Below are 72,089 nucleotides of genomic sequence, written 5' to 3'. Positions count from 1 at the left end.
CATCCATACATACGTCAACAAACTTTCTGAAATCTGCATTATTTTACTAAATGTGTGCAGCATCGAGAAGATAGTGGAAAGCTCAGTGAAGCCGTTTTTATGCTTAAGATACCTTCGAGGTATCAGACATAACCCTACACCTTAAACCCATAAATCTGCCCAGTTCGTTTTAACACTGCTTTTATGTAACGTTAACGAACAAAGAGTGTTCACGTGGATTGAAAGAGGAGGACACTTCATAAATATAGAATCACTGTCCTTGTCGGGAATTAGATGTATTTTTCGCAGCAAGCCCGACTTTTTCAATTTTTATTAGTAGCTGAAAATTTACAATAGTCCTGGAAACGCCGCTCTCAAGTTTTTCTCGGCTTCGCAATTAGTCATTATTCCTATTATCAGGTTTATAATCTTAAGGTCACCTGCAATAATGTACTCGAAATGGTTCAATTTGACAAACTGTTCCATATATATACGGTTCGAACTTTCCAGGTAATAAGTGTGGATACAAAGACAGTACTTGTAGCCTACTATCGCCAGGTTTTGAATTTTTTTTTTGAACTGGAATTATTGAAATCGGTACCATTTTCAATAAACACATTTTCGTCAAGGATATGTCTACTGTTTTTAATACATTGAATCAAAGCTGGTACATCATTGTAGTATGCAACTGGTATATCAGCAAACTACACCCGATTCTGTTTTTACTAGGCCGTGTAAAAAAAAATCCCGTACAAAATTTTTGCAAAGTTGCTTCATTTTGCATGATTTGTCGAGAAATCATAAAACTTTTTTTACATGGATTTTCAAATTTTTAACTGAAAACTTTTTTTACGCGGAACGCATCCTCCGTGTAAAAAAAGAATCGGGTGTACTTTTATTGTTGACGACTCAATGGAAGTTGAGAAATATGCATAAGACGAGATATTATATTGATTTTCTTCGATATCATACAGTTACGTCTTAAAAAGGGCGTAACTCCAAAACGGGCCCTACGATTTTTTTCAAATTTCGTCCAGAGATGCAGTATAGCCCCAGAATTCAGCTCCGGGTATTAGTTTTGATGGAGAATTTTTTTGTTAATAACGCTCAGGGGAGCACCGTGACCAACTCTTTGTGAATGATTTTAAATTGGCTAAGCTTTCTATTTTTTTTGAGTTATGGAAGCTACAGTTGATGACTTTGACTGAAGACACTACAAAGAAAGATTGAAGTTTTGGATGCGAAACAGTCAATTCTATGGACTTTGTAATCATTTAATTGCATATTATTCGGCAACTCGGCCGTACGAAAACCATTTTTTTGTTAAATATCTTGGCTGTGCATATGCACAGCATATGTTTCGAAATGGACAAATTGATATGAAATTTGCGAAAAAGAATCCACGTGTCTTGGAGGGACTCGAACCCTCAACCTCCTACTCTCTAGATAGGCGTGATAACCCCTACACAACAAGACCACTTAAAGGTCACGTTTGCGGAAAAGCCATCAGAATCCGAGTACCAACCTCCACCGCGGTTAGCTCTCTTTTTGCAAATTGAATATCTTTCGGATGCTTGATTTGTCCAATCTCCACATGTGCTTTACTATTGTATACCCACAGCCAAGCGAGTGCACATTGTTTATTAAACGAGAGGATCGCACTCCATGCCCCCAGTAACTGTCTGGGCGGGACGGTATAGAATGCGAATTCAATCGCACTCTGCTGTGCCAAAGGCTTGCTTGGCTAAAGCATTTGATGAGTTTGATTGCCTTAACGTAAGCGGTCGCGTGTACTCAGACGACTAATGACGGTGAAAGACCGACACTTGATTACAATTAATTGCATATTATTCGGCAACTCGGCCGTACGAAAACCATTTTTTGTTAAATATCTTGGCTGTGCATATGCACAGCATATGTTTCGAAATGGACAAATTGATATGAAATTTGCGAAAAAGAATCCACGTGTCTTGGAGGGACTCGAACCCTCAACCTCCTACTCTCTAGATAGGCGTGATAACCCCTACGCAAACGTGACCTTTAAGTGGTCTTGTTGTGTAGGGGTTATCACGCCTATCTAGAGAGTAGGAGGTTGAGGGTTCGAGTCCCTCCAAGACACGTGGATTCTTTTTCGCAAATTTCATATCAATTTGTCCATTTCGAAACATATGCTGTGCATATGCACAGCCAAGATATTTAACTTTGTAATCATGTTCATCTCCAAGTCTACCCTAGCCAGCAGGAGATGTTCCGACCAGTGACGACTATGACAATATTTTCTTTCGCTTTGGCATTCAAAGAATTTACTTTTCTTCTTGGCATTACATCCCCCACTGGGACATTGCCTCCTCGGAGTTCTTTCAGCACAACCACATTAAATAATTGCGTGGTTTCTAAACCATGGCATTCGTATATCGTGATGTTGACGCGATGATACTGTTATGCCCAGGGAAGTCGAGAATATTTCCAACCCGAAAATTTCCTGGACCGGATCGGAAATCAAACCCAGCCACCTTCAGTATGGTATTACTTTGTAGCCGTGCATCTTACCACGAGACTAGGAGAGGCCCTCACATTCAGAACACATCTAAAGAATAATCAGTGCAAATAAAAGAATCTTGTAATTATACAATTAAACGTACCAAAGCCTTGAGCTCTGCTATGTGATAAAACAAAAAAAAAATGTTAATGAAACATAGAACAAAGTCATGCAATTAAATCTTCAGCTTCCTTGGTCACCCTACTCCTGAACGAGGATATATTTGCTATTCCAAACAAGTTTCATATGATCGCTGACCACGCCGCCGTTGCGCTACCTAATCGCCTATGGGCAACATCATCTCCCAGCGTGGCAGCAGCGGTAAAGTGGGACTCGAAACCCTTCCCACACTCATGCATTGTCGGCCGGCTGGCCGGGAGGAGGGTTTAGGCCGGGAATATATTGGTTATTGAAGAGCGCCAAAAAAAATCACTAATCTCATACTTCAAAACGTTTGAACCCGCTCTTTCGGCAGCATTCGCGTTCGGAATCCGGAACGGTTTGGAAGTGTCTTGGACGTTGCTCTCGTCGTCTCGCGCGCTGACTCGTTCGTTGTGATTAGATAATCTTTGCTTAAGGCATTAGCGCTCCATAAACATGAAGATCGCTTTCGGTTATGCTCTGTTGGCGTTGCTATGCGTCGTTGCCGTTGAATCTAGCCCGTTCGGAAAATACGTACAAGTTACCGTTAAAAAGGACTACGATGGACCGAATCTGGTGGATATGATTTCGAACCTGGTGCGTCAGAAGATAGAATTCAAGAATAATCTCTGGAATGCATTCATGGATGCAAAGACCAAGAGCTTCAACTATGACTACAGCTACGATCAGAAGCCTTTCACCAAGACCGTGTCGATTAACTACACCCCGTACAAGTCTGGCAGCGTTGATGTCAATATCGACAAAAAAGTTGTGGAGGTGACCACGGAGCAAAAGGCAGCTCCTCTGGTGGAACATGAGAAAACTTTTGAGTTCAAGGCTCAAGGCTCGTTTTCATCTTCAGCCGGAAGTGCCTCAAATAGTGAATAGATTGACACCGCCTTGCACCAGGGGGGAAGCAACTAAGTTGATGATCTTTGGTGTTGGGCCGGAATGTGTGAACTGCCGGAATAAGAGAGAGCCTAGGACTGAACAGTACCTTTGATTGGGGCGAAAGAGTGTGACGAAAATTCAGTATTTGCAAAGTGTCTGAGGATGGGCGTGAGGTTGTATGAACTATTGGATGAGATTTCCGTTTGCACGTTTTTAGTGTAAATATTCTTGTGGTGAATAAATTATTTGGAATTGAACAGTGTGTAGTTTTATTTAAATACGTTATAAAGGGTGTGACACATTGAAGGTTACTAGTGTTTTTTTTACGAAATCAGATACGGCCGTCATTAACATTTTTAAAAAAATATATCGAACGCCTTTGGTTAAAAATGAAAATTCAAGGGGTGGTCAAATAGTGCATAGTACTCAGATTTTTTTTCATTATCGATTCAATGTTGTGGTTGCTGCTTAATGCATGATGAGTGTTAGCAAGCAATAAGTTGCATTTTAAGTTCTCTTATATCGATTGTATAGTGTGGCCTTGAAATTGCGAATTGAATAGCTTTCGGCCATTGCGCGGCAAACTTGGTACTCTTCCAACCCTGTCCTTATTTTTTTTCTCTAATTTAGATGTAATGAATGGTAACTGATATTCACAAATATTCTTAAGCTACAAAAAAACTGGATATACTACTCTTACACTGGAATGCTTATTGCGCACGCTTGTTAAAGTAATTGGTGATGAAAATATATGTGTGCAATAATTTTTTAGGTTTTAGTTGTATGAGTTTTTTTAGATTTAGTTATTATTAGCATTAGATTAGTCCGTTAAGATTTATAAAGTGAATAATAACTTTAAATTTACTTATCTCCTAAAGAAGCTCATTTTGAATTTTGATTTGAAATTGATCAGCTAGTATTGGAATTGAGAATTATCGTCAAAATGAATTCGATATATTCCAAATAAACTAGGTACATTGAAACTTTATTGTATACACGCGTTGTAACGTATCTAACTTTAGAATAAGATTCAATAGTTCATGCTCTATATATTTTTTTAAAGAGATTTAACGTGTATTATTTTATCGATGCCACCCTGAAGTTTTGCATAATTCTGTAATTTAACCTGTACGGACTATGAATCTTTGAAACGAAATCCGTACACAATGAATGAACCAGAGTGATCGCAACTTCCACAGGAATGACAGCGTGCTCAAGTGTACGGATTGCCAACGGGACAGAACTGACGCTTCTTATTTGAAGAACAATTTGAAATTGATTCATTTATCTTCTTTTCCCCTATTTTTGAAAGTCAAACAACTCGCATTTCGCGTTTTCACAATTTGTTCCGCGTTGAAAAGTGTCTCCTGAAACGTGCTTCACTTCATTTATTTCTAAATTATGTTCCGCGGAATACTGAAAACATTAAAAAACTATCGCTTAATAAACATTTTCGAAGAACTTATTAGATTTTTAAAAACCATAATATTGATTGGTACACAGATAGAAAAATTCACTGAAACTTACGCCAAAAATCATGCACATAAATGGAACATCATTATTGGCGTAATTCCACACGGGATACAGCCTAAATGTATATAATTTTTGACGTGAATCGTCAATATTGCACACAAGTTGTATGCAATCTTGTTAGGAAGAGGACCATTTCAGCGAAAAATAGCGTAAATTTCCGCATGTCAAGTTTTACGCGCTGTTTATTTTTCATTATTTTTTTCTGTGTAGCATATGATCTGTAAGCCGATATGAATTAGATACATACACGTTAAAATTAGGAGATGTATCCGCGTTATAGACAATATTGTCGCTTCAGCTTGTAATCCAAGTCTGTAAGTAACTAAAAAAACCCAGATTAATCCACCTAGCGGTGATGGTGCCTTTCTCGACCTTCGTAAAATGTGTGTGCTTGAAAAAGATGAGCTAGTGGCTAGGAGTAAAAAGACAAATGAGCGATTCTAAGCAACAGCATCAAAATTTAAGAAAATTTTTAATTCATGATTTTCTATTGAGTTGAAACTTTGCACAGTTTTTCAATTTCATCTAAATCGTCATTTTTCGATATCAAATCTTCATATTGAGTCACGACTAACTTTTCAAAAGGGTGTATGTGAAAATGGTTCAAAAATATTTAAAAAGCTGCACAGCAAAAACGGAATGTTCGATTGTTATGATTTTTTCAGCAAAGTTAGACAACTAAATGGTGATTCTTAAGAAAATATGCACAGTAAAAAAAAATTTGTTTTGCCTTTAAAAATATCATTTTTGTCACAAAAACTCAACTCTCCCACCACCCTATCTTTTTTCGCACCTAGTTTGCTTCAGGAAAACGGTCCACTATAATAGCTACCTACCATAAAAACCTGGCGATGGAAAACTAATAAACAACAAAGTTATGACATTTCAAACATTTCACAATTTTCACATATAGTAAACAAAAAAAATTTCCGTGTATTTTTTTTTTTTCAAGAATCGCAGTTTGATGCTGATTTTATTGTTAAGGGCCTTGCGTGAGTTAAACAAGTTGTTTGTATGATATTCCATATTTATGTATTCATCGATATTATGTATATTATATGTATAAATATTATATGTATAAATAAATAAAAATGAATTAATATTATCCTAAGTATTAAATTAAATGTGGCAGTTACACAATGTTGTTATAGAAACTCTAAGAGTTTTGGGTTTGAATTTTGGTATGGGTTATGATATCATGAAAACAGTTTATTAATACTTATTTTTATTTATTTTTATTCAAATTTTTAAAATATCGAACACTTTTGAATTATTATCAGCACAGTTTGAGTATAGTTTTGCTTTAATTTTATTTTCCGACAATGGAATGAAACAGTGAAATTTTTGGGTTCCTTGGATCGTTTTCGCGTTATTAAATTGCTCGCTGAGCTCTGAAGCCTTTATTTCGTACTCTTCAGTAGTAGTAAAACAAAATGATAATTTGGTTAAATCTTTTTCTTTTCTACGATTTGCCCAATCAGTTCTTTCGCAGTTTTAATTGGATGCTCACGTTCTTTGGCTAAACTTGCTCTTGTGGCCATGCGCTTTATTGTTCCTCCAATAGCATCACAAGGACCTTTGCCATGTGATGTAGCAAAAATGCCATTCTGCATCAATTCCGTACATTGATTTAAATTGACATAGGCTCGAAAAATTCTTACGATTTTGTACTGCGACGCTGCTCCATCAGACATGAAATATATCTTTTTGACTTCTTTATGCTTATCAACGCGTAAAAAGTTAATCATTTTTCAATGAACAAGTTTACGGATACTGAATCGTGTCTTAAATCTTCGGAAATTATAATAAAACTTAAGTGTTCAATTTGCGTACTTCCATTAAAATAAATAACGAATGGATGAATTGTAGCTTGTTGTACGTTCCAGTGATGGGACTGCACTTCATCTTGCAATACAAAGCTGTAATTTTCAGAAAAATCACAAATGACTAAAAATTCACCATTTTGTAATGTATTTTCGTATTTTTAAAAAGCTGGATTGTTCTGTTTTAATGAAATCGTGAGGATTAAACTTTCTAATTTCAAGCAAAAATATGACACAAACTCATCTACAGGTTTTACAATAGTTTCTATGTCACACCTATCCGTGGTCACCCATTGCTCAAATGATAACTGATCAATATATTTTCTTCAAACTCAGCGAATAAAGTATTTTCCAATGATGAAGAATCTGGACAATCCGAACAAGATCGTAGATAGCAATTTGATGTTGTATTTTCACAAAAGACTACCAGTTAACATTTTAATATCCTTTGTTAAATTGATTCTTTTCAAACTATGTAAAATAAGATTAATATTCTCATGGGTTGTGCACACACACATTATGTGTTCCTGAATTGGAAAGAAGCTTACATTGCCTTGGCCGAAGGCTTGCAAATGAGGAAAAACCTATTTTAATATTATCGTGAATTTCCTTGAAGCGTGTGTACGCTTCTTTCAAAGTCGTCATCATTAATCGTTTTTGGATTGCTTGACGCTTTCCATCTTTTTTACTGATACATAATCTTTTGACCAGGCATAGCTCGACTTACTTCATCATCTTCAAAATATTGAACTACTATTTCTTTTGTCTCATCTGTTAATGCAGTACTAGACCTAGTATTTTTGGTTGAAAGACAGTTATTCTTCAATTGTTTTGCTCTTTTACTGTATTTCTATTGGTTTTGAACTCATCAATGGCATCCTGAATAGACCACGAACTTGGCAGCATCGACAAAATCAATAATTTTTCTTTCCTTGTCGTGGCTGCATTCGAGAACCTTTCCTTCATATTTATAATTACCTCATCGTAGTCTGTATTTTCCACATCATCAGGTCCTAATTTGAAGAGGTTTCTTCGTACAGCTTCGTTTATTTCACGGTATTTTTTCTCCGGGTAATAAACGTAGTCCATCTTACTCCATTTAATCGGAGTCACTTTTATCCCAGCTATGCCCTCGTTAAAGCGTTCGATGTTGACCTTTTGGATACACTCATCTTCCGATTGATTTGTTGAAACAGATTTCGCTGATGGTACGGTGGCAAGGCTCTCAGCACTTAATACTTCTGGTAATTCCTCAGTTGTTGTCGATACATCTGGCAATTCCTCAGTTGCTGTCGTTTTCGAACTTCCTGCGCTCTGCTCAACCGATGATATACAGATTGCTCTTTTGTCAACGTTTAGACGGCAGGACGTGCAAATGCGCAAATTTGTATTCAATGTGGACATTGGAGCATAACCAGTCGCTTTCAGTTTATCTATGGTGCTTTCGGTGAGATTTCGTAACTCTTTTGAACACTTTTTTCCATCAAACGGCCTACAACAGTTGAGAAAGCGGCTACTCATGTTGTTCGTAATATTTCAATAAACAAAATCACTTTTAAGTTTTTACTGACTAGTTTGGTGTCATTTGCTTGACTGAAGAAAAAAATTACTATAATATCTTTAACAACCTTAGTAGTAGTAATTTTTTTGCTTTTCGTGAGCATTGTCATGGTATGTACCTATCATGCATTTGTTGTTGTTGAAGATACCCGTTTCCTCCCGATCATAAAGTCTATTCTCTAAGAGGTATATTTTTTGCAGGTAAACTATAGACGTACACGTGTATATAAATCTTTGATTTTGCAGCTTTTGTCTTAAAAATAACATTTCTGATATGTTTCTATCAACGTTATTATCAACAGGTTTCAACACTATTAAAAGAATTTTTCGCCAGTCACGTGCAATGAAAATTATGACACTATCAATACTTTTGATCACAACACTGGATCGTGTCTAAGTTTCTTATAGATGCTATGAATAATTAAATCAAAATATCATGAAAACAACTTGTTTAAATCACGTCCCTTAACAATAAAATCTGCATCAAACTGCAATTCTCGAAATAACTCACACAGAAAAAATTTTTTTTTACTAAATGTGAAAATTGTGAAATGTTTGAAATTTCATAACTTTTTTGTTTATTAGTTTACCATCACCAAATTTTTATGGTAGATAGCTAATATAATGGACCGTTTTCCTAAAAAATTACGTTCGAAAAAGATAGGGTTTTGAGATATTTGAGTTTTGTGACAAAAATGATATTTTTAAAGGCAAAAAAATTTTTTTACTGTGCACATTTTCTTAAGAATCACCATTTAGTTGTCTAACTTTGCTGAAAAAATCATAACAATCGAACATTCCGTTTTTGCTGTGCAGCTTTTTAAATATTTTTGAACCATTTTCACATACACCCTTTTGAAAAGTTAGTCGTGACTCAATATGAAGATTTGATATCGAAAAATGACGATTTAGATGAAATTGAAAAACTGTGCAGAGTTTCAAATATTTTCGAAATGGTCGCTCAGGATCGACTGACATGCCCCCGTGGAATGCCTCAATTATTTCTTTGTCCGTTCTATGAAAATCAGATTATTTATGGCAAAGATATTGTAGATCCAGTTGAAAACCGAAAATCATATTTTGTCCCATTTCCGGATGTCGCAACTGCATCGCGAGTGGTGCCCGACTATGACACAGTTGCGCACTACTCGCGATGCAGTTGCAACATCCGGAAATGCGAGAAAATGCGATTTCGCGGGACCTCGGTTCGGTTTTCAGCTTGATCTACAATATGCTAATAAGAATTTCGACATTTTTGTTTCCTTTTCCAATCTTTTTGACGTACCCTGTTTTATTTCACCCAGTCATATATTTTAAGGATATCACTTTTGGATGTTAGTTGAACTGAAGCTCCGACTACACAAAAGAAAACGAAAATGTCATTCCCATCACGCGAGCGGAGGGCAATATTTGTTATGATATAAATCTCATGACCGTCTTTCTGCCAAACTCCCGTATGAAGTGGGAGAGACAGAGACATCATCTCAGTTCGTCGAGCTGAATCGATTGGTATATAACACTATGGGTCTCCAGGCCTTCTGTAAAAGTTTGGTTTTGGAGCGAACATACAGCCTTTTCGTATAAAAAGGCTAAAATGGTGTTTCGGCCATATCTTCCGATCCCATAGTCCGATCTAGCCAAGAAACAATGGGACAGGATTCTGAATTTGTATTTTGGCCATAACTTTTGATCCCATAGTCCGATATGGCCAATTTTCAATAGGAAACAACGGGACAGGATTCTACGTCGAATGCAACATGTAGCCAAGAAACAATGGGACAGGATTCTGCGTCGAATGCAATTTGTTGCGAGCAAATCGGTTGAGAATAAGTGCCTGAAAAATGAGTGACATTTCTTACGCAATATTTTTCGTATGAATTTGTATTTTGGCCATAACTCTCGATCCCATAGTCCGATCTGGCCAATTTCAAATAGGAAACAATGGGACAGGATTCTGCGTCGAATGCAAATTGTTGCGAGCAAATCGGTTGAGGATAAGTGTCCGAAAAATGAGTGACATTTCTTACGCAATATTTTTCGTAGGAATTTGTATTTTGGCCATAACTCTCGATCCCATAGTCCGATCTGGCCAATTTCAAATAGGAAACAATGGGACAGGATTCTGCGTCGAATGCAACTTGTTGCGAGCAAATCGGTTGAGGATAAGTATCCGAAAAATGAGTGACATTTTTTACGCGATTTTTTCGTATGAATTTGTATTTTGGCCATAACTTTTGATCCCATAATCCGATCTGGCCAATTTCGAATAGGAAACAATGGGACAGGATTCTGCGTCGAATGCAACTTGTTGCGAGCAAATCGGTTGAGGATAAGTGTCCGAAAAATTAATTTACGCGATTTTTTCGTATGAATTTGTATTTTGCCCATAACTTTTGATCCCATAGTCCGATCCGGCCAATTTCAAATAGGAAACAATGGGACAGGATTCTGCGTCGAATGCAACTTGTTGCAAGCAAATCGGTTGAGGATAAGTGTCCGAAAAATGAGTGACATTTTTTACGCGATTTTTTGTATGAATTTGTATTTTGGCCATAACTATTGATCCCATAGTCCGATATGGCCAATTTTCAATAGGAAACAACGGGACAGGATTCTACGTCGAATGCAACATGTTTTGAGCAAATCGGTTAAGGATAAGTGCCCGAAAAATGAGTGACATTTTTTACACGATTTTTTCGTATGATTTTGTGTTTTGGCCATAACTTTTGATCCCATAGTCCGATCTGGCCAATTTCAAATAGGAAATAATGGGACAGGATTCTGCATCGAATGCAACTTGTTGCGAGCAAATCGGTTGAGGATAAGTGCCCGAAAAATGAGTGACATTTTTTAGGCGATTTTTTCGTAGGATTTTGTATTTTGGCCATAACTTTCGATCCCATAGTTCGATCTGGCCAATTTCAAATAGGAAACAATGGGACAGGATTCTGCGACGAATGCAACTTGTTGCGAGCAAATCGGTTGAGAATAAGTGCCCGAAAAATGAGTGACATTTTTTACGCGATTTTTTTGTATGATTTTGTATTTTGGCCATAACTTTTGATCCCATAGTCCGATCTGGCCAATTTCAAATAGGAAACAATGGGACAAGATTCTGCGTCGAATGCAACTTGTTGCGAGCAAATCTGCTGAGGATAAGTGCCCGAAAAATGAGTGACATTTTGTTGAGTAGTTTTGCGCACACACACACACACACACACACACATACACACACACACACACACACACAGACATCACCTCAATTCGTCGAACTGAGTCGATTGGTATATAACACTATGGGTCTCCGGGCCTTCTATAAAAAGTTTGTTTTTGGAGCGATCATATAGCCTTTACCGTATACTTAGTATACGAGAAAGGCAAAACGAAAATGTCATTCCCATCACGCGAGCGGAGGGCAATATTTGTTATGATATAAATCTCATGACCGTCTTTCTGCCAAACTCCCGTATGAAGTGGGAGAGACAGAGACATCATCTCAGTTCGTCGAGCTGAATCGATTGGTATATAACACTATGGGTCTCCAGGCCTTCTGTAAAAGTTTGGTTTTTGGAGCGAACATACAGCCTTTTCGTATAAAAAGGCTAAAATGGTGTTTCGGCCATAACTTCCAATCCCATAGTTCGATCTAGACAATTTTCAATAGGAAACAATGGGACAGGATTCTGCGTCGAATGCAACTTGTTTCGTGTGAATCGATTAAGGTTAGGTGTCCGAAAATAGGTGACATTTTTTGTGATTTTTATGAAAAAAGGTATTTTGGTCATAACTTCCAATCCCATAATCCGACCTGTCCAATTTTTAATAGGAAACAATGGGAAAGGATTTTGCGTCGAATGCAATTTGTTGCGAGCAAATCGGTTGAGAATAAGTGCCTGAAAAATGAGTGACATTTCTTACGCAATATTTTCGTATGAATTTGTATTTTGGCCATAACTCTCGATCCCATAGTCTGATCTGGCCAATTTCAAATAGAAAATAATGGGACAGGATTCTGCGTCGAATGCAACTTGTTGCGAGCAAATCAGTTGAGGATAAGTGTCCGAAAATGAGTGACATTTTTTACGCGATTTTTTTGTATGAATTTGTATTTTGGCCATAACTTTCGATCCCATAGTCCGATCTGGCCAATTTCAAATAGGAAACAATGGGACAGGATTCTGCGTCGAATGCAACTTGTTGCAAGCCAATAGGTTGCGGATAAGTGACCGAAACATGAGTGACATTTTTACGCGATTTTTCGTATGATTTTGTGTTTTGGCCATAACTTTCGAGCCCATAGTCCGATCTGGCCAATTTGAAATAGGAAACAATGGGACAGGATTCTGCGTCGAAGGCAACTTGTTGCGAGCAAATCGGTTGAGGATAAGTGCCCGAAAAATGAGTGACATTTTTTACGCGATTTTTTCGTACGATTTTGTATTTTGGCCATAACTTTTGATCCCATAGTCCGATCTGGCCAATTTCAAATAGGAAACAATGGAACAAGATTTTGCGTCGAATGCAACTTGTTGCGAGCAAATCGGTTGAGGATAAGTGCCCGAAAAATGAGTGACATTTTTTACGCGATTTTTTCAAATGAATTTGTATTTTGGCCATAACTCTCGATCCCATAGTCCGATCGAGCCAATTTCAAATAGGAAACAATGGGACAGGATTCTGCGTCGAATGCAACTTGTTGCGAGCAAATCGGTTGAGGATAAGCCCGAAAAATGAGTGACATTTTGTTGAGTATTTTTGCGCACACACACACACACACATACACACACACATACACACACACACACACAGACATCACCTCAATTCGTCGAGCTGAGTCGATTGATTTATAGAACTATGGATCTCCGGGCCTTCTATAAAAAGTTTGTTTTGGAGCGATCATATAGCCTTTACCGTATACTTAGTATACGAGAAAGGCAAAAAACGATAAAATATTCAATGCGGTACCCATTACAAGCTCAATCATATATTAACGGGAGATTTGAACTTGTTATTGAGAATGATTCATCAACGTAATCGGTTCGGAAGTTACGTTGAAACTCGTTTTACCAGAAAAGACTCAGAAATTTTTTTAACAAATTATTTTTTGACACAGTACTAGACGATTCTGTGGAAAACAACTATTGTAACTCGATGGCATTGTTATTCTATTAATTGAGCGGTAATAGTTTCTGAGTTTTTCCGTTTTGTTAAGGACAAGCTTCACAGAATTCAAAACTAAATTCATTCGCGTTTTCAAGGCCACTCAATATGAAAGCATCGCACAACTGTCATTTCTATCATTTTACGCATCCTGCGAAGCAGCAAAGCTGAAATAATGAAAACAAAAGTTGTCCGCTGCCTCCTTATTGACTGGTGTGCCCTTAAAAACGCAAGTGAATTTAGTTTTGGATTCTGTGATGCTTGTAAAGTAAATTTGTAAGTAAATTTTGCGTGGACCATAGTACCGCACCCAGTGGTACCTTTTTACAAATTTTCCTTCACACATGCCGAATCGTCATGCTCTGCAATGTTTTCGTCCGAAGAAGATTTCGAACAGTGTTCTTTAACGTTTTTATTGTGGTTAAAAATAAACGGACTTATCAGCAACTCCCGTTTCACGGTGTTTGATAATATGTTCGCCAGCTCGATTAAACGATTTAAAGCGCCATGTATTTCCGGGTATCACCGTATTTTTTGTGCAGGTTTACACGAAAATTAACCGACCTACGCGGCCGCGCACAGGAGACAAACAGATGTTTCAGCGGAACAACAGTGTGTACAATTGTATACCCTTTGCAAAAAAAAAAAACTATAATGGGACAGCCCGATACCAGCTATACGAACTGTGGACGTCTACATATACGTTGATCCATATCACTTCTCAAAAATATACATTTACCAGACCGGCTACATATCTTACTGATGTTCTACTCAAAACAACTACCGCCGTGCGGGGCTTTGACAACTCGGGGGCTACTTTGGACATTTTGAAACAAGAATTATGACATGAACTACTATCAAATAGCCATTATCACCAGGGTGTCTTGCTGATAGTTGTATGGTAACTTTCTGTTCACAATTTGGTATTCTTTCGTTTATAAAATAAAAACTATAATGGGACAGTTCAAAGAAGCCCCGCACGGCGGTTTCAGCCATTTGTTATTTTTTTGCGTTGAAATATCAGCAAAATAATGATGAAAATCGAATTTTTGACAATTTTTTTATGTTTAGGCATTTTCCCCTGCAAATGCGTTAAAGATCATTCTCTTCTACCAAATCGCTTAATTTTTCCAAAGGACCTAAGTAACATTTTTTTCATGAATTAATTTGAATAGCGCAATCAACAGAACAACATGAAAGATTTTGAATGCAGCACTCAAATTAATTCATGAAAAAAATGTTACTTAGGTCCTTTTGAAAAGTTAAGCGAGGAATCAATTCCGCAAGGGGCTGTCTACAAACCACGTAGACCGAAAATTCACATTTTCAAACCCCCCTCTCCTCTAGTAGACTTTCGTAAAATTTTCCGAAACCCCCTTTTCCCTCCTTTGAAGTCTACGTTGACTTTTCCAAAATTTAAAAAATATCATATGTGAGTGGAAAAGTATGGACGTTTGTACCTGTCGGTAGATTTCCAAGCTCTCGGCAACATCAAGCTTCCACCGGGAAGAGACATTTCTTAAAATTTTAATGTTTGATGTCGTAATTGAATGATTTTTCTGATATACATTTTCAGCTACCTTAGATCTAAATTCATAATTTAATCCCTTATCAGTTTCCCTCTTAGCCTTACTTACTTCTGCAATATGTTCTTTGAACCTTATATCTAAAGATCTTTTTGTTTGACCTACATATACTTTATCACACTGTGAACAATTAATTTCATAAACCCTTGCCTTATTTAACATTTCTACTTTATCTTTTGTGGAGCCTAACAAAGTCTTAAGTTGATTGATTCTGCTGGAGAATACTAAATCGATGCCGAATTTCCCCAGTCGATGGCGTAGCTGATTGGTGATGTGTTAATCATAGGGGACTGATACTCTCTTTAACGGTTCGTCGATCGGTGTTGGTGTTGTCAGTTCGTTTCCGCTTTTCCTTTTCATCTTGTTGATGATTACTTGTATTGTCCTCTCCTTATATCCGTTGATCTTTGCTGTTTCCAAAATGTGTTGTAGCTCCTTCGTTTTTCCGTCTTCGCTTACGGGCATCGTTTTCATTCTGTGGATCATACGATAAAATACTGCCATTTTTTGCTGATACGAATGGTTCGATGTATATGGGATAACTCTCATGGTGCCGGTGGGCTTCCTGTAGATCTCGAAGTCTAATGTTGCATTTGTCCCTTTGATGACCAGTACATCCAAGAAAGGTAATTGACCTTTCTTTTCTTCCTCGTGGGTGAATTTGAGTCCTTATGCACGTTGAATATTGCTTCCAAAATCCCAAGTAGGTCTTTCCGATTGATGATGCTGAAAATGTCGTCGACGTGTCTCCACCATTTCTCGCTTAACTTTTCAAAAGGTCCTAAGTAACATTTTTTTAAAGATTTATGTTTAATGATTTAAATAAATAGACCCATAGATCTAATCCCGACGTTCAATTGAAGGGCATTTTCAGCAGCAATGTCAGTATTATCATGGCTAATTATGTTTTTTTCGCGCGCAGTTACCATACTCAGTGATAATCAATTGAATGAATCCATGAAGAAGTAAACTGAGTAAGTCATTCTATGTTTTGAATAATCAAAACACGATTGTCAAATCTCGGAGCGAATGTGCTTCAGGAAAGTGAATAATTCATGCTCTGCTTGCAGATATCCTTGCATCATCTTATACAGTACAAAAGAAAGCTATTGAAAAGTCCTTTACCTGCATAGAATATCAGATTCTCATGTCGTAAACTTTTTACAAAATTTGAAATTGAACAAAAATGTCAAAAAAATCATGTTTCACCTTATTTTAGAAGGTTTAAATAAATAATATTAAAATCAATCGAATGCATTTTGGTTATGTCAAGATGTTCAATATTAGTCATATTTCAAATAGCAATCATGATTTGTTAGATATATAATGTATCTATGGTGCGAAACCAAATTTCTGTATCCGGTAGCTGTCCCCCGGGTTCGGACAGTGAGTTTTTTCATGTGGTCAAAAAGCCATTCTTTGCACCTGTTTTGTTAGACTTACTTTAATTCATTTGTTTTTTCTATCTGAGGTATCTTTTCATTAAAAACAACCATTACGAACGACATAGAAGATAATACGACTCGATATAATAAGCAACGACCTAGGCGACGAATAAAGAATCACGATTGGAAGCTTGGAACATGGAACTGCAAGTCGCTAGGTTTCGCAGGTTGCGACAGGATGATCTACGATGAATCAAATCCCAGCAACTTCGACGTCGTGGCGCTGCAGGAGATTTGCTCGACAGGACAGAAAGTGTGGAAAAGCGGGCATCGAGCGGCTACCTTCTACCAAAGCTGTGGCACCACCAACGAGCTGGGAACCGGCTTCATAGTGCTGGGAAAGATGCGCCAACGCGTGATTGGGTGGCAGCCAATCAACGCACGGATGTGCAAGCTGAGGATAAAAGGCCGTTTCTTCAACCATAGCATCATCAACGGTCATCGGACCGGATAGTCTGCATACCGTATCGAACAACAACGGCCAAAGATGCATAAACTTTGCAGCCTCCCGCGGAATGGTAGTCCGAAGCAGTTTCTTCCCCCGCAAGAATATCCACAAGACCACATGGAAATCACCTAATCAAGTAACGGAAAACCAAATCGACCACGTTCTAATCGACAGTAAATTCTTCTCCGACATCACGAACCCGAGAAACACACATGTTGTAAATCAGTCTATTATACTCATATACGACTAAATTCGGTCATATATGAGTTATTTCAACCAAAACAACGTGAATTGTGCTGCTAGGGAACGTACGCACTTACCGCAGTGCGAATATTGAATCCGACCACTACCTCGTTGCAGTATGTCTGCGCTCAAAACTCTCGACGGTGCACAACACGCGGCGGAGTCGTCCGCCGCGGCTAAACATTGGACGGCTCAAGACGGTAGACTAGCCCAAGACTACGCGCAGCAGCTGGAAGTGGCACTCCCAACGGAAGAGCAGCTAGGCGCAGCATATCTTGAAGATGGCTGGAGAGATATTCGATCCGCCATTGGAAGCACCGCAACCGCTGCACTTGGCAGGTTGGCTCCGGATCAGAGAAACGACTGGTATGACGGCGAATGTGAGCAGTTAGTTGAGGAGAAGAATGCACCTTGGGCGAGATTGCTGCAACACCGCACGAGGGCGAACGAGGCACGATACAAATGGGCGCGTAACAGACAAAACTCGATTTTCCGGAAAAAAAGCGCCAGCAGATCGAGACCGTGAAGAGACGGAGGAACTGTACCACGCTAATAACGCACGAAAGTTCTATGAGAAGTTGAACCGTTCACGTAAGGGCCACGTGCCACAGCCCGCTATGTGTAAAGATATAAACGGGAACCTTCTTACAAACGAGTGTGAGGTGATCCAAAGGTGGCGGCAGCACAACGAAGAGCACCTGAATGGCGATATGGCAGATAACGGTGGCGGTATGGTAATGAACCTAGGAGCACGCGCGCAGGACATGCGACTTCCGGCTCCGAATCTCCAGGATATCTAGGAAATCTAGTTGACCAACTACCAGGAGAGCTGTTTAAACACGGTGGTGAGGCACTGGCTAGAGCGCTGCACTGGGTGATTAACACGGATTGGGAGGATGAGGTTCTGCCGCAGGAGTGGATGGAAGGTGTCGTGTGTCCCATCTTCAAAAAGGGCGATAAGCTGGATTGTAGCAACTACCGCGCAATCACATTGCTGAACGCCGCCTACAAGGTACTCTCCCAAATTTTATGCCGCCGACTAACACCAATTGCAAGAGAGTTCGTGGGGCAGTACCAGGCGGGATTTATGGGTAAACGCTCTACCACAGACCAGGTGTTCGCCATACGTCAGGTATTGCAGAAATGCCTCGAATACAACGTGCCCACACATCATCTATTTATCGACTTCAAAGCCTCATATGATACAATCAATCGAGACCATCTATGGCAGCTAATGCACGAAAACGGATTTCCGGATAAACTGATACGGTTGATCAAGGCGATGATGGATCGGGTGATGTGCGTAGTTCGAGTTTCAGGGGCATTCTCGAGTCCCTTTGAAACGCATAGAGGGTTACGGCAAGGAGATGGTCTTTCGTGTCTGCTATTCAACATTGCTTTGGAGGGAGTAATACGAAGGGCAGGGATTGACACGAATGGTACGATTCTCACGAAGTCCGTCCAGTTATTTGGTTTCGCCGACGACATTGATATCATGGCACGTAACTTTGAGAGGATGGAGGAAGCCTACTTCTTCTTATTGGCATTACATCCCCACACTGGGACAGAGTCGCCTCACAGCTTAGTGTTCATTAAGCACTTCCACAGTTTTTAACTGCGAGGTTTCTAAGCCAGGTTACCATTTTTGCATTCGTATATCATGAGGCTAACACGATGATACTTCTATGCCCAGGGAAGTCGAGATAATTTCCAATCCAAAAATTGCCTAGACCGGCACCGGGAATCGAACCCAGCCACCCTCAGCATGGTCTTGCTTTGTAGCCGCGCGTCTTACCGCACGGCTAAGGAGGGCCCCAGACTGAAAAGCGAACCTAAACGGATTGGTCTAGTCATCAACACGTCGAAGACGAATTACATGATAGGAAGAGGCTCAAGAGACGTCAATGTAAGCCACCCATCACGGGTTTCTATCGGTGGTGACGAAATCGAGGTGGTTGAAGAATTCGTGTACTTGGGCTCACTGGTGACTGCCGATAACGATACCAGCAGAGAAATTCGGAGACGCATAGTGGCTGGAAATCGAACGTACTTTGGACCCCGAAAGACGCTCCGATCGAATAGAGTTCGCCGCCGTACCAAACTGACTATCTACAAAACGCTTATTAGACCGGTAGTTCTCAACGGACACGAGAGCTGGACGATGCTCGTGGAGGATCAACGCGTACTGGAAGTTTTCGAAAGGAAAGTGCTATGTACCATCTATGGTACGTGGAGGAGGCGAATAAACCACGAGTTGCATCAGCTGCTGAGAGAACCATCCACACCGTTCACACCGCGAAAATCGGTATACTGCGGTGAACCAGGCACGTAGCCAGAATGTCGGACAGTAATCCGGTGAAAATGGTTCTCGACAACGATCCGACGGGAACAAGAAGGCGAGGTGCACAGCGGGCAAGGTGGATCGATCAGGTGGAGGACGATTTGCGGACCCTCAGCAGACTGCGTGATTGGCGAAGTGCAGCCATGGACCGAGCTGGATGGAGAAGACTTTTATGTGCAGCACAGACCACTTCGGCCTTAGTCTGAATAAATAATAATAATAACATATTTTTTTAACAAGCAGAGCCTCTTATTTACGCTAACTGCACACCCCTCTTCGGAAATTCTGTGTTTCTAATCTAATCTAATCTAATCTAATCGAACACAAACGCAGCCAGTACAAAGAAAGCATCCTGGAAAACCATTAAGTTAGATGACGCCCAATAATTTTTCTTGTCAATATTGAGGCTCACAGCATACCAGTGGTATGACAAAAACCTCAAAGCGGCCAGGCCCACTGTGTTGTGTTTGCCGCAGAGATGATTCTTCGAGATGTATCGTGTTCAAGTATTCACTTCAACATATACATATCACGAATCTACAGGGGTTGAAGGATGCGTGGACATACCGTACCATACGCACCGCGTTCTTTTTAAGTTCTTGTTTTTGTAGTTGTATATGAAATAAATAACATTATGATAAGAAATTATATCAAATTTAATATATATTTGTAGAATATAACATCAACTAGGAGCCGGAGTTAATTCGGGATGTACATCTCTTGTAGAAGAAGCTGGGAATTATAAAGAATTTAATTATTATTTAGAATGTTATGAGTATCAGTACGTCGTCTGCATAAAGGTTACATGGCAGGTTGTGAAGCTTTCATTCCTGGGATGTTTTGTAGTGGGCTAAGAAAATGTTAAATCATGAAAATATAAATAAATAACTAAAATATATAAAAAAAATAACTAAATTATAAATATGAAAAGCATGAAAATATGAATATCTTATAATATGAAAATAAGAAACATAAAAATATAATGTAATAAAAAAATAAAAATTTCATATGAAAATAAAAAATATGAAAACATGAAATTTAAAAATGAAGCTACAAAAATATGAGTACATAAAAACATAAAAGCATGAGAATATGAAAATTCATGTTAAAGTATAAAATTTTGAAAATATGACAATATGAAGATCTGAAAATAAGATAATATATAAATATTAAGGGGGCAGCAGGGACTATGTCCAAGGGCTTGACGATCCCTCCCCAGGCCATCTGCGAGTTGTGGCGCCTGCCTAGGATGTGGTGGGGTTTGACAGTGGGCCCTGTTAAACCTCTATAAAAAGCTGCATGTATCCGCAAGTAGGCCCCACCAAAGCGACCGTGTGCCGCTCAAGGCGCACAAGCCCAAGTCCTGGTGTTAGGTGGGACGCTAAACAGCCCTGACACGACGGCCCTCCGACGAGACAGGAGGTTTGCGCAGGCCCAATAAGCCGCCTTTAAAAACAACTATTACGAACGACATAGAAGATAATACGACTCGATACAATCGGCAACGACCTAGGCGACGAATAAAGGATCACGATTGGAAGCTTGGAACATGGAACTGCAAGTCGCTAGGCTTCGCAGGTTGCGATAGGATAATCTACGATGAATTACATCCCCGCAACTTCGATGTCGTAGCGCTGCAGGAAATCTGCTGGACAGGACAGAAAGTGTGGAAAAGCGGGCATCGAGCGGCTACCTTCTACCAAAGCTGTGGCACCACCAACGAGCTGGGAACCGGCTTCATAGTGCTGGGAAAGATGCGCCAACGCGTGATTGGGTGGCAGCCAATCAACGCAAGGATGGGCAAGCTGAGGATAAAAGGCCGTTTCTTCAACTATAGCATCATCAACGTGCACTGCCCACACGAAGGGAAATCCGACGACGAGAAAGAAGCGTTCTATGCGCAGCTGGAGCAGACATACGATGGATGCCCACTGCGGGACGTCAAAATCGTCATCGGTGACATGAACGCTCAGGTAGGAAGGGAGGAAATGTATAGACCGGTCATCGGACCGGATAGTCTGCATACCGTATCGAACGACAACGGCCAACGATGCATAAACTTCGCAGCCTCCCGTGGAATGGTAGTCCGAAGCACTTTCTTCCCCGCAAGAATATCCACAAGGCCACATGGAAATCACCTAATCAAGTTACGGAAAACCAAATCGACCACGTTCTAATCGACGGTAAATTCTTCTCCGACATCACGAACGTACGCACTTACCGCAGTGCGAATATTGAATCCGACCACTACCTCGTCGCAGTATGTCTGCGCTCAAAACTCTCGACGGTGATCAACACGCGTCGGAGTCGTCCGCCGCGGCTTAACATTGGGCGGCTACAAGACGGTAGACTAGCCCAAGACTACGCGCAGCAGCTGGAAGTGGCACTCCCAACGGAAGAGCAGCTAGGCGCAGCATCTCTTGAAGATGGCTGGAGAGATATTCGATCCGCCATTGGAAGCACCGCAACCGCTGCACTAGGCACGGTGGCTCCGGATCAGAGAAACGACTGGTATGACGGCGAATGTGAGCAGTTAGTTGAGGAGAAGAATGCAGCATGGGCGAGATTGCTGCAACACCGCACGAGGGCGAACGAGGCACGATACAAACGGGCGCGTAACAGACAAAACTCGATTTTCCGGAGGAAAAAGCGCCAGCAGGAAGATCGAGACCGTGAAGAGACGGAGGAACTGTACCGCGCTAATAACGCACGAAAGTTCTATGAGAAGTTGAACCGTTCACGTAAGGGCCACGTGCCACAGCCCGATATGTGTAAGGACATAAACGGGAACCTTCTTACGAACGAGTGTGAGGTGATCCAAAGGTGGCGGCAGCACTACGAAGAGCACCTGAATGGCGAATCTCCAGGAAATCCAGGAGGAGATCGGCCGGCTGAAAAACAACAAAGCCCCTGGAGTTGACCAACTACCAGGAGAGCTGTTTAAACACGGTGGTGAAGCACTGGCTAGAGCGCTGCACTGGGTGATTACCAAGGTTTGGGAGGATGAGGTTCTGCCGCAGGAGTGGATGGAAGGTGTCGTGTGTCCCATCTACAAAAAGGGCGATAAGCTGGATTGTAGCAACTACCGCGCAATCACATTGCTGAACGCCGCCTACAAGGTACTCTCCCAAATTTTATGCCGTCGACTAACACCAATTGCAAGAGAGTTCGTGGGGTAGTACCAGGCGGGATTTATGGGTGAACGCTCTACCACAGACCAGGTGTTCGCCATACGTCAGGTATTGCAGAAATGCCGCGAATACAACGTGCCCACATCATCTATTTATCGACTTCAAAGCCGCATATGATACAATCGATCGGGACCAGCTATGGCAGCTAATGCACGAAAACGGATTTCCGGATAAACTGATACGGTTGATTAAGGCGACGATGGATCTAGTGATGTGCGTAGTTCGAGTTTCAGGGGCATTCTCGAGTCCCTTCGAAACCCGTAGAGGGTTACGGCAAGGTGATGGTCATTCGTGTCTGCTATTCAACATCGGTTTGGAGGGAGTAATACGAAGGGCAGGGATTGACACGAGTGGTACGATTTTCACGAAGTCCGTCCAGTTATTTGGTTTCGCCGACGACATTGATATCATGGCACGTAACTTTGAGAGGATGGAGGAAGCCTACATCAGACTGAAAAGCGAAGCTAACCGGATTGGACTAGTCATCAACACGTCGAAGACGAAGTACATGATAGGAAGAGGCTCAAGAGAGGTCAATGTGAGCCACCCACCACGAGTTTCTATCGGTGGTGACGAAATCGAGGTGGTTGAAGAATTCGTGTACTTGGGCTCACTGGTGACCGCCGATAACGATACCAGCAGAGAAATTCGGAGACGCATAGTGGCTGGAAATCGTACGTACTTTGGACTCCGCAAGACGCTCCGATCGAATAGAGTTCGCCGCCGTACCAAACTGACTATCTACAAAACGCTTATAAGACCGGTAGTTCTCTACGGACACGAGACCTGGACGATGCTCGTGGAGGACCAACGCGCACTGGGAGTTTTCGAAAGGAAAGTGTTGCGTACCATCTATGGTGGGTTGCAGATGGCGGACGGTACGTGGAGGAGGCGAATGAACCACGAGTTGCATCAGCTGTTGGGAGAACCATCCATCGTTCACACCGCGAAAATCGGAAGACTGCGGTGGGCCGGGCACGTAGCCAGAATGTCGGACAGTAATCCGGTGAAAATGGTTCTCGACAACGATCCGACGGGAACAAGAAGGCGAGGTGCACAGCGGGCAAGGTGGATCGATCAGGTGGAGGACGACTTGCGGACCCTCCGCAGACTGCGTGGTTGGCGTAGTGCAGCCATGGACCGAGCTGAATGGAGAAGTCTTTTATGTGCAGCACAGGCCACTCCGGCCTTAGTCTGATGATAAATGAAATAAATGAAATAAATATTAAAACCCAAAAATATATAACATGGAAATGTGAAAGTATAAAAAATTAAATAATAAAACCCAGATTAATCCACCTAGCGGTGATGGTGCCTTTCTCGACCTTCGTAAAATGTGTGTGATTGAAAAAAGATGAGCTAGTGGCTAGGAGTAAAAAAGACAAATTTCATTGTCCGTTCTATGAAAATCAGATTATTTATGGCAAAGATATTGTAGATCCAGTTGAAAACCGAAAATCATATTTTGTCCCATTTCCGGATGTCGCAACTGCATCGCGAGTGGTGCCCGACTATGGCACAGTTGCGCACTACTCGCGATGCAGTTGCAACATCCGGAAATGCGAGAAAATGCGATTTCGCGGGACCTCGGTTCGGTTTTCAGCTTGATCTACAATATGCTAATAGGAATTTCGACATTTTGTTTCCTTTTCCAATCTTTTTGACGTACATAACCCTGTTTCATTTCACCCAGTCATATATTTTAAGGATATCACTTTTGGATGTTAGTTGAACTGAAGCTCCGACTACACAAAAGAAAACGAAAATGTCATTCCCATCACGCGAGCGGAGGGCAATATTTGTTATGATATAAATCTCATGACCGTCTTTCTGCCAAACTCCCGTATGAAGTGGGAGAGACAGAGACATCAATTTTCAATAGGAAACAATAGGAAAGGATTTTGCGTCGAATGCAATTTGTTGCGAGCAAATCGGTTGAGAATAAGTGCCTGAAAAATGAGTGACATTTCTTACCCAAATTTTTTTGTATGAATTTGTATTTTGGCCATAACTCTCGACCCATAGTCCGATCTGGCCAATTTCAAATAGGAAATAATGGGACAGGATTCTGCGTCGAATGCAACTTGTGGCGAGCAAATCGGTTGAGGATAAGTGCCCGAAAAATGAGTGACATTTTTTACACGATTTTTTCGTATGATTTTGTGTTTTGGCCATAACTTTTGATCCCATAGTCCGATCTGGCCAATTTCAAATAGGAAACAATAGGACAGGATTCTGCGTCGAACGCAACTTGTTGCGAGCAAATCGGTTGAAGATAAGTGCACGAAAAATGAGTGACATTTTTTACGCGATTTTTTCGTAGGATTTTGTATTTTGGCCATAACTTTCGATCCCATAGTTCGATCTGGCCAATTTCAAATAGGAAACAATGGGACAGGATTCTGCGTCGAATGCAACTTGTTGCGAGCAAATCGTTTGAGGATAAGTGTCCGAAAAATGAGTGACATTTTTTACGCGATTTTTTCGTAGGATTTTGTATTTTGGCCATAACTTTCGATCCCATAGTTCGATCTGGCCAATTTCAAATAGGAAACAATGGGACAGGATTTTGTGTCGAATGCAACTTGTTGCGAGCAAATCGGTTGAGGATAAGTGCCCGAAAAATGAGTGACATTTTGTTGAGTAGTTTTGCGCACACACACACACACATACACACACACACACACACACACACACACACACACAGACATCACCTCGATTCGTCGAACTGAGTCGATTGGTATATAACACTATGGGTCTCCGGGCCTTCTATAAAAAGTTTGTTTTTGGAGCGATCATATAGCCTTTACCGTATACTTAGTATACGAGAAAGGCAAAAATATAAAAATACAAAAATATGAAAACAGAAACATGAAAATATAGAAATATGTAAATTAAATTATAACAACATGAAGGTATAAATATATAAGGAAGACAAGAAAAATATGAAAATTAAATATTAGAAATTATAACAATATTAAAATATGATAGCATAAAAAAGAGAATATAAATATATGAAAATACGAACGATTTAAATATGGAATTTTTAATTTAAAAATACAAAAGTATAAAAATATGAACATATACAGGTATAAAAATGTGAAAACATGAAAATATAAAAGCATTATAATGTGATACAGTAATACCTCGATATAACGTAACTCGATATAACGTAACTTTTTTTTTACTCCCATTTTCAACAGTTTACATTATAAACGTGATTTATTGAATATTAAAATATTTTTTCAATTCTAGGCAACTATAGGACCATCCTCAACAGACATAGGGTAGAATCTAAGATTTCGAGACGTCACATTCCAAATTGTTATGAACTTGAGTTCTACCACAAAACAGATAGACAACATAGAACAAATGACCGTTTTCAAAATCAACTCACTGTGTGTCAACAGTACTAACAACCGACGAACGGGAAGGCCCGTATACCCAGGGTGAAAGAAAATGACAGAAAAGCATGCGCTGCTTTTCTGTCTCATGCCCGTTGTTCAGCAAAGCTTGACTTCCACCAGTAGGTTCGCTAGTGTTCCAAAATCGAAGATGAACCACATTTCAAAGCAATGATGCATATATGTTATGTGGTTCTACCCTCATGAATAAAGAATGGTAATCTAGAATAATATTAAATTTAGGTTTATTTTTATTTATAAATCATTACACAAATACTGATTAAAGTAATAGTTTAAGATAAAAAGTAAATATGAAAACAGAAATGAAAAAAAGAACATGAAAAAATAAAAAAATAGATAAGCAAATAAAAAACAGAAAATAAAAAAAAAGTCAAAAAATTTAAAAAAAAGGTAAGTAAGAAAGGTTGGAACACCCTGTTGGATGAATAACATTGTTTTTAAGTTAAAATTCTTTCATAAAAAAAAGATTTATTAACGTAACGTAACCTCGATATAACGTAACGAAAATAAAAATTGAGTTACGTTATATCGAGGTATGACTGTATATGCATAAAAATAGCAAAACAAATATAAGAATATGGAAAATATGATAATATAAAAATATTATAATATGAAAGTGTAATAACATGAAATTATATAAATATGAAAATACAAAAATATGAAATATAATAGCTTAAAAATATTAAATATAAAAATGTAATGTTACATTTAAAGCAATATGAAAATATGATAATATAAAAACATAATAATATGAAAATTTTACGACACCAAAATGATAAAACATGAAAGTGTAAAATTAGGACAGTATAAAATACGTAATTAAAAAAAATATATCAAATGTAAAAATATGAAATTATAAAAAATATGGAAATTTGAAAAAATAAAATGTAAAATATGAAAAATAAATATAATGAAATATGGAAAATAAATATAATACGAATATATGAAAATACGAAAGCATGGCATTGCTACGGTATATTTCGTGGACTGGAAACTACCCGAGTAGACGAAAATAGCTCAATAATATCAAATGTTGATAAGATAGCAAAATGAGATATGGACATGATTGATATAAGAGATAAAAGATCAGGCAACAATATCAATATTTTACACTAAAAAATCATGAGGATATCAAAATATGTTATTTGTAATAAGTGATCGATATCAAGTGCCATTATTATGTTCTTATCCATAGCATATCTTGATATTTAAATGATATTTCGGTGCAAATTTTTGATATTGTGTCCTGTTCTTTTATCTCTTATATCAATCAAGTCCATATCATGTTTTGTTATTCTGTTCATAGCTTCTGCCCGGGTAGTGATACTCATGTTTCTTTTGAAAACTCTGTCCAGATTGCTATCAGAAATGGAGGTGGGTGTAGTCCTCAATTTCAATCTATGACAAAAATAACAAAAGAATTAGAAATTCTGTGTTTTTCGGAAATTCTGTGTTTTTTAAAACATTAATAAGAAAAAAGTACATAGGGGAACTGTTCCATTTTCCATCTCACCGAACATATATTAATCTCATCGCAAAACAAAAAAATACAGCACCACCAAACTCTTTTTGCCAACAAGCGTGCTCACTGGTGAAAAATAAGAAACAAACCAAATTCCTTTTCATTGCTTTGCTTTTGATGGGATGGAAATAGGAGCTATGGGATGAAGTGCCAAACCGTTTCCCTATATGATGGCGAACCACATTCTCCTCAATTATTGTTATCGGCTCCACCAAAATATTAGAAACTTTTAAAAATAAAATTTGTGGGCGCGAGTCAGTTAAGAGCTACAATAATGAAGGATTGAAATATAAAAGGGACTCTTATCCAGTTTTCCGCGAGCGGTAATGGCCGCCAGCTTGCCTGCGGGTTAGTCTCTGATTTGACGTTTCTGGAGGTCAACTGCACCCACCATTCGAGCAAGCTGGCGACCATTACCGCTCGCGGAAAACTGGATTGGAAAATTTCTGTAACATGCTTCCATTCGATTTCATACTTCTTTATGCAGCCAAATCCACCGCCTAAATATCGGCTCAATTGATTAGATTATATTCTGTATCTCTCAATCACATGAGCTTTTTTGCTCATGAACAGAGAAGCACATCACTGTTTTGGTGTGTTAAGGCCTTTTCAAAGTTCATCGCTTATTTAAAGTTTGGCGGTAAAAGTTAGGTAGGAGCATAAATGAGTTGTCAACAGTCAACAATCAATTGCTTTACTCACATATTGTAGATTATTGAGTGATAGGGTGTAAGGCTCAAACATTAGCCTATTATGCTGTGGTTGACCACATTTATCGTTGTAAAACTTCTTATATTGAAGCTCTAACCAAAAGTATGCCACCAGACGACCGTACCATACGCCACATACGACGCCACAATATGTGCAAATTCTCTTATTCAAGCCTATAAAAGTTTCGAGCGAAATGAACTTTATGTTCGGCAAATTTTGCTCATCTTAGCTCTGGTGAGAATTGTATATATATGAATGCTAGAATAGTGTGTTGTTATGCGTTCAAATAATAGTTAAGTCCATTTACTTTATTGGGCAAAAGGGAAAATTCCTAGCGTAATGTAACTAGAATATGCATGATACACTTTTTTAATGAAGCAGTGATAAATATCTCTCTACAAAACGATGTATTATCGCTTAATTATTGATTAACATGAGATGACAAACATAGCATATACTTCTAGATGTTGACATATAAGTGATTATAGTAGGCCTATGACTCAACTATGCTTTATAGGGGTATGACCAATTTTCACAAGTCTAATAGTAACGATAATGATAAGATTTAACTAGAAACTCAAGATATCGACACAATTTAATGGAAATAGAATAGAAAATAGACATACAACGAGTTTTGTTTTTTATTTAATACTAGTATGAGCTTCATTTGATAGTTATATTTGGTGGCATTTATAACACCACCAAATTTTTTCCGATAAAATGTATTATGCTACTTCGAGAAAGTTCACATGAATAATATTCATACTGTTTTTCACAAGCATGCTAAAAGCAAGTGCATTTTCCTTTCTAAAGAATCAGGAAAAAATCAACCCTGAATTTTGAGCAACGTTTTATGCTCGTTTTACCAGAGATCTTCTTCACTTGATAAGTTGATGCAATCAATTCCCATATCGAAACAGGTTTTCTATATGTTCTATATTAAACCAATGCAGGTCAATACAGCCTGGCATTCGAAAATTGCACATTCTCTGCAGTCGCATTCGCAGAAGTGGCATTGCATCCAGTGCATGGAATGAACCGGTTTAAATATTATCAAAATACACTCTTTTCCGATTTTTCCGCATCCAAACTTCGTACCTCAATCAGTGGATTATTGACCATCAGCAGGATCACTCCGTGCTTTAATATAGAATGACGAAATCAGCTCACAAATTAATAATCCTGACTATGATTATTCTTGCCACAAAAATAGTTTCATCGCAAAAGAATCGTAAGACCGAACCGAACAATATGGTGCTGGAAATTTCTCAAGCCGGTGAGGTGAAACAAATTCCAGTTATTCAACCCGCTCTGGATGCATTCTCTGGGTTGTGGTCATCGTTTTCCGGCCAAAACTCGAAGATCTCTACAACTACGTCAAAAGCGCCATCAGTTCAAGTTATTAAAATTACTACGCCTAGAGTTCCTGCAACAAAACCTAGCAAAGGCGCCAAACCAGCCACAGTTAATACATTAGTCAATGCTAAACCCACGGAAGCAGTGAAACCAACCGCAGCAAAGCCATCGAAAATTAGTAAAGTGAAATCATCTACAGCCAGAGCATCAACGACGATAATTGATCAACTTCAATTACTTAGCACCGATCAGGTGACAGTTTTTCCCAAAGATTATTCGATTGTCGTTGAAAGCACTTTGCCTACCGTACACAAAAGTGAGACCGAGTTAGCTGCGACTGCAGAATCAATCACAGTGCCAATAACAACCGAAATCGAATCGACTGAACCAAGTCCTGCAGACAACGATGGAATCCAAGTGTCGCCAGTTCCATTGGAATATGTCGTGCGATTGGAGGAGCTTCTTCTTCAACTTCAGGACTATAATAATGAACTAGCAAATATTCGCAGGGAAATAAAAATCTAATGTGTCAAATTAGAGGAAACTTGTTTTACTGATTTTATTATTTACTTATTGCACCGGTTCATCGTTCAGAGGAGTGCTTGTAGTATTCGTTATGGCCTGTTGCTCCGTGTCTACCATAGGTGATTCCAAAGATCGGTCAGTGCGATTTTTCCGGCTTGGTTTTTTAGATCTTTTTGGGGGTGACATTGGGCGGAATGGTTCATCTGCAACGAGAGGTCTCGTTTCACCAATTTTATACACTCCGAAATTGTCCTTGTAGTAGCCGATGCTGTAAGACGCTGGAATGTTGGATTTGGTTGCTGGCACTTGAACGACTGTTTGGTGTACAATTGGCGTTGACAGTGGTTTGTCATCAGTGTGATTTGAAGATTGCGAATTTTGATGCCCATTTGGTTTATGCTTTTGGTAGTTTATGTTGTCTACGATGTTCTTCTCGCTTGATGCTCGAATCACTTCGTCAACCCTTTTTTCGATCCGGTCGATGTACTCTTTGATGGCAATCATTGACGTTCCTACCTGTTTGACACTGCGCTCCAACTGCTGTCGGGCCTCTCGGATTTGCTTCTGTCGCTCTTTGTAAAGTTCTAACTCTTCTTCGCTGGACATTCCACCACCGTCCAACATGTCATCGAGTTCTTCGTCGGAATCATCTGGCCTATGGGGGCCGTTGGGCCCGAAGGAGTTTATATCACCCTCGATTTGCCGGCGGATTTTTATAAGTGCGCTTCGGATGTCCTTTTGGGCTTCTAACATGCTGCGGAGGATTCGCCGTTTTTCGAAGTTACTCATTGATGGGTTTCCTCCACCGTCTCCATATGCGGTACCAAAAAGCATCAATGCTCCACATATGAGTAGCATCCATTTGGGGTTCATACTATCGCTTCTGTGGAAGAGAATGACCAATGTGGGTAAGTAATTTTTGGAATGGAATTAATTCAGATGCAGTTGGTACCTTTTCCGACTGTCGATAACCGTTCAAGTAGGCCAAAGAGCAAAGAGTAAAGTGTGGTTCATCTTCGCGGGAGTGTTTTATATCCCTTCACTTTTTTCGGTCCAACCCGAATTCATTGGGTTGAATTCTGCTGTAAAGCTACTTTCACCGATGCAAGATGATCGATGGATAAGTTCGAAATGAAGACACCAGGAAAAAACAAAAAAAAAAACTTTCTGAAATGCTGAAAAGCATACTGCATCTTGGAATTTCAAGAAATAAATTAAAAATAAATTAATGACAAACTAAAGATAAAAAAACGTTTTTATTCAATTTTTAAATTGAGTTTAGTTTTAAGGAAGTGAAGAAGTTAGGCAGAAGTCAGATATCAAAAAGGAGAAAAATTCCCGAATTTCGGAAGGAGATTTACGTTTTCCGGAAGGGAATTCACGAGATCCGGATATAGAAATTCCAGAAGGGTACTTCTGAATTCCAGAAGAGAATTCTCGAACTCCGAAAGGGAATTCCGAGCTTCGAAAGGGAATTCTTGAATTCCGGCAAAGACTTCTCGATACCCGGGAGAGATATCCCGAGTTCCGAAAGGGAATTCTCGTTTTTCGGAAGAAAATTCTTGAATTCCAGGAGGGAGTTCCCGAATTCCCGATGGAAATTCTAGAAGGAAGTAACCGATTTTTGGAAGGGGATTCCCAAATTCCTGAAGGGAATTTCCAAATTCCTGAAGGGAATTTCCAAATTCCTGAAGGGAATTCCCAAATTCTTTAAAGGAATTTCCAAATTCCTGAAGGGAATTTCCAAATTCCTGAAGGGAATTTCCAAATTCCTGAAGGGAATTTCCAAATTCCTGAAGGGAATTTCCAAATTCCTGAAGGGAATTTCCAAATTCCTGAAGGGAATTTCCAAATTCCTGAAGGGAATTTCCAAATTCCTGAAGGGAATTTCCAAATTCCTGAAGGGAATTTCCAAATTCCTGAAGGGAATTTCCAAATTCCTGAAGGGAATTTCCAAATTCCTGAAGCGAATTTCCAAATTCCTGAAGGGAATTTCCAAATTCCTGAAGGGAATTTCCAAATTCTTGAAGAATGGAATCCAAAAACTCCGGAATGGAATTTCTTAAGAGACTTCCCAAATTCTGGAGTTCTGAATTTTCCGGAAAGGAATTCCCGAATTTCGGAGGAGGATTTCCGAATTCTGGAAAGAAATTCCCGAAATTCGGAGAGGAATTCAAAATTCCGGAGAATTCTCGAATTCTGGATGAAAACTCCCGAATTCCGAGAAGGAATTCCGGATTTCTAGAATTTATTTTGAATTTCGAGTCGAAACCCTTTCCAAAGGTTGTTATGTCCATTACACGATAAATTGCAGGAGACTCCTGATATATTTTCAAATCATAATTTTTCAGCACTTTAACATTTTAGTGTTATCCAGATACCACTTTACAAGTTTACTCTCCAGAACCACAACCATAGTGACCCAACTACGCTGATTGTGTGCTTGATGAGGCTTCCAAGTGCATTGAAGAATCAAAAGACAAGACTAAAATTTTATGATTTTTTTTGTATTTGATAAAATTTGGCCGAAACCCATTCGGCCGAAGACCATTTGGCCAAATGCCACTAGGTCGAGCAAACCATTAGACCGAAACCCATCTGGCTGAAAGGGTCATTTGGCCGAATGGGTCGTTTGGCCGAAAGGGTCATTAGGCCGAAAGGATCGTTTGGCCGAAAGGGTCATTAGGCCGAAAGAGGCATTAGGCCGAAAAAGTCATTAGGCCGAAAGGTTCATTCGGCCAAAAGGGTCATTTGGCCAAAAGGATCATTTGGCCAAAAGGGTCGTGTGGTCGAAAGCGTCATTAGGCCGAAAGAATCATAAGGCCGTAAGGGTCATTAGGCCGAAAGGATCGTTTGGCTGAAAGGGTCGTTTGGCCGAAAGCGTCATTTGGCCGAAAGGGTCGTTTGGGCGAATTGGTCATTTGGCCGAATAAGACATTTGGCCGAATAGGTCATTTAGCCGAATAGTTGATTGAAAAGTGAGAAATTAGGGATGAGAAGAGAGACGTCTCATGTCTCTTTCCACGAATCTGTGTCAAAAGGTCGAAGGTCAAAAGGTCGAAAGGACAAAAGGTCGAAGGGTCAAAAGGTCGAAGGGTCAAAAGGTCGAATGGACAAAAGGTCGAAGGGTCAAAAGGTCGAATATGTACCATAACGTCGAAGGTCAAAAGGTCGAAAGGTCAAAAAGACAAGGAATGAGTAGTGAAGAGTGAGACGTAAGAAGGTAGTAGTGAGCATAGGTAAATGAGAAGTGAAAAGAGAGAAGTGAGATTTGATAAGTGAGAAGTGAGTAGTGATAAGTGAGAATTGATAAGTGAGAAGTGAGTAGTGAGAAGTGAAAAGTGAATAGTGAGAAGTGAGAAGTGAATAGTGAGAAGTGAGAAGTGCGTAGTGAGAAATGAAAAGTGAAAAGGAAGAAATGTGAAGTAGAAAGTGACAAGTAAGAAATGTGATGTAAGGAGTGATAAAAATGAGATGTGAAAACTTAGAAAGAAGCATGGAAGAAAAATATACAGTAAGAAAGAAAAAAGAAGAACAGAAGAAGAAAAAAAAAACAAAAAAGAAAGAAAGAAGAAGGAAGATGGAAGAAGGAAAAAAGAAGGAAGAAGGAAGAAAGAAGAAGGAGAGAACACACAATGGAAAAATATGAAAGAAATAAGGAACAAAGAAGAAAGAAATAAGTCAGAAAGACGGAAGAAAAAAGGATAAAAAGAAGAAATGCAGAAGGAAGAAAGAAGGAAGTAAAGAAGAAGAAGGAAAAAAGAAGGATGAAAGAAGAAAAAATGAAGAGAGAAGCAACAAAGAATGAATGAATGAAGAAGGGGAAAAGTAGGAAGAAATAAAAAAGCAGAAAGAAAGGAAACAAGAAGGAAGAAAGAAAGAAGATAAAAAGAATCAAGAAAAGAGGAAAAAATAAGGATAAAAGAAGGTAGAAGGAAAAACGGAGAAAGAAAGACGGAAGAAAGAAGGTAGAAAAAAGACGGAAGCAAAGAAGAATAAAAAAAGAAGGCAGAAAAAAGTTAGAAAGAAGAAATAAGTTAGAAGGAAAGGAGAAGAAGGAAGGAAGGCACAAGGAAACAAAAAAAGAAGGTAGACAGAAGAAGCAAGTAACAGGGACGGGAGAAAGAAAGACGGGGAGATAAAAAATAAAGAAGAGAGAAATATGGAAATAAACAGGAAGAAAGAAGGAAGAAAATAGGAAGAAAGAAAGAAGAAAGAAGGAAGAAAAAAGGAAGAAAGAAAGGAGGAAGAAAGAAAGAAGGAAGAAGGAAGAAAGAAATAAAAAAAAAGAAAGAAGGAAGAAAGACGGAAAAAAGGAAGAAAAAATGAAAAAAAAGGATTGAAGAAGAAGTTAAAAATAAGGAAGATAAAATATGGAAGGAAGAAGGAAGAAAGAAGTAAGAAAAAAAAGGAAAGACAATGGGAGGAAAGAAACATATGAAGTAAAAAGTGAAAAGGAAGAAGGAAAAAGAAAGAAGAAAGAAAATAGAGGGTAAAAGGGAGAAAAAAAAGAAGAAAAAAACAGAAGAATCTTTCTTCATTTCGACCTTTTGTCCTTCGACCTTTTGACGCAGTTTTTTTGTTTCGACCTTTTGTCCCTTCGACCTTTCGACCCTTCGACCTTTTGTCCTTTCGACCTTTTGACCTTCGACCTTTTGACCTTCGACCTTTTGACCTTCGACTTTTTGTCCTACAACCCTTTCCACATTTTTCACTTCTCACTGTGAAAAGTGAACAGTGCGTAGTGAGTAGTGAGACATCTCACTACTCACTTCACGCTTCTCACTTTTGACAGCGAAAAGTGAGAAATGAGGAGTTAGAAGTGAGACGTCTCACTTCACTCCTCATTTCTCACTTCTCGCTGTAAAAAGTGAGTAATGAGACGTCTCAATACTCACTTTGCGCTCCTCTTTTTCTACAGTAAGAAGTGAGGAATGAGGAGTGAGATGTGAGACGTCTCACTTCTCTTCTCTTTATTTCTCTCTTCTCACTCTGAAAAGCGAGTTGTGCGAAGGGTTCTATCACAAACGCCCGAATGACACTCGCCCGAATTCCATTCGCCCGAATGACAAACGCCTGAATTCCATTCGCTCGAATAGACCAAACGCCCGAATAGACCAAACGCCCGAAAAGACCATTCGCCCGAATGGATCATTATTCGCCCGAATAGACTTTATGCCCGAATAAGCTCTTCACATTACTTGATGTAAAGATTTTTTGTGACTGATAAAATAAATCCTGAAATGAATCAAAACCTGGCCGAATAATTAGAGCTGTAGCGAAAAATAACGTTGCAAGGGTATTTATTTAAACCAAACGTCAAAAATAAGAAGCGCAAATAGGAATTCACCCTTCTTTTCTTCATACATTGTTCTTTCTAAATGTATTGAAGACATGATTTCTTTCCTAAGTATTAAGGTTCAAGCAAAATGCGTTTTAAAGATAACCAAAAACGACAGATACTATATGACAACATTGGACGCAGAACCTTTCTTGCGATCGACTATCCATGTTTCCTTCAACACATCATTCAACACTGAATGAGGTACAAGCCAAGATTTGGATAATTGACGGATCATTCTCAACTGCTCCACTACAATTTGCTCAAGTATTCACAATTCACGGAACTGTAGGCGAAGGTCAACACCGTCGATTCTTTCCCTTGGCATTAATGCTAAAACACGGGAACGTATGATACAGCCTTTTGTTCATTGATGGAACGCAATTTATCAGTATACGTTAGATCCAGAGTATGCACTATTGGATGTTAAGATGGCTGAGATTAATGCTGAGGAACGTGTCTTCCCAAATTCAAGTTTTAAGGATGTTTCTTTCTCCTCAACCAAAGTTTTGTTTTAAGAAAACATCACCGATTGGGATTACAATGGGCATACGGGAAGAATTACAGACTTTAACTTGCCTATACAAAGTTTGTTACCTTTGCACTTTTTTCATGTTAAGATATAACAAAGGCATTAAAGGAGGTTCGAAAATCTTGCCCAAAGAAACGTAATTTTTTTATGTAAGCAAGTATTATGCGAATGGGGTGTACCCGTTAGGTATAATGAACGTTATACATAAATGACCCAAAGAACAGCCCATGACATAAAGAAGGCAGAATTATGCCAAACGACCATTATGCCTAACGTACATTATCCCTAACGTTCGTAATGCGTAACCATTATGCCTAACGTACTTATGCCTAACGTAGCGGACTTATGTGAATGGTCGCAAATCAACGCACAAAAAGACCACTAGAGACCCACTTTTCTCCCCTTCACTATGATCGGTCTATAAAAAAACCCTAAACAGTATTCCTCGAACTTTCAATAACATTTTAGGGTGGCACAATAAGTGGAATACGCTTTTGAAACGAGGAAGTCCTCCGTTTTATAGCGTTCCAAAACAGTTCCAACTAGAAGAAAGAAATGCGACCACTGATACCCTACGACCTCTGCAGGCTAAGAAGACATATAGAATGAAAATAGCAGAAAAGAATGAAAAACTAGACAAATTGGTACGTTCATATATTCCAGGTGATTGATATTTTTTCTATTAATATGATTAGGAAGAATAACATGTTGTTATAGAATCTGGAGGTATACATAAATATATGACCTATTCGGGCGAGTGGTCCATTCGGGCGAATGGTCTTTTCGGGCGTTTGGTCTTTTCGGACGAATGTTACATTCGGGTGTTTGTCATTCGGCGTTTGTGATAGAATCGTGCGAAGTGGGTAGTGAGGCGTCTCTCTTCTTATTCCTAATTTCTCATTTTTCAATAAACTATTCGACTAAATGACCTATTCTGCTAAATGACCTCATTCGGTCAATTGTCTTTTCGGCTAAATTACTATTTGGCCAAATGACCCATTCGTCAAACACCTTTCGCCAAACGTTCCTTTCGGTCAAACGAACCTTCCTGCCAAATGACACTTTACGGCCAAATGATCCATTTGACCAAATGACCCATTCGGTCAACACTTCCGGCCAATGACCCTTTCGGCTCATGGTCTGTTCGGCAGGTATCAGAATGGCTCAGGAGGCACGTTCCCTCAATTTGGGGAGATATCGTTTCACTGGCCTTTTCCTAATTACCTGACCGAAAAGGAAGTGAAAGGGAAAGGAAGAGGAAGTGAAGTTGGAAAGGAGAATGAATAGCTGAAAGCCAATATGAAGACTCACACGCGATCAGCTAGGGACTAAAGAGAGGTCACAAAACACAGAGGATGTAACAATGGACGAACGTCAAAACGAAACACAGAGTGCACTGTGAAAACGCATAATGCGAATCCATATAGGTGACAATCACAAAGTACATTGTAAAAAAATGCAAAATGCGAATCCATAGGTGGAAGTTGTTGAAAACGAAAACACATTCATAACCCACACTCACGTTGAGGATGAGCAAGAGAAGCAAAGCGAAGATCAAGAGAGAACAGAGCATTTGTGAAAAAGCATAATGCGAATCCATATAGGTGGAATTTGTTGAAAACTATAAAACAATATTCATAACCCCTTCTATTGAACTCACGTTGAGATTGAAGCAGAGTCGAACCGAACGTCAAGAATGAAACACAGAGTACATCGAAAAAGCATAATGCGAATTCATATAGGTAATATACAAAGTACAATTGTAAAAACGCACGAATCCATAGGTGGAATTTGTTGAAAACTAAGTAAAACTCATATTCATAACCTATTCTTATTGAATCTCACGTTGAGATTGAACAAGAGTAGCGAACCCGAACAAGTCAAGAACGAAACACAGAGTACACTGTGAAAACGACAATGCGAATCCATATAGGTAACATACACAAAGACATTGTAAAAACGCATAATGCGAATCCATATAGGTGACAATTTGTTGAAAACTAAGTAAAACACGTATCCATAACCCAACTCTTATTTATCCTCACGTTGAGATTGAACAAGAGTAGCTGAAGCCGAATGTCAAGGACTAGACACAGAGTACACTGTGAAAAAACGCATAATGCGAATCCATATATAGGTGACCAAAAGCACCAAAGTACATTGTAAAAAAAATGCATAATGCGAATCAGCATGTAGGTGGAAGTTTGTTGAAAAACTAAGTAAAACACATATTCCCATAACCCCACACTCAATACGTTGAGAGGATGAACATGAGAGTGGCCAAATCCTGAACGTCAAAGACGAGACACAGAGTAGTTAATTTCGTGAAAAACGCATAATGCGAATCCATATAGGTGACAATTTGTTGAAAACTAAAGTAAAACACTTATTCATAACCCCACTCTTATTTAACCTCCCAATGTTGAGATTGAACAAGAGTAGCTGAAAAAAAACGTCAAGGACGAGACACAGAGTACACTGTGAAAAAACGGCATAATGCGAATCCATATAGGTAACATACACAAAGCACATTGTATAAAAACGCATAATGCGAATCCATATAGGTGATGAATTTGTTGAAAAAACTAATTAAAACACATATTCATAACACCTACTCTTATTTTACCTCACGATGAAGTTGAATAAGAGTAGCCGATTATCTCGGAGAAGTAAAAAGTCAATCATTTCACGCCATAGCTCCGGTTGGCGCAGCGAGGGCTTAAATATCGTGGAAGGGGCCCTGGTGCTTGCACGGCTCCGTTTGCGGTTGGGTTCTTATTAGACCCCCTCAACCATTCATTCGTAGGCACGTGCAGTAAACATAAAGCCGCATCACACCGAAAATTAGAGGTCACCTGCCATGGTGGACTTTTTACCACTGGAACAGGCAATCCGTAATGTTATTCTTAGCCAGATGTAAACCAGCTGCCCGACACCTTCATATCATTAACGGCCATTCTAGGCTGTTCGTGGAGAGAAGTTGACACTTGACTTTACGTCAACTCCTCTCAATGTGGGCCCGAACAGCCGTCTAATTTCTCATTCTCGTTGGGTAAAAAGTGAGTAGTGAAGACGTCTTCACTACTCACTTTGCGCTCCCTCTTTTCTACATACAGGGGTGAAGTGTGAGAAATGAGGAGTAAGATGTGAGACGTCTCACTTCTCTTTCCTTATTTCTCACTTCTCATTGTGAAAAGCGGGTAGTGCGAAGTGGGTAGTGAGACGTCTCTCTTCTCATTCCTAATTTTTCACTCTTCTCAATTTGAACTATTCAAGACTAAATGACCTGATACTGACTACAAATGACCTATTCGGTCAATTGTCTTTTCCGGCTAAATTACCTATTTGGCCAAATGACCCATTCGTCCAAACGACCCTTTCGGCCAGAAACGTTCCCTTTCGGTCAAACGAACCTTCCATAAATGACACTTTACGGCCAAATGATCCATTTGACCAAATGACCCATTTGTCCAATGACCCATTTGTCCAAATGACCCATTCGGCCAAACGACCCTTCCGGCCAAATAGACCCTTTCGGCCTAATGGTCTGTTCTGGCTAAATGACCTATTCAGGCCAAACGACCTCTTTCGGCCTAATGGTCTGTTCGAGAAAATTGCATATTCGGCTATTAATCAAATTACGGCCTACTAGCATTCGGGCCAAATCAGAGTTTCGGGCCATATGACCCTTCCCAGAAATATTGTTTGGGGAAGTATCTATTCATAAAACAGTAATACACACATAAAGTTAGATTTATTTTTAAAATGTCCATAAATATAAAACATAGGTGATTGCTGTAAAAAGAATCAAAATAAAAAGTAGAATAAAGTGTTCTAAACATCAACCACTACACTATGTCATTTTTTTCAGATTTTCAGATATGGGGAAATTCAGCAGAATCATTTTTAAATTTGAGCTTGAAATAAAGAAAAATTAATTGCTAACGAAAAATGCCTCATTGGAGAAATCATCATAGATAAATAGAACAAAATATTTGTGTAGCCCTGCTTTATTTCGTACACTAAATTGTTGATCATTTATTAACAAAGCTATAATTTTCTTCTGGTTATAAGCTCATGACTGCACATTTTCAACTATCACTGCTGGTACGTCTTCCCCATCACCCACGTCTACTGTTTGGCCTTCTTCCGCTGCTCCTTCCGATCCATGTTCGCCCAACTGCCGAGGGCTTCTGGAAACCATCGATCTTTGTGGACGCACATTTCTTCCTTTGTGACCGTGTTCGGGACGTTCCTCGTGGCTGCCGTGATGCGCTCCCGGCCGAGCTGGTTTGTTATAGAACAAAGTATAGTTCACCTCCGTTTTGCTGTCCTTGATTTCTTTATCGACCTTTCGCGTTATTTTCTCGATCGATTTATCCACCTCCAGCATCTGGGAAGCGAGCTGATGGGTGTACTCGTGAATCTGTTTGCGGGCGTCTTGGATTTGCTGCTGCTTCATTCGATCGAAGGCATCTTCCTCTCCAGAGTTGGGTCTGATTTCGTTGCTCTCCTCGCTACAATCGTCCTCTCCGCCAGGGCTATGCTCGTTACCCGGAGGGCCTACGGCTTTATACATCCTTTTCAGCGCTGTTTGGATTTGGTCTTGAGCTTTGATAAGTTCGTTTACTATGGCAATCCTTCTGTTTTTATGCATTGCTTCCATGTCCTGCTGGTTGGACGGTTGATGAGTAAGGGCCATTCCGAAAAGGAACATCATCCCAAAAACCAGTAGATTAATATTACCGATCATGTTGATGGGCTAATGAGAGATGAAAGGATTAGCTAAGTGATTAACAACATGCCCATCTTCCAACTTACCTCTTCGGGAGTAACGAACAGAATTGGAAAACGTTAAAGATCTCGCGAACGGTTTTATATGACCCTTCAGTAGGGCGATGCGCAAGACGTGAGCAAAAAGAATAGGACCTTTCACCGACGAGAAAAATGTATTTCTTTTCCATTTTCGATTTCAACTTTTCTCCAACCAGAACACGGTAAAGCAACACGCAGATACGCAGATGTGCTCTCTTTCAATTTACACTTTTTCTCGCCACCACATCAGTAGCGTGTGCATCAGTTAGATGCAATTCAAACTGGAACTTGAAAACTTAATCCAAAAAGTAATTTTAGTTATTGTTATTACTCAAGTTAAAAAAAAAATCAATTTTGGATCAGAGGCGAATTAAAAACGGTTGCAGTGGTAAGAGAAGTTGCATTAATGTAGATTACATTGGACTTTGTGTTTGTATACGCGAATTCTTGCGGCTGAATCGTGTGCTTTTAATGACAGATTAAATATCATATTTATAATATTTTGAGTTCACGATGTCCGTAGTTTGACCACAACATCTGTAAAACCTGCAAAGTGCATTTTGTGTGTCAGTTTCACCAAGGATTGTACTTGTCACTAGACGAGCTAGTGCTATTTTATTTAATTCCACGACCTTATTGTAACTTTACAGATAAGTTTAACCGTCAAAAAGGCAATAGATATTGATTATCATACAACTTTGTCTATCCAGTCAGTGCTAACAGAAGCAATAAACACTAAATTTCCTACAACCCTTGCCGGCTACACCTGTGGCTTTGACCTGACACGCCTGCTTTCACTTATTTTTTCGCCATCCACTGATATCTCAAACGACCCGAAACTTATATAAAATCCCTATCCCTCCAGTTGCATATACTAGAACCGATCATAAAACCGATTAAACCACACGTACTTCATCATGATGGTTTACCGAAGCTCTTTGCCTTTGTTGCTACTGAGTGCCCTCGTTAGTTTGACCTTTGCCGTTTCGATCGAGGATGAATTCTACCGCAACATCCGGGGTCAGTCAACCTACGCAGGGCTGGACGATTCCCGCGAACAGACCCGTGGTGATGCCGAGGCTTCCAAGCCTCCGAACGAAGCACCCAAAGAACGTGACTCCTGGAAAAAACTTTCAATGGACATGGTGGCCTATCTCAAACTGCTCAGTCAGTCGGGTGCAGGACTCGAGAGGAAGCTGAAGGAATTGGCCGAGAAAGTCGAAAGTGATCTACACGCTGGTCATAAGGAAAGCTATACACTTAACTATGCAAAACAGTTACTACAGGAACAGCGAGCCGTAATCGAGGCACTTCGTGCAGATGCGCTGGGTGAGACCAATGCGAAACGAGCGCCATTGTTCGAAGACGTCCTGCAGAAAACCGAGCAGTTTGTGAAACCAGTGAAAAGTACTGTGACGAAAAGTACGGAACAGGTGGATTCGGAATTGGCCTCGGAGCATGAAAACCTGATTGTCGCGCTGAAGAATCTTCAGAATTTGAAATTTTGATAAATGGTGTTTGGAATGTGAATAAAATGCTTGACCGACTGATAATTGGAAAATTTCGTTAAATTTTATTTTACAACGATGACAGCTGTTGTTATCCTTGAATAATCATGTTCAGAAGTTTGATGTTGTACTTCCCAGTTGCTTTGTCCACAAGGTTATCTCTGATGTACTGTTGAACTATTTGCGACCTCTTACGAGTGACGAGAGCTTTGACGCCTGACGATTGATGATTGATGGTGTACTTTTCGCTTGATGAGTAACAATTGGGTTTACACTCGCGGATTCTGGTGAAAACTTTTTCTTCGGTTATGGAACATACTGTGGCGGTTAATTTCAGAAGAACTAGATAAAGAATAAAAATATGGATCAGTTTGGAGAAGCTATCCATGCTTCATCTGAAAATTTTGACGGCACTTACACTTTTAGATGCACAAAAATGGTCTTTATATACTCGTTCCTGCTGCTGAAAGAAACAGATGGAGAAGAAAAGGGAAAAATAGTAGATAGAAAAAAGGTACCTCCCTTATAATATGTTTTATTATTGAACATTGCAAATTTACTAAATTAAAAATAGTATTGATGGAAGACATCGACATATGTGCATAGATATGCCACCTAATTTTTGCCTTTCGCCAAATTGAAAAATAAAAATAATGAATATTTACTTCCCCAGTGATTGGTATTCACACTAAATACAAGATACATATGTTTACCAGAATAAAATAATTTAAAAGTAACTTAATAGCAAAGCAATTTTAGTTGTTCCAAATTGGATTATTTGCCAACTAGCCATTGAATTACAAAGCTGTTAATGTGCTGTTTTGTTGTTTATATTTAGTTTTCAAATGAAACCGTCCCTCAAATTAAAGGGTCGCACGCTTGTCTGGCTCAACTCAATGTGGTGTCTGTTTGCAGAATTAGAAAACTGAATTTAGGCAAAAATTGATTTTGTTGTCTTGACATCTATTTTCAATCTTGTAGACAGAAAGCCAAAATCATTTAACCCATGGGGTCATATATGACTCCAACAGAAAAATGGATGTATAAAATCGTACGATGGATAAAAGTGAATACTGTCTTCAGTAAAACCTATTGAAATTAAATTCTCCTACAGGGAAAAATATCAGGCATGGGCGATTAAGGCCTTACGGCAACCTAGAATGTAATGAACACGGTTAAGTTATGAACAAGAAAAGTTTATTATTTTTGTGATTTTTTTCAGCAGTGAGCACGCATGTTGACAAAAATAAGCGACGAATTTGGTCCCGTATTTCTTTGTTTAGCGATGAGATGGATATATGTACAGTGAGATGGAGATCGGAACAGTTCCCCTATATTGGCGGCGGATTGTATTGTCTCAAAACAAGATTTTTATACAAACGTATCCGTAGAGTTACCGTGATATGCAATAAACTATTTTAGTCTTCCTTGGACGTCCTAGGCCACCCAAACTATCCTTGAAATCAGGGCTTCAGTTAAAATCCACGGCTTCAAAAAAGGTGTTTTTGTTACTTAAAATTTATTACATCTTATTGAAGGTAAGAAAAAATTGCAAGGTTGTGAGTACATATTATGAATTGCAAGAGCAGATACACAGATAAAAATATGTTGTAATTTTAAATGTATTTTCATGCACATATTTGGAGCATGCAAATAAACGCAAAATTCAAATAATATTACTGTTCTTTCAAATCAAAATGAATTTAAACTGTGCTTGCTTGTAAAATTCAATCAAATTTTATTGAATATCGAATGTTTATTCGTTGGTTGTGACCAGGTGCAATTTTACACGTCGTTGAATTTTCAAAATTATTTGCTGTGTACCTCACCAAGGAAAAGCAAACAGTGAATAATATTTGGCCATCTTAGAATGTCAAATATGTTAACAACGGCATGTTGAAAGAACGTCGGGGATATAGCAGAATGCAATATGTGCAATTTTTGACAATTTATGTTATTGATTGTGGGAGAAAAACAACAAAGTAAAAGTCTATTAATGACTAATATCCTTGACTGTGTATTGTATTGTAATACAGTAGAAATAAGAAACTGTTCATGAGTTGAAATACAAATACAAATGATTATGCTTTGCAATGACTTTGCAAATGACTTCTACATAATATGTAATGAACTTATTGTAATTGTAAGAAATCACGAAAATAAAGATAAGAAATTCCAGGGCAGCAGGGACTATGCCGAAGGGCTTGACGATCCTTCCCCAGACCATCTGCGAGTTGTGGGGCTTGCCTAGGATGTGATGGGGTTTGACAGTGGGCCCTGTTAAATTCCTATAAAAAGCTGCATGTATTCGCAAGTAGGCCCCACCAAAGCGACCGTGTGCCGCTCAAAGCGCACAAGCCCTGGTGTTAGGTGGGACGCTAAACAGCCCTGATACGACGACCCTCCGACGAGACAGGAGGTTTGCGCAGGCCCAATAAGCCGCCTGGAAAACCAATAATTACGAACAGCCTCTTGAAAGGAGGCTTCCGGGCCTCTTGAAAGGAGGCTTCCGAGCCTCTTGAAAGGAGACTTCCGAGCCTCTTGAAAGGAGACTTCCGTGCCTCTTGAAAGAAGGCCTCCGAGACTCTTGAAAGGAGGCTTCCGAGCCTCTTGAAAGGAGGCTTCCGAGCCTCTTGAAAGGAGGCTTCCGAGCCTCTTGAAAGGAGGCTTGCGAGCCTCTTGAAAGGAGGCTTCCGAGCCTCTTGAAAGGAGGCTTCCGAGCCTCTTGAAAGGAGGCTTGCGCTCTTGAAAGAAGGCCTCCGAGACTCTTGAAAGGAGGCTTCCGAGCCTCTTGAAAGGAGGATTCTGGGCCTCTTGAAAGGAGGATTCCGAGCCTCTTGGAAGGGGGAGTCCGAGCCTCTTGGAAGGAGGCGTCCCAGCGTCTCGAAAGGAGGCTTCCCAGCTTTTGAAAGGAGGCTTCGGGGCCTCTTGAAAGGAGGCTTCCGAGCCTCTTGAAAGGAGGCTTCCGGGCCTCTTGAAAGGAGACTTCCGAGCCTCTTGAAAGAAGGCCTCCGAGACTCTTGAAAGAAGGCTTCCGAGCCTCTTGAAAGGAGGATTCTGGGCCTCTTGAAAGGAGGATTCCGAGCCTCTTGAAAGGAGGATTCTGGGCCTCTTGAAAGGAGGATTCCGAGCCTCTTGGAAGGAGGATTCCGAGCCTCTTGGAAGGAGGCTTCCTAGCATCTCGAAAGGAGGCTTCCCAGCTTTTGAAAGGAGGCTTCGGGGCCTCTTGAAAGGAGGCTTCCGAGCCTCTTGAAAGGAGGCTTCCGAGCCTCTTGAAAGGAGGCTTCCGAGCCTCTTGAAAGGAGGCTTCCGAGCCTCTTGAAAGGAGGCTTGAGCCTCTTGAAAGGAGGCTTCTGAGCCTTCTTGAAAGGAGGCTTCGAGCCTCTTGAAAGGAGGCTTCGAGCCTCTTGAAAGGAGGCTTCTGAGCCTCTTGAAAGGAGGCTTCTGAGCCTCTTGAAAGGAGGCCTTGAGGCCTCTTGAAAGGAGGCCTCCGAGCCTCTTGAAAGGAGGCTTCTGAGCCTCTTGAAAGGAGGCTTCCGAGCCTCTTGAAAGGAGGCTTTCCAGCTTTTTGAAAGGAGGCTTCGGAGTCTTTTGATAGGCTTGTAAGAAGGCTTTCAATATGCGTAGAAGGAGGCTTCCATGCTTCGTACAAGGAAGCTACTGAGCTTTTCGGAAAAAAGCCTTCATACTTTCAAATGTAGGCTTTCGAACCTTAAGATTCTTGAGTTTAGTTCGCATATTCTTAACATCTTCTTCTTCTTCTTATTGGCATTACATCCCCACACTGGGACAGAGCCGCCTCGCAGCTTAGTGCTCATTAAGCACTTCCACAGTTATTAACTGCGAGGTTTCTAAGCCAGGTTACCATTTTTGCATTCGTATATCATGAGGCTAACACGATGATACTTTTATGCCCAGGGAAGTCGAGGTAATTTCCAATCCGAAAATTCCCTAGACCGGCACCGGGAATCGAACCCAGCCACCCTCAGCATGGTCTTGCTTTGTAGCCGCGCGTCTTACCGCACGGCTAAGGAGGGCCCCAATTCATTCATATTCTTAACATGTTGTTCGAAATTTGGTTGCGGTCAGATAGTCAAATTGCAGATTTTTTAAATTTACTCACTCAAAAAACTTGCTCGCGTACAAAAAAAGATGAGATTGAGCAAAGATTGCAACGCGCACATAAAATTTAGTTCCACGAACATTAACATTAATGAGTCGCATTGAGACATCTCAATGAGATCAGCTCATGCGCTCTTTGCCATGATAAACCTTTGCAACAACAGCGAGGGTCCGTAAAACAACTTGGCTGGGAAATTTTCATTCAATAATATCGTCGCTTAAGTAACGCCAGCTATGCATTTCTAAATAGCGCATGAGATGAGTCTCATGAGTCGTTTTTTTGCGCGCTAGCTTTTCTCGTCGCACCGAATCGATGCTACGTGAGCTTGTGTAACTTATGGCAAACTGTCTCATCCGAGAATTAAGTTTAGAGACTCTGCTCACTAGACGTTTTGTCCTTTCTATCCTTTGTTCTACAGCCCTTCATACACTTTTTCTGGTTGTGGCGGGTAGCGTTCAATAAGCTTTGATTCACTGATCGCCATGCATATTATGTGCAATTCATACAAAATTGCATAATTATCCAAACTTTATCAATAGTTTTTACTGGAATTGTAATACATCCGCCATTATGCATTGTAGTCCGAGGTGCCCACACACATGAGAGCAAAATTTGCAGACAAGCTCCTGATGTGTAAACTAGCCTTAAAGTACGTGAGGACCTTAAGTCTAGCCAAATATTCCTTGGGTTGGAATTGCCTTAGGCTCGATTTTTTTCAGTTGATTTATAATTTATTTTTTCATGGCGTCTTCTCGAAATACCCAGAATCATTCAGAGACTTTGAATGGCTCTTAATGTTTCGAGAAGAATCAAATGATTTAGAAATATGTGGAAAAGCAGATTTGAAATTTAGGGTATAATGCCACCTGGCCAAAACGCTCCTCTTTGATTTCTAGAAAACTATAACTAACTAAGGGTCAAAATCAGTTGGTACCTTTAAATATTTGTAAAACCATCATACTATGTGAATGTGGAAGTATTTTTGTATTACATAATGAAAATAATAGCAAAATACAAAAAGTTACAGTTTTGATGTAACTTTCAATGTTTGTTTGCTCAAAATTCTGGAGCGACGCTGTCCGCAAAACTTGCATTGGATCACTCAGTTGGGCAACAAAATAACTTTTCTCAGTGGTTAATATGAATTAAAATTGCTTCCATTTACAAAATTGTAACGTTTTTCGAAAATATGTTTCACTGGTCAAAACGCTCCAGTGTAGAAAAGTAAAAAGTTAACAAGGTATTGCCTTAGAGGGGGGGCATATTGTACCGTCTTACCCTACTTCGGAAGGTTTAAAATGAATAATCGACAATGAACTTAATCTGAAAAATAGAATGTCTGTCCCTGCGCTTAATTTTATTGACGTTGAAGCGTGACCTGATTTGTGAGAAATACTTGTCTACCAAGTTACTAATTTTTAATGTCGCCGGAATAAGCAGAAAAAAATCATTGAAATGAAACTGTATGAAAAATCTCCCGGAGAAGCACCTGTTGCCATTAACTGTAAAAACCCCTAAAAAAACAATCAATGGAAAATACAAAACGGTATAGATAGCATTATTTTAGAAGCAACACTAATAACAAAACAACTCACATTTTTTTATGGGTTTCTCCTTTTTTGTTTGTTGAGGGATGAGCCAACCGACGGCTCTCTTATAAAGACACACACAAAAAATCACTTTATATGTATTTGATTTCAAATTTCTGCTTTTTCTTGACCATGTCTAATAAAACATATTTTCCTATTAATTGCTAAATTTAAGCCTAGTTATGGATCATAATATTTTTCTTCATGTATACTCCTGAGCTATTTTATGGATTTATGGTAGCGTTTTATGGAACAATCAGATGTTCAATGATATCTTCCAAACTTGAAGAATGTTTTATAGAAGTCGATTTGAAAGCGAACCCGTGGAGATATATCAGCTTCCACACTGATATTCTTCCCTTCCCCTTCATACGAGAGCTTGGCAGAAGGAAGGTCGTGTGATATGTGCCATCACAAATATTGCCCTCCGCTCGCTTTCAAATCGACTTCTATAAAAACATTCTTACATGCTTGCCGTATCCTAACGGAACTATCAATTCTATACTTTCGTCTCTAATTCTATCATGAACATGTACGTCTAAGTTTGGAAGATGATATTAGCATTTCCATATCATTGAAAATCGTTTAACTTCACGTAGAAGTAACACACACAAAATCATTAATTTAATCAGATGTTATTTACGGATCGTTTTTCTTTTGTTATGAATCGTTTTTGCACATTTAACAATATAAAGTAAGGGCTGCCTAAACAATATAGAAATGAGCGCTCCGAACTCCGGTTTACAATCACCATTATGGTTTATTTCAAATGGTAAAAAGCATTAAAAATTGAATTAGATCCCTTTCAAATTTAAAAAAATAGAACCATGTGATTCAAATTTGATTGAACATATCTAAATAACATGCTTTACCGTTTCGTTTATTAGCTTTCCACGCTCCAAATAAGTCTCGATCGGCATAAGAACGAAATATGCCTGTTGTTTTTCTTCAACAAAATTAGATTTACGCATCTTTAATATTCACTAAAGATTCCATATTCCGTTTTTTTTCTAAAGAAATTATGAGATCCCCAGAATAATTTGGGTAACATGTTGTCAGGAGAATCACAGTATCCCCAAATGTTATCATACTTGGAGTTTCAATCAACCTATCTTTCTAATAGAATGCCAACAAGTTATTTGCAATAAAACAAGGAACATTATTTAGCGCTTGATTGTAGGCAAAGTTTTTGCCAGTCATTAATGATTATTTTTCCTGCTCCGGGTCAATACTTGCTCACAGTTGAAAATGTACGATAATCACACCCTTGCAAAAGCCGATAATTTCTCTTGGCAGTTATTTTCAATAATTATAGAAGTCAAAGGCAAATGGGTGAAAGTGAGCTTCTCTTGTGTTTGGTTTTATTTTCCCCCGCAACCTTTGATTTCTTAAGGATTGGATCGCAGCAAAAGTAGGCCAGCGTGATCGCCAGGAAAAAGGATGCGTTGTTCTGTTTTTAGAAAGTCGCTCTGCGAAACCAGCGAAGTGAAAGGTACGTGACCCTTGCGGTTCTTCACCTGCGGGGTGAAATCTGATTGCTGTTTTCCTGTCAGCCGTAGCTAATTGATAGCAACGTTTTATCGGCCGTTAAATGAAGTGCAAGACGGCTATGCGAACATATTCGTATGTCTGCGAACGACATTATCTCATTAGCGACCGGCACTGAGACGAAATCACATGGAACCTGTGTGTGGTTATTAACCAAATGCGGCTCATCTTCTCGGGTGCTCGCCATAAATCGGTCATTTCGATGTCACTCAGCCACTTTCGAAATATTATCGGCTGCTTTAACGGTTTTACCGCATTTCTGGCAATCGGATGGTGGGAGCTATAATTGACTAAAACAATTTGTTGAAAATCGGTGGACCATGGAGGAATGCAGTTTGGTTTGAACGATTTGCTTCAACATGGTCATCTTGCACTTTCCGTAGGACTGTTCCCACAGGAAACTTTACATTGACGCCATTCGAAATTTTTTTTTCAAAAATCGGCCCGTGCAAGGCAATGGAAGATAATTTCGTTTGTTCGTTTCCAAATTGACGTCAATGGAATACCCAGCAGGAAATGTTGTTTCTGAAAGAAGGAATGCAAACTCCACCATGGTGTTAAAAATAGATGAAAAGGTATTTATTGAGTCACGGCTGGTATTTATCTGTAGGCTTCGTAGACGGCTAAGTTCAAAAATCCACATGGGAAGTTTTTGGGCCGATACATTGGACGTCACACATGTTAGCATATCTCGCATTATTGTCTAGAGAATGGTAGCATGGTGGACACAACGTAAAGCATTTTCCATAGAAAACAAGGTGAAAGAAATTAGGTTTATTGTGCCGGGCCGGTTAAGGTGGACCACACTAATATGAAAAAATTCAAACTCATTTCTTCGAGACATATACCCTCTGAAAATAAAGTTTTTTGATCCCAGAAGCTACTGTTGAAATTTTTCCAGATTCGTCAAGTATAACTGGATGCTCAACGAGCCTAAAGTTTATATGGGAAAAATCGACTGAATATATTAGAAAATGATCCCCTTTCACTGTTTTACCTCTAGGTGGTGCCGTAGTCATTCAGTGTTACTTATTAGTAACACGTACAATCTTTACCTTATTATGAAGAGGCTCCAGAAAACTGCGAGTGATTCCGTAAAAAAATAGGTTATACCTTGATAGAAAAAGTTAGTATTATTTTTATCGTCTTTATTAAAGAGGTTTTCAGCCCTTGGCTGGTTCACCTCTACCGATAGAAAAAGTTGATTTTTTTCGTTGGGATGAAACGCGCCATCCAGCTATTATACTTGCAGAATCGATTGGATCGAAGTGCTTCGATTTACTTCATTTGTCCGATACTCGTTTTGAAATTAACTAAAATTAACGAATTTGGGGCTCACTAAACATCTCCGATCGATTTTGTATGTGAACTAGTTGGATGGCTCGTTTCACCCCGGGGGAGAGAATTTATTTTTCCAACTTTTTTCATCAAATTATAACTTTTTTGTTTTTTTGACTAAATCACTCGCGGTTTTCAGGAGCCTCTTCGTAATAAGGTAAAGATTGTACGTGTTACTTATGAGTGGCATTTAATGACTACAGCGCCACCTAGAGGTAAAACAGTGAAAGGGGATCATTTTCCCATACATTCATTCGATTTTTCCCATATAAACTTTAGGCTCGTTGAGCATCCAGTTAGACTTGACGGATCTGGCTGAAATTTTCACAGTAGCTTCTAAGCAAAATACTTTATTTTCAGAGGGTATATGTCTCGAAAAAAAAGATTTTTTCATATAAGTGAGGTCCACCTTAACCGGTGTTTTATTTCATAACTTAGGTTATCAACTTAATTCGATGGCCAGCCAGTCATATTGGAGAAATCTCGTACTCTGGCATTCACGTACTGATATTTTAGTGTGCGAAGCATTAAAAGGATTGGAGGTGATGTCGAAGAAATTAACCAAAAGATATGAATACGTTCATATGTTAATTAGCGTAATATCATTATCGGTTTATTGCTATGACTAAGGCATGAACACATTTTATTACATTAAAAAATGGCAGTGTTACTTAACGTTGATTAGGTTGAAACTTTGAGCCTTACTTCTACCAGGCAATATTTTGTAAACCTTCAGTTCAACTATTGTTCGACATTGGAAAAGATAAGTTATTTGTGTTGTTTTATCTCAAAGTTGTTTCCATTGAATCATTAAATCTTGGAAGACCGCATTCCACTCTTCTTAGTCAATTGTTCCATCAACAATTGCGCTTCACTATCAGAGAAGAACTTTTCCAATTCTTCCAATCCATAACGTTCGAAAAATTTCTTCTTCCAATTGATTCTTTCCTTAGGGGGTACTGTCTCGTAATGCTTTGTCGCTGGAGCTTTTGCTGGCAAAACAACATCTGGTTCATCCCAATCGGTAGTCGGTAATTGATGATTGAGTGCCACTGAAGATGATGCTGGGCTCGAGGGTTGATGCGATCGGTGCGGATTTCTAATTGAACCCTCCATATTATTGATAATGTTGTAGTAATAGAACTTGTTGCCAATCGAGTAGGAATCGTGAGATTTCTGCTGAGGTTTCCCTTCACAGTTGCAGTTACACATTGGAGTTGCTTGCGGATGCTGAACGGAACTAGCAATGGCCGGTGTTGGTTTGATGTTATCTGATGAAGGGATTGATTCTAAAATAAATTCAAGTACTGTAAATAATTGATGCAAACAAATTAAAATCATAATCATATTACCTTGGAATGGTGGGATCACTTGTAGTGTACCCATTCTCTGGAGAGCGACTTTGTGTTTCATCAGCAGATCCCTGTAGGCTTTAGACAATATCAGCGCCTGGGTTCTTAGCATAGAGACTTCAGAATTGATGTTAGAAACTATGCTTTCAAACTTCTCCTTACTAAGGTTAAACGTAGCACTTGAATTGTCTCCGCTTGTATTTGATATTTGTTTTCCTTCATCCACTGTATAAAATTGTAATTTTAACATTGCTTCCTGAGCTTTCTGCAAGCTGTCAACAGTTTCTCCAATATCATGTTGTCCGTGATTACTCGAATGAACGTCATACGCAGCAAAGCTCACACCTCCCAAACATGTGATAATCAAAATAAACTGCCTATAGACCTGACAAAAAAATCAATGATTTCATTACACTGGAAGCTTTGTTTAAGGGACCACACCGGAAACTTACTCTCATTGTTCTGCCTAACGTGTACATTCTGTTCCAGACTTTTGTGTGAACTGGCAGCATTATCAACGGTTTGGGCTTCTTTGAGCTTCCGCAAAGTGAAAGGCTCCTTGTTTAAAATAGTATCCGATTCAGAAAATGCATCATAGGATTGGGACATACTTTATACCAGAACTCGTTTTAAACATTACCCGAGCTGAAGAAGGTATTTTTTTAATGATGAGGAAATTCATGAAACTCATATCCGCATCCAGCAGCAAACATGAGAACTACAATATACAAACAAAAAAATCACTTTTTCTGGGACAAGTTAGTATTATTTGATTTAATTTCCCTCGAAATACGTATCTTTAAAGTTTCAAAGTAGATTTGAAATGTAATAGTACTAGCACGCCTTATGACAGGTGAAGATACTCCATAAAATTAGCTTTGAAGTAATTTTCTATTCAGTTGTTCATGATATGTCTTTTCAACTAAATTAAAATCTTGTAAACGATATCATGATGTTATTCCCATGTGCTCGGATACCATTCCCTGTGTAATGCTATTGTCCCCCAAATTTGGTTCGTTCTTTTAAGCAAAACACGTTTTATCGGACCAAATAAGTGTATGAAGCAACACAGTGAAGCCCATTTTCAAGCCATTCCGAACCTTTCACTAATGCATGACATTATATATCGCATCGGTGGGCCTCGAATGAGGCACGCGTGATCAAGCCCGCCCAGTATCTAAATCGCACTGCACGGGAACATAATTCTTTTCACCTCGCCATCAGCAATGGTCGGTCGCGTTATCCTTTCCGCCTCGGTGGCGTTCTTCTTCGTCGCACAGTTGGTGACATCTTTCGACCAGATCAAGACCGTAATCCCTTTGGTGGCCGATGGGGGTCTACCACGGAGAGGACGTGATTTGCTCCTGGCAGACGAGGACGAAGATTTCGAAATCTTCCAGCAGGAGCCACTGGATGCGAAGCTGGGAAACTACGATGTCAAGCTGGACAGCAATTCACGACAGCGGACGGCAGATCCCCCTAAGATGGACTCCAGCCAGATGAAGGCACTGCTTACGAAGTTGCAGCTGAAGAGCAATCAATTTTTGGATATTTCACGGGAGACGTCGCATTCGGCTGTTAGTTTGTTGGCGTCGTGTGCGAAACTTGTGGAGAATAGTGATGATAATTTTATAATTATGGCTCAATAGAATGATGAAGTTTCGTGGAATAAAAAAAAAATAGTTCGATATAATTACAGACTCCTAATATACTAGATAGATATTATCACGACTCCACTCGAATAGCTTAGCTTAGCTTAGACTAACTGTACATATCAATGGTTGCTACTCCATGATTGATCAGAACTGGTGCAAATTGCACTACGATCCAAGTGAATAGTGGTAGGGATTTAGCATCTACATATTCTCGAAGTGCACTCTTCAGCAGCTCGCAAATGTTGATCAATAACGGCGCTGGCCAAGTCGTTACAATCAGGTGGGTAAAGGTAGGAATATTAGTGTTTGGTTATTGTTGTTAGGGGCCATCCAGAAACCACGTGTCATATTTTTAAAGATTTTTAACCCCCCTCCCCCCATGTGGTTTTTCGTGGTCATTTGGCTGAACCCCCCCCCCCCCCCCCCTTTGACCACGTGGTTTTTTTAAAGCAAAAAAAAATGAAAAAAAAAATCTAATTAACTAAAACATATGGTTAATAAGATCAATTTCGAAGATGGACAATTTCAACTGATTTAAAATCAGTTGAAATTTAAAACTAAACCCAGCATGGAAATTATAAATTTTCATGAATTCGAACATTTTGATGATGTTATCATGTTGTAATGTGTATCAGGTATTAGGATATCTAGAACTCGCACACCTTCGATGCATCAGGAGGATACAAACAAATGTGGACTCGCGAATATGTTATAAAAATTTCGAGACAAATTTGTAATGGTTTAGAAATTTTCCAAAATATCCCTTTATTTTTGAATTTTTTTTAATTTCTTTGTTGGTGATTTTTTAAAAATAATTATGAAGTTCATCACTGAATATCCCTATAGATTCCTAAGAGTATTTGCGACATTCCGTAGCTCTGGAGGTACTGGAAATTCTTAAGATATATTAACATCAGCGAAGCATCTGAACTGAACTCTTACAACAAAAAGTTTATCAGAGCATCACAAAGTTAATCTGTAATCTTAGATATACAAATAAAACATTTCACAATATATATATATATATATTTATTCAACATATTCACAAATATATATATATATATTTATTCTGGCCTTTGCTTGCCTTCTATTTTGACTATCTTCAAATCTTCCTTCTCAATGCCTATTTCAAATATATATCTTTTGTCAACTATCTTCCTTGCTTTCCGTTTTGTTAGTAGAAAATACATTTAAGCCTAAAACGTAGCTGATTCATTGGAGAATGGTAGAAATGCTCATACCTATTAGGTTGATAAGAAAATATATCAGATTGCGCTTTCATTAGATATGCAGATTGTTCGCGAGAATCAGAAGCTTTTGATCTGCTTGTGCGGTCGATATGTGAATAGATTTAATTAATTGTAATGTTGTACTTGAAAACATGCCTCAGAGACGTTTATTTAGGAGTATCAAATCTTCTGTCGGAATTGAGTGAAAAAAAGTAGATCATGTTTGTTTGTTGCTTGAAAGACAAATGTTCAGCATTCAGAGGTCACGTATAGTCGTGATTTATTTAGTAGGCAGAACGATCGGCCGGCCATCGAAAATGTTGTTCTGCTTAGTGCGGTCGGTAATTAAAAACCCAGATTAATCCATCTAGCGGTGATGGTGCCTTTCTCGACCTTCGTAAAATGTGTGTGCTTGAAAATAGATGAGCTAGTAGCTAGGAGTAAAAAAGACAAATTTCTTTGTCCGTTGCGCACTACTCGCGATGCAGTTGCAACATCCGGAAATGCGAGAAAATGCGATTGTCGCGAAACCTCGGTTCGGTTTTCAGCTTGATCTACAATATGCTAATAAGAATTTCGACATTTTTGTTTCCTTTTCCAATCTTTTTGACGTACATACCCCTGTTTTATTTTACCCAGTCATATATTTTAAGGATATCACTTTTGGATGTAAATTGAACTGAAGCTCCGACTAACAAAAAGAAAACGAAAATGTCATTCCCATCAAGCGAGCGGAGGGCAATATTTGTTATGATATAAATCTCATGACCGTCTTTCTACCAAACTCCCGTATGAAGAGGAAGGGAAGTGTATCAGTGTGGAAGCATCCGATAGTTCGTTTTCGGAAAGAAATTATAGCCTTTCGGTACAACTTTGTTGCACAAGAAAGGCAAAAAGTATTTACAGCCATAATTTCAAAGGTAATAGTCCAATCTGGCCAACTTTCTAAATAGAACAGGATTCCGCATCTAATGCAATTTGTTGTGAGTAAATCGGTTGAGGGTAAGTCCATTAAAAGTCAGCTAGACTTTTTACTCGCTTTTTATAACACATAGTATATTTTGGCCATAATTTCTGTGCCCATGGTCCAAATTTTCAATAGAAAACAATACGACAGGATTCCGCGTCGAATGAAACTTGTTGGAATTATAGATAGTGGAATATATAGATGAGTGAAGATAAATCCTCTGTCTCCAAACGAACTGTCAAACGTGTCTCCAAACGAGCATGACGTCACGATTTCAATGGAAACGTTAAGGGCTGTGACGTCATATGTGCGTGTGCACGGGCAGAAAAATCGACTCAGCCATGCTTTCGCTCATCTATATATTCTACTATCTATAGTTGGTATTAAATCGGTTGAGGATAAGTTCCAAAAAAGTGAGCTAAACTTTTCGCACTTTTGGTGCGCACACACACACAGAGACATCATCGCAGTTCATCGAGCTTATACGTATATAACACTATGTGTCTCCAGGCCTTCTGTAAAAGTTTGGTTTTGGAGCGAACATACAGCCTTTTCGTAGAAAAAGGCAAAAATGGTGTTTCAGCCATAATTTCCGATCCCATGGTCCGATCTAGCCAATTTTCAATAGAAAACAATGGGACAAGATTCTGCGTCGAATGCAATCTGTTGCAAGCGTCAATAGATGAAGTCTAAGTGCTAAAAAAGTGAGCTAGACTTTTTCGAACTCTTTTTCACAATAAATAGTAATTTGACCATAACACCATAACAGCCCATAGTCCGATCTGGCCAATTTTCAATAAGAAAATATGAGACATTCTGCGTCGAATGCAACTTGTTGTGAGCAAATCGGTTAAGGATATGTGCCCGAAAAATGAGTGACATTTTTTACGCGATTTTTTCGTATGAATTTGTATTTTGGCCATAACTTTCGATCCCATAGTCCGATCTGGCCAAATTCAAATAGGAAACAATGAGACAGGATTCTGCGTCGAATGCAACATGTTGCGAGCAAATCGGTTGTGGATAAGTGCCCGAAAAATGAGTGACATTTTTTACGCGATTTTTTCGTATGAATTTGTATTTTGGTCATAACTTTCGATCCCATAGTCCGATCTGGCCAATTTCAAATAGGAAACAATGGGACAGGATTCTGCGTCGAAAGCAACTTGTTGCGAGCAAATCGGTTGAGGGTAAGTGCCCGAAAAATGAGTGACATTTTTTACGCGATTTTTTCGTATGAATTTGTATTTTGGCCATAACTTCTGATCCCATAGTCCGATCTAACCAATTTCAAATAGGAAACAATGGGACAGGATTCTGCGTCGAATGCAACTTGTTGCGAGCAAATCGGTTGAGGGTAAGTGCCCGAAAAATGAGTGACATTTTTTACGCGATTTTTTCGTATGAATTTGTATTTTGGCCATAACTTTCGATCCCATAGTCCGATCTGGCCAAATTCAAATAGGAAACAATGAGACAGGATTCTGCGTCGAATGCAACATGTTGCGAGCAAATCGGTTGAGGGTAAGTGCCCGAAAAATGAGTGACATTTTCTACGCGATTTTTTCGTATGAATTTGTATTTTGGCCATAACTTCTGATCCCATAGTCCGATCTGGCCAATTTCAAATAGGAAACAATGGGACAGGATTCTGCGTCGAATGCAACTTGTTGCAAGCAAATCAGTTGAGGATAAGTGCCCGAAAAATGAGTGACATTTTTTACGCGATTTTTTCGTATGAATTTGTATTTTGACCATAACTTTTGATCCCATAGTCCGATCTGGCCAATTTCAAATAGGAAACAATGGGACAGGGTTCTGCGTCGAATGCAACTTGTTGCGAGCAAATCGGTTGAGGGTAAGTGCCCGAAAAATGAGTGACATTTTTTACGCGATTTTTTCGTATGAATTTGTATTTTGGCCATAACTTTTGATCCCATAGTCCGATCTGGCCAATTTCAAATAGGAAACAATGGGACAGGATCCTGCGTCGAATGCAACTTGTTGCGAGCAAATCGGTTAAGGGTAAGTGCCCGAAAAATGAGTGACATTTTTTTTAGTAGTTTTGCGCACACACACACACACACACACACACACACACACACACACACACACACACACACACACACACACACACACACACACACACACACACACACACACACACACACACACACACACACACACACAGACATCACCTCAATTCGTCGAACTGAGTCGATTGGTATATAACACTATGGGTCTCCGGGCCTTCTATAAAAAGTTTGTTTTTGGAGCGATTATATAGCCTTTACCGTATACTTAGTATACGAGAAAGGCAAAAATTAGTGTTCGTTCGATTATGTTTTGAATTAATCAAACTACACGCTATACACGGCACACCGTTTTCCAAAACTAACCCTGCCACAATACCTACCCCATATATCCAACATCCCAGTGATTTCTCGTGGAAGTGCAGATGACTCGTCGGCTTCTATCAAAGCGAGTATCATGTTAGTATTTTTCTACCCATTCCTTAATTGACCTGCATTCGGACACGGCCGGCGCTGGTATTGCTTATTTTTGGGTCACCAGTTCTTACACGATGTTGACGATGATGTTAGTCCCAAACTTCATCTGTTGGTTCTCTGTGTAATTACAGCTGACCTGGCAATAACGGAGTAGCAACCGTGGGCGGTCAATCATGCTCATGCTCAAGATTTTTTTATGTACAGGTTATCCGACTTGTCAATATCCTCAACTCAGCCATCTTGGATTTTTGTATGGTATTTATGCTCGTTTGTTTACGTTTTGCACTGAAAATGTATGTTCCCCCCCACGCTGGTTATTCCCATCTACTGACGAAGTCGGATAACCTGTACATAGAAAAAATCTTGCTCATGCTCATGCTCAATCTTAGATATGCAAATAAAACCTCCTGCTGTTGTTTCTTTTGAGTAGCATTCCTGTAGAAATTCCAGGATTGTTTTCAGAATCGTCAAATTAGTTTACCTTCCAATATTAATAGATTTTTCTAGGGGCATACAAGTTTTATTCAGAATCTCAAAATTCTCTTCATTATGCCATTATTATGCATTATTATTATATGATTCTAATCAGAACCGTAACACAATGTCCTTTATATTAATTTGCCTGAATTATACAGTTTTGGCTTGAAATGTTAGTTTTCATTTTAAATCTACAGTCTTTAATATCTTTGGGTTGCTTTTGTTATTCTAGAATTTATTGTTATATTTTGGTATTTAACCTTTTCAGGAGGTTTTTTTAACATGGATTCAACGTACATATTTAAGGTTTTCCACTTGATCTTGTCAAAACTAGTATAGAAAAAACTGAAAGGTCGTATTTTTTTCGGGTGTCATAAGCCAAACTACTCTGAAGTACATATCCTCGAAAGTATCAAAAATCATGTCAAAAAACAAAATGTCCTAAGCTGAGAATATGTCCACAAATATCTATGTAATCATAAGACATGATATTACGGAGTTTTGAAACGACCCGATCAACCAAGTCCTGAACGATGTATCCGTGCATCGCTAAGCATCCAAGCAGGTCAATTGAGCCGATGCTATTTCATTTATTACTTTCTCAAACTACAACAGACCTTCCATGAGTCGATCTGTAAGATACGATATCGACTGAAATAAAAACGCAGCCTAAAAAATTAAAAAAAAAATCATTACAATTAGGAAATTTCCAATAAAGAAATCATGGTATGAGCAATAAAAAAAATATTGAATTTTCTACAAATAATGCAAAATTTCCATAAACAATCAAGAATTTTCCACAAAACAAAAATAAATTAAGAATTTTAAAACCAAAAATTGCAAACATAAAAGAAGAATTTTCCATAAAGAAATAAAAACGTTCCACGTAAAAAATTCAAACATTCCATAAATCAATCCACTGAATAAATATTTTTACCAAGAATTAAAACCTTTCCACGAAAAAATCAATAAAGAGCATTAATAAAAAAAAATTCCATTAAAGAACATAAAAAACAATAAAATTGAGCATTTTTCCATAGATTACCTCTTCTTTAAAAGCGTTTGAAGTTCATTGAAATTTTTTATCAATTTGAATACTTTTTAGTATGTTTTTAATGGAAATTTTCTTATTTTTTATTGCTCTTTATTGATGTGAAAGTAAACTCAGCATTGCCCAGGTGTTGGAAATGTCACAATGAATTATTTGCAGCACCGCACTCTAGATCAATTTCCGTGCGTTTGTTTTGTTTTCCTCAACAGCTGACCCAAAATTGTATTTTAATGATTTTTTACATTTCCCCGTTAAATTCACCAACTATATACAAACCTTGTGGATCCCAAAACGAATCGATTAGGGAAAAATCTTGCAAATCGGTCAACCCGTTTGCGAGTTAAATCGTCAGGAAGGAAATCTCAACTCATTTTTATTATATAGAGATTTTGTGGAAAACAAAATATTTTTTTGTGGAAAAAAATATTTATTTTGTGAAAATTTTTGTAATTGTTTATTGCTAATATTGATTTATTCATGAAAATTTTGTATTTTTTTCGTGGAACATTTTGATTTCTTTATGAAAAATTTTTATTTCAAAATTGCAATTTACAAGTGCTAATTTATTATTGTTTTGTGGAAAATTTTCAACTATTTGTGGAATTTAGTATTTATTTAATACTGATATCCTGATTTCTTTATTGGTAAATTGGAAAATTTCTATTTTTTTTTATTAAAGAGATTTTCAGTCCAGAGCTGGCTCATCTCTCAAAATTTCTAATTCTTCATTGAACTTTTATTTTGATATCGACCCGTGGAAGCCAATGATGCCACACTAAAAAAAAATCTCGGTCACTCTGATGGTTATTTCGAATAATTTTGATAATTTTCCAAGGAACTTCTATTCCACATCTCGAATATGCTTCAATCAATGGTCCCTTCATAAGCGAATCATAGAGGAATGAATGTATTATAGATCAATTTTTATTTTGGAGTTCGGATCATTCGATTTTCTAATTAACTTACTTATGAATGATGTATGATACAATATCCTAGTAGGTCCATTGGGTTGATATGACTTCAATTATTATTTATACAAGCTACTACAGACATTTTAGGTTATACAAAACGTCCTGGAAGTCGTAATGTTTGAACTACTTAATCATTTAAGTCCGTGAACCCAGTGCTTCGAAGGCCCTACAAAAAAGTTTTCGAACAAACCTCATAGTCATTGTGCAACTTGATGTTGACTCAAGATAATTTTGGGTACCTTGTTTCTTGGATCTCATGTTATTGAAAATTAGGATCATACGCTTATTGCATCGGATTGGGTATATACCGATGATGAGGACATTGCAAATGTTTTGATTGATCTCGTAGATATCGTGGGCTGCACTTGAGAACGTTTTGGAGTATTCTTGAATATTAATCACTGTCTTAACGTTCAAGATGACCCATCTTATCTGAGTGCTCAGAATGATTCAAACATTTCAACTTCATTTGCATGCTCTTACATAGAATCGAAATCTACCCAAGGTTTCGGATATCTGAGTTTTCAGGGCCAGTCAAATTTGAGCTCCCATATTTTTCTGTAAAGCCAATATCTAGATGAACAATTTTGCTGAAGAAAATGGTGTTCTAGCTTTTTTTTGTGATTTTAAAGACAATCTAAAACGCTTGGCATATATGACCTATCCGTCCTGAAAGGGTTGAGATTTGTTTTGGAATTCAAATTCAATCGTTATTGTAACACTATTTTTTAACCTAGATTTTTTTTTTAGGAATTGAAGTGTTTTTTCTGGAACACTGCCACTTTTTTTTCATATCGCAGGAATCTCCTTAGTTCTAAAACCGTTTTATGAATTTAAAAAGCATTATATTTAGAATTTCATGTTAATTTTTTAAATGCAAGCTTCACTATGTCATAACCTTTTTCATACGCACTACTAGAATTTTGTGCATTTAGAACATTTAGGTGCATTATTAATTTTTTCGATCAGTTATCCCAATTGTTCAATATCCTAAAAACAAGGCTTCTTAAGCTTAAATTATTGCCTACATTTATTGTTTGGATTAGTTTTCAATTCTAAGATCTTCTGAATTATAAAAAATAACTATTCTTGAGTTGCAAGGGAAATCCTTCGGTATATTGACAAGAAACTCTTCGGAGTCTCCACGGATAAGTTATTATAATTTCAACGACATTTTTTCCGAAATTCTGTGAAAGAGTTCCGAAAAATGATGGGTAGAAATTTTGAAGAACTAGAAGAATCCGTAGCAGGATCCGAAATGCATATTTACGATGAAAATTCCAATAAACATCAGAATTTCCAGTATAAATTAGAAAAAAATTCCAGCTTACTTTTTTTACAGAATCTTTAAAGATTTTTTTCAAAACCCTGGGAAACTTTAATGAATCTTCAAAGAACATTGAATTCCCGATGAAAATTTGGAAGAACTTCATTTTTCATTTATTTAGTTAACATCTAAACAGATAACACTGAATCAACGATTTGACGCCACAATACACGGTTCGAGGCCGCATCTCTCCATCCTCGGATACGCCCCACGCTCGCCAAGTTGGAAGAACTTGTGGGTCAAATTTAAAAAACATATACCTTGAGAATTTTAAAGATTTATTGTTTGAAAACCCAACGATTTTTTTGGAGATAATCCAAAAGCTCTTCTGTGGAAATTCTAAACAATGCCTCGAATAAAAAATACTTGGAAAATTTAAAAAAGAATGTGATAGATTTCACAAAGAGCGTAAAAAAGTATTCCGGAAAATTTTCATTTCAAAATTCCAAATTTGAAAAAAAATATCCAAAAACAAAAAATCAACGGAAATATCAAAGTGTTTCATGTGGCATTGGCTGTTTAATATCTCTTGGAAATTCAGAAGAATTTTTCTTGAAAAATTTAGAAGTCTTCTTCTTCTTCTATGGCTCCACAATCCAACTGGAAGTTGGTCTACTTTTCAACTTAGTATATTCTATTAGCATTTCCTCAGTTATAAATTGATTGCTTTAATATGCCAGCCATTGCACGATTATATATCTTGTGTAGCAAGTACATACGATGGATACACTATACCTAGGGTATCGAGAATGTTTTCCACCCGAAAACATCCTAGACAGGAACGAGAATCGAACTCGCCATCTGCGGATTGGCAATCCTACGCTTTTGCTCGCAAGGCTAACTGGATTCTGAACATTTTGAAGTGTGCTCCTTAAATCTTCTTTTGGAAATTCGGAAGAACTTATCGAAGAAATTCATAAGAATGTAAAAAAAAAATGAAAATAGGAACAATTTTTTCCACCGAAAATTATATGTATTTCCCACGGGACTGCTTTGAATTTTCAGACAGAATTCACATGGAAATTTTAACGGAGTTTTAAGGAAAAAATTTCGGAATTTACACTGGAGATGTTTTGTTTTTTTTTTCATTAACAATTTATAGCAAAATTTCCAAGCAAAATTTTTCAGGGCGAATTGTTCAAAAATCATTCGGAATGCCAGCACTTTATCAGGATTTCATGAAGTAATGTCAAAGTTTTTACAGGAAATTTGTTTACAGGATTTTTCCTGAATATCCACAAGAAATTCTTTTGAAGTTTTTTCTTGGATTATTGTAAAAACATGAACATTTTTCCAAATTGTAGCAGCCCGTTGATCCAAAAGTGTCGGCGGCGTGATGCCAAAAATCATCTGCGGCGGAATTTTTTCCCCCCATTTTTCCTTTCCAAATTTTTGTTGTGGAAATTGAGACTGAATCGCAACCTGTTTTTTCGTTTATTTTTTTATGGAAATAGGATCTAAGGCTAAGATGTTCAAATAACGCAGATATGCATCGGCGATATGCGACTGACGCTGCGTTACCGGTAATTTTCAATGCACACCTACGCCTTTTTAACGCTGAGTTGAAAAGACGCTACGTGGACATCAGCCCTGAAATGCGCTTTGCGTTTAATGATTTGTATTTTTACACCGCTATTGTTTTTCACCAATTACCACGGGAAGGAAGTTGTGTTAGTTGGATGGGGTGATCAGTAAAATAGATCGGGGTTCACCATGAAAAGTGATGTGACGTATCCAACTTCTACACAACAGTATTAGAGTCCCCTTAATTTGTTCAATTGTTCATCCTTCGCGAGAATAAACAATCAATCGCTCTTAGTGAGCGTTGTTTAATATAACTGTGAAAATAAATTCTCAACTTAATTTCACATGTAAGCTATAGAACGGGGACATCTCATACCAACCGTTCCGTCTACATGATTAGGTGATGGATGTTGTATCGTTGGGAGTGACTTGGCTAAGATTATTATTAGTCACTCTTTGGGTCATCAGCGTCTTGGGAAGGTGATGAAAAAACAATCGAAAACATAAGACGATGAAAATATAACAATTTTACTATTTAAAAAAATAATGGTGATTCGGCTGAGGAAAGCAAGTAGCAGCGATACGATTACCAGCAGATGCTGCCAACAAAGTGGTGGGGCTAAGCAAGGCAAAAAAGGAGGGTCGGTGTGTCCGGACAGATCAAGTCTATGAAGAAAATGTTGCGAAGTAGCACACGTTATTAGGGATTGTACGAAGCAACCGAGATATCTGCTCTGCAACCGGAGGACGGAAATGACCATACGACGGTGGCTTCCAATGCCCTGCATACAAGAAGGTGATGATGGGCCGGGATTAATGGAGATCAGATAGCGACAACTCGGTGGTGGATTCATCGGGGACTGCGACTCTCAAGTGATAGGCAAATTCCGTATACAAGAAGTGGTAGACAGTTCAAGAGAAAGTTTCGTAAACGTCAACATTAACGGGATCTTCGTGTGTAGCTGCTCCGCACACGCAAAGTGGACATTGGAACAGTATAACCGGATGCTGGACGCACTCAAGGAGAAGCGGATCGGCTAAAGACTAGTAATCATCGGAGGCGACTTCAATGAACGCTTGAGTAGTGGAATTGGGAAGCGGACTGATCAACGCCAGAGGTTACAGTTTGCTGAAGACGCTAGCAAAGCTCAAAGTCAGACTGGGCAGCAAAGGTACCATCAGTACATTCCGCAGAGATGGCAGGGAGTCGATGATGAAAAACATGATTTGGAGATCTTGTGAGGACTACCCTCATAGCGGTCACCAGGTTGGAACACGACTGCCGTCGGCACGACGAGAGATAAAGTCTGCATAAGGTGATAAAGGGTAAGGTGTCCAGGAAGAAGATGGGCAACAATCGGTTCTGCGCAGTAATAACGATTGACGTCGAAAACGCGTTTAACAGTGCTAACTGGTCATCGCCACGGCGCGGCGGTGCACAAAATGCGGATCCCCGGAAGCGGAAGTCAATTAGGGTTACGGCGAACGAGGCTTCATATTCGGCTCAACGCTGTAGAATGTGAAGTATAACGGGACACTAACTTTGAATTTTCCTACAGGCGTGAAGATCTTTGGATTCGCGGTTGATAATCTGTGAGTTATCCCAACGATAATCTGTGAGTCGTTGAAAGTGGTGGAAATGCTGGTGGCGGAGACGACCGACGCAGTTAAATTTTGAATGAATGAAGTCAGGCTACAGTTGGCTCACCACAATACGGGAGTGATGTAGGTCAACTGCAAAGTAATTCGGCGAATGTATTGTAGACTACCGTCGGAGGCCACGACATACCGTCGGTGCTAACTCTGAGACATCAAGGAGTAATGACCGATGACCGGTTGAATATCAACACCCATGTCCACAATTCCCTAAAATGATCCGTGCGCTAGCTTTAGTTACCTTCTGGATTCGTCGTAGAGTTGGGCGAGCTAGTGGTTCATCCTCCACAGACACACATCGTCCTTCTGCACACCGGCAAAAATGTACCACCCGTCTCTCAAATACTTCGAATACTTGTAAGTCCTCCTCGAGCATGATACAACTTTCATGTGGACCCACCGACTCATCCTCAATGTATCGACGTGGGAGAACAGGAAGCATAAAAAGGTGAGCTTTCCCCTTACCCAGTTCCTGTCCGGACACTTCTGTTTCCGTAAATGCACGTTTATTATGCCCGGTGTGTATCAACATAGAGAAGACTCCAGAGCACGTGGTATTCGATGGCCCGATGTTTTCGGAAGGACGTAGAGGAATGCCTGTCCTGAGGGCGGAAAACATCGCAGAGCGAATGTGTCACGAAGAGGCCAGGTGGAATGCGGTAAGCAGACTCGTAACGTAAATATTGACGGAGCTGTAGCGTGGATGGAGAAGGAATTAACGAAAAAGCGTCGGTTCGGGGGAGTATCCAGCGCAGTGAACAGTGTTTGGCTTCGGGTCGTCGGGATGACGGTGAACCGGAATACTTCTGCCAACCGGAGTCGTTGAACGGACCTCGGGACACGAACAGCCAACGTGCTGAAGTAAGAAAAAGGAAGCGCTTCGGAAATGTTTCTATGCAACGTGAAGACGAAGTCGGCGCAATGCGTGAAAGCGTCGCGTCCCCTGCGATAGCCGCCGCTAGTTTCCTTCACCGGAACTGGTGGACCACCCTTGGGGGTCGTACACTTATTACGTAAGCAATTTTTCTGGGTTTTTCGACCCCCCCTCTCCCCATGTAAGATTTTTTTCATACAAATGAATTTTTATTTATATGGAGCGTAAGATATTGACCGACCCCCCCTCCCCCCATAAGTGCTTACGTAATATGTGTACGGCCCCTTGACGGAGGGAGGCAGAAGGAGTTGAGTCTGGAAGTTTGTTGGAGATTTGTAGAAGTGGATCAGCCAGCCAGTCTGTGAACAAGCCTAAGCTAAGGGCCGGAAATTTAGAAGAAATGCATGGGCAATGAGCACAGCTCCCTAAATGGAATTGATTGTTTAAGGGCATATCAAAAATGCTTTTTTTTATCGTTTGTATTTTTGAGTGAAATATTGGATTGCCGATAGGGTTTCGATTGCCCTAGGTTTCCGAAAATCATCAGTGGTCATGTCTTTTAAATTTGAACAGAAAATCGTATAAACTTCCCGGAAATCTTCTACTTAATTCTTTCGAATAAACTCAACGGAAATTATTATCTATTTGAATAGGAAGCTTTCTAGTTACAGTTCCACGTATGAATCTTAAAAATTAGATAAAATCTACAGAACTTCTCCAAAAATATCTTCTTAGATTGCCAAGAAAACTCTTTTGAATTTCTCCGAAAATTTATTATCCTTTACAGCGGTAAATTAATTGAAGCGAAGGATCATTGTCTGTACTTCAACATGAGATTCTTTTGAGTTGCTGAAACAAAAAAAATGTTCCCAATTTTCTAGGTAATTTTTTGGGAATTTCCAATTGAATTTCCTAAACTTCCAATAAAAATAAATTCTGAATGTTAAGAAAATTATTTTGAGCTTTTTAGTGGAATGTCTTCACTTGTCATAAGACGAGTTTGTACAATCCCATTTAATTCCACCACTTGTACCACAATTGTACCTTGACAGATACGTATTTCGACCTCAACAGTAAGGTCGTCTTCAGTCAAGTACGTCAAGTCAAGTACGAGACACTGAAGACGAACTTACTATTACGAAATACGCAGCTGCCAAGGTACAATTAAGTGGTGGAATTAAATGGGATTGTACAAACTCTTATGTCTTATGACAAAGTAAATTCTGAATGTTAAATGTAAATTCTTATGAATACTGGAGAGAAATTCGTTATAGCAGACGAGCCAGCCTCGGGCTGAAAGTCTCTTTAATAAATATTTAAGACAATCGCTTGAATTCACACAAAACCTCTTTAGAAAATTCCATATTTGAAGAATTTCTCTTTGAAATTCAAAAGAATTTTCTTTAGATGGATAGAAGAGCATCGTGAGCAGATTTTACATTTTTAAAACATGGTGTTGAATAGGTAATGTGAAATTGTAATGGGAACGCTCTTTCCAAAATGTGGGCTTCATGGTCGTGAGGTTAGCGACGTCAGCCGTCTAGACGCATGTGCTGTGTAGTGTGGTTTAGATTCCTGCCCTAGTGAGGAGAAATTTTCCGTGAAGCGGAAAATTCTCCAGTAGTCCACTGGATGTAAAATAAATGTCATGTCCGATGTCCAATGTAGTCCAGTCTGTGCGACCGGTGATTTTGACCTTTCTTATTAAATGTTGTGGTGACGATTTAGTCGGACTATTTTCTGCATTAGTGCATTTTGCACCATTCTCCTATGTACCAACAATATTGGCATTGTTTTAGTCTTTGAAAACCATGAAGTTTGATACCCATATTGATATATTAATAAAAGAAGTGTAACCAGTTTTAGTTTGCTCAGAATCGGATCCACGGATTTCACGGAAACTGCCATATCTCAGGTGTTCGTCGACTGATTTGTGAAAGAAACTCTAGAAAAACCCTAGCTTCTGTAAAAAATACAAAAAGAGTCAATATTTCACTCATATGAAAAATACAAGCAACCAAAAAAAAGCATTGTTGACATGGCCTCAATCAAGCCGGATTATCTCCGGTATCCGACGACGGTCTAAACATGAATTTGATACAGTCTACAAAACAAAGAAATACAGACCCAATCTCGTCGCTTTTTTTTTGTTAACACCATTGCTCACTGGTGAAAAAAAAACACAAAAATAAGAAAAAAAAAACAAATTCCTTTTTATTGCTTTGTTTTCTATGGAATGGAAATAGGAGTTATAGGATGAAGTGCCGAGCCGTTCCCCTATATGATGCATTGTGAGCAAAAGTAGAAAATATTCTATTATTTATTTGTGAGCAATATACGCCCATATGACATGGTGAGTGATACATGAAACTACTTGAAAGCATAAAGAACTGTTACTCTTCAATTAATTTATTGCGAATATTCACGGTAGCCTTTTGAAAGCGTCACGTATTTCGGGCATCAATGTCAGCACACGTTGCACCTCCTGCTGATCCAACATCCCTTTCACCAGTAGCGATACTCGGTTTCGAATCTCCCGTGTCCCATTGACTGACCCCGACCGCAGCAACGTCAATTCCGGTGATGCACCTCCGTTCAAACCAGATTCACTATTCCATCGGTTGTAGTAGATGTCCATGCCGCCGTGAAATGGAGGGATGGCATCCAGCTTCCGAGTCAACTGCTTCAGCAACGTGTTTGCCTTCCGGTAAACGGAAGTGCGAACATCGAACCACTTGCATATGGCATGAACTCTTTCAATGAAGTTTTCCGGCAACGGAGCTTCTTTAGTTTCGGTCAAACTAGCTGAAACTGCAATGAGAATAAGGAACGAAATTGTTAGTGACATTGTAACTGGATATGTGTTTCTTATTGAATCCTCTCTCGTTGGATACTAGTCAGAAACTGAACTAAAGTAGACAGGGACCACTATCCATATTTTACCATTTGGGTGGAAACAAGTGAGAAAATGAGAGGTCATACTTTCACCATTCGAAAGGAAAAAATAAAAACCACATGCTTCATTCTGATACATAAAGCTTATTTATTCATCATTGCAGGCAGATTCCACCCCTTCCCAACTTTTTTCAATAATACTGATCGGGCAGATTCTTCAAGATGTCAGCGTAGGAGAATTTCACGTGCTTATCGAATCCGGACGAAAGCCGAACCTTGTCCATGAAAAGCGATCGAAAAATGGACTTCCTCGGCAGTTCGCTCTCCAGCGAGTGGATGACGGCTTCGCAGTACTTTAGGTAGGAATCGATCGTGTTTCCGGCCGGTGGCAATGAGTGCATCATCGATGCACGAGGTTCGGATGTTAGATAGTTCGGCTGTAATTGGTTATCGTTTGGACGGTGATGAGTATCGGTGTGTGAATCAACTAAATAGGCAGGAGCGATTGTAAATAAAGCCACCAAACTGGTGATAACGAAATGATTGCGATGCATTTGGACCAATGTTTTTATCTGAGAAAGTTTGGAATAAAAATGTTAATGTTATTGAGTTCGAAGATGGATTGAGCTTTTTGGATGCTGCGTTTTGTGTATTTATATAGTTTGGTAATATTTGAAACAAAACATACACAGCAACGAAAGAGCAGTGTATTGAAATACATGTTTAAGCTGAACTGAATACTGGTACAGATTTCTTACTTGAAAAATATTATAATTCTTAAGCCAATGTTAGTTTTGTGTTACTAAATATGAATGTCTGGTCACTGAAGGATTGTTAAACTACACAATTACAATTAAGAGCCAAAAATTCAAGAATTCTTGTTACAATAATTTTGATTTACTCAACAAGTTTCCACAAAAGCGACAATTTTTTCGGAACGACACTTAAAATCTGAACCTTTCGTTTGTCTTTGATAATATGTACCACTGGTAACAGTCTCACTTTTTCACATAGCCCAACATAATTTTAGGTATCGAAGTTCCAAAGGAACATCCCACAACACGAGGTTACTTTCACCGCCAAAACAAACGCGCACCGTTGGACCACATCTCAGTTCGCAAATACCATCCATTTGCTCTCAGCCATTCTATTCTCACACAACTCTTACTCAGCCATGTCGCGCGTTGTGACTCTGTTTGCGATACTCCTTCTGATCTCGAACGTCATCCGTGCCGATCGGTCCGTGGACCATGTGAAACCCAAAACCAGCCAAGGAAGCGGCAACCGTCAACGCCAGCACGCTCCCGAGGAAATGATGGCCGATGTGGCTCAGACGTTTCATCAATTTTCGGGCATTTTTTTCCTCAACTCCTATCTGATGGATCTGCGCAATATGCTGTCCGATGTGCGACCCCGGTACGGTGTTACGTTCATGCACTTCAACGAACCGGTGCCGCAAGTTTTAGAACCTCAAATGGGGAACCTAAAAGTGTGATAAATATTGTGTAGTAATAAATGTTGTGATGAATATGAGACTGGAAATTAAATTTTTGATGACACGATCCTTGAAATCTCATTACATGAAGGGATTGGTTAAGTCATAAAGTGATTATTTTTCGTGAAACAATAAGAAAGGGTGCGAGCGATAACTGAATCAAAATTTATTAGTCTGTTGGTAGGTATATGTTTGACATTATTGTAGAAAAAAGTGCACTGAAAGCATGCTGTTTATGATGTCACAGCAAAAATTAAATTTGATGGCTGGTTATTAGGGTGGCTCAAATCAGTATGGAAAAAACTTTTTTCAATTTTTTTATGGCCCGCCCTTTTATTCGGTTCTATTTGATGCCCCGATGCTGTGGACAAAACTTCAACCAAATCGGTCAACGCTTGGGCGGTGCTAAACTTTAAAGTTTATATGCATCATAAAACAGTGATTTCCAGTTAGACGGCATTTACGATGAAGAACTATGATACTCTTTCAGATCTTAAATAATTTAGTACATAATGTTATGCTGAAAACCGCGAAAAGATTAGTGTTTGTCCGGTGAAGTTATTAGCATTTCTCTGAAGTGGGGTTTAAGCAAATTTTGTTTCTTTTACCTTTGAAAAGAAATAAATTCACCCATACAACACTCCAGTAAAATACTAATATCTTTGCCAAATACACTAATCTTTTCGCGGTTTTCAGCAAAACATTCTGTATTTAATTCTACAAGAACTGAATGAGTATCATAGTTCTTCATCTTAAATTGTGTCGTCCAACTGCAAATCACTGTTTCTACATACATTTTTCCATATAAACTTCCAACGAGTTTAGCACCGCCCAAACGTTGACCGATTTGGCTGAAATTTTGTCCAAAGCATCGGGGCATCAAATAGAACCGA

At 39.0% G+C, this 72,089-nt stretch overlaps 3 protein-coding genes across 3 annotated transcripts; 1 reads left to right on the top strand and 2 right to left on the bottom strand.

Annotated features, from left to right (window-relative positions):
* Nucleotides 1-40,367: 40,367 nt before the first annotated feature.
* On the bottom strand, nucleotides 40,368-41,163 carry LOC134208908 (uncharacterized). The gene is made up of 2 exons (XM_062684871.1): nucleotides 41,114-41,163; nucleotides 40,368-41,054 (listed from the first exon to the last, which is right to left on the bottom strand). Exon 2 carries the CDS (start codon nucleotides 41,043-41,045, stop codon nucleotides 40,368-40,370), a length of 678 nt encoding a protein of 225 aa, XP_062540855.1. The 5' UTR covers nucleotides 41,046-41,054; nucleotides 41,114-41,163.
* Nucleotides 41,164-51,873: 10,710 nt separating this feature from the next.
* On the bottom strand, nucleotides 51,874-53,023 carry LOC134208907 (uncharacterized). Its single transcript, XM_062684870.1, has 3 exons — nucleotides 53,018-53,023; nucleotides 52,566-52,950; nucleotides 51,874-52,484 (listed from the first exon to the last, which is right to left on the bottom strand). Exons 1-3 carry the CDS (start codon nucleotides 53,021-53,023, stop codon nucleotides 52,024-52,026), a joined length of 852 nt encoding a protein of 283 aa, XP_062540854.1. The 3' UTR covers nucleotides 51,874-52,023.
* A 16,829-nt stretch (nucleotides 53,024-69,852) lies between these two features.
* Nucleotides 69,853-71,222, top strand: LOC134214219 (uncharacterized). The gene is made up of 2 exons (XM_062693624.1): nucleotides 69,853-70,366; nucleotides 70,732-71,222. The coding sequence occupies exons 1-2, from the start codon at nucleotides 70,337-70,339 to the stop codon at nucleotides 71,194-71,196; spliced, it is 495 nt and encodes a 164-aa protein (XP_062549608.1). The 5' UTR covers nucleotides 69,853-70,336; the 3' UTR covers nucleotides 71,197-71,222.
* The last annotated feature ends 867 nt before the right edge of the window (nucleotides 71,223-72,089 follow it).

Source organism: Armigeres subalbatus, chromosome 2 (assembly GCF_024139115.2).
Source record: "Armigeres subalbatus isolate Guangzhou_Male chromosome 2, GZ_Asu_2, whole genome shotgun sequence".
Classification (NCBI taxonomy): Eukaryota; Metazoa; Arthropoda; class Insecta; order Diptera; family Culicidae; genus Armigeres; species Armigeres subalbatus.
The sequence above is the reverse complement of the archived record's forward strand: the minus strand, read 5'-3'. Positions and strand labels throughout refer to the sequence as shown.

Coding starts and splice junctions, on each gene's coding strand:
- LOC134208908 (XM_062684871.1), bottom strand. CDS start 41,045: ATGATCGGTAATATTAATCTACTGGTTTTTGGGATGATGTTCCTTTTC.
- LOC134208907 (XM_062684870.1), bottom strand. Junction 52,485..52,565: donor AGTGATCCCACCATTCCAAG/GTAATATGATTA, acceptor TCCCTTCATCAG/ATAACATCAAACCAACACCG.
- LOC134214219 (XM_062693624.1), top strand. CDS start 70,337: ATGCTGCGTTTTGTGTATTTATATAGTTTG. Junction 70,367..70,731: donor TTGTGTATTTATATAGTTTG/GTAATATTTGAA, acceptor ACATAATTTTAG/GTATCGAAGTTCCAAAGGAA.